General features: G+C 37.6%; 2 protein-coding genes across 2 annotated transcripts; one reads left to right on the top strand and one right to left on the bottom strand.

The window, feature by feature from the left end:
- The first annotated feature begins 3,780 nt into the window (after nt 1–3,780).
- Nucleotides 3,781–23,172, top strand: LOC108682067 (pre-mRNA-splicing factor RBM22). The gene is made up of 3 exons (XM_018171177.2): nt 3,781–3,964; nt 21,174–21,404; nt 21,613–23,172. Exons 1-3 carry the CDS (start codon nt 3,911–3,913, stop codon nt 22,843–22,845), a joined length of 1,518 nt encoding a protein of 505 aa, XP_018026666.1. The 5' UTR covers nt 3,781–3,910; the 3' UTR covers nt 22,846–23,172.
- Nucleotides 23,173–34,440: 11,268 nt separating this feature from the next.
- Nucleotides 34,441–53,963, bottom strand: LOC108682063. The gene is made up of 5 exons (XM_018171171.2): nt 53,414–53,963; nt 39,853–40,140; nt 37,706–37,996; nt 37,175–37,283; nt 34,441–35,874 (listed from the first exon to the last, which is right to left on the bottom strand). The coding sequence occupies exons 1-5, from the start codon at nt 53,637–53,639 to the stop codon at nt 35,820–35,822; spliced, it is 969 nt and encodes a 322-aa protein (XP_018026660.2). The 5' UTR covers nt 53,640–53,963; the 3' UTR covers nt 34,441–35,819.
- Between the last annotated feature and the right edge of the window lie 18,126 nt (nt 53,964–72,089).

Raw genomic sequence — 72,089 nt, forward strand, 5'->3', positions numbered from 1 at the left:
TTACGAACCAGGCAATAAGTCCAGCAGCTATCTCAATCAATCGTCAGTTATGGAAAGATCGGTCTCCAAAAGCCGGATCCATTGTGAATCAAGTCACGAAAAATTCAAGTATCGGCAACATGCCATGGGCCTATTTCTGCAGTGCCGACACTTCTATTCTATTCTTAAAAGCGACCTGGAGGAAGGTGGGGTTGAAATAGAAAAGGACACAATCAGCAGAGCTCTAAATCGTACTGGTCTTATGTCAAGATCATCTGCAAAGGTTCCTCTGTTGAAGTACCGACACGTGAAAACCACATGAATGGGAAAATCGGACAAAATCCTGGTCCAACGAAACAAAAATCGAACTTTTCTAAAGGAATTCGATCGAATCTTGGCATAACACCAATACGATTTAGAGCTCTACTGATTGTGTCCTTTTCTACTTCAACCCCACCTTCCTCAAGGTCGCTTTTAATTTCACCATTAGTGACAAGCGGGTTTTTCTGTAAGTCAAAGTGTAAGTTCGAAGTGTAAGTCAAAAGACGGTATATCTGATTAGAAAGTAGACCAACGAAAGATTTCCTCTAATGAGGGCAAGGCTAACGTTCTTAATCAATTCTTCAGCAGTGTGTTCACAGATGAGGACTTGAACAGTATTCCAGATATTGAGGAGCGCCCAGTCGGCTCGAAGTTAACAGGATTTGAAATACACGAAGAAGAGGTTCTCAAGCGCCTGGTCGCTCTAAATCCCAACAAGTCATGTGGACCAGACGGCTTCCATCCCAGATTGCCCAAAGAATTAGCAACCGTTCTGGCCGGCCCATTGACAGTATTATTTCAAAAAAACCTTGAACGAAGGAATTTTGCCGTCCGACTGGAAAGAAGCTCAAGTAACACCATTGCTCAAAAAAAATGACAAAAGCAGCCCCGGCAACTATCGCCCTGTCAGTCTGACAAATGTTGTTTGTAAGCTAATGGAATCTGTTGTGAGGGATAGGAATATAGGATTAACATCACTTGACTGCTCACCATCTCATATCAGATTGTCAACATGGTTTTATCGCCGGTAGATCCTGCACCACTAACTTATTATTTACGTTGAACGATTGGACTCTCATGCTGGACGAGAGGGAGCCAGTGGATGCATTGTACCTTGATTTTGCCAAAGCATTTGACAGTGTTCCGCATGAGCGGCTGTTGCGTAAAGTGAAGTCTTTGGGAATTGAGGGAAACATACTCCAATGGATCAGAGACTTTCTAGTAGGTAGACGACAACGTGTCAGTATTAACGGAACCGAGTCAGACTGGGCATCAGTGCGCAGTGGCGTGCCACAAGGAAGCGTTCTTGGGCCTATTTTGTTCGTTGCTTTTATAAACGATCTGCCAGAAGTAGTGTCCAGCGTGTGCTCCATGTATGCCGACGACACATCATCTTGACAGTTTAGTTAACTGGGCTGATACGTGGCAGCTGCGGTTTAATGCTGACAAGTGTAAAGTACTTCACCTCGGAAAGAACAATGAACAGCAAGATTACAGTATGAGAAGACATGGTTGCAACGAGTGAGTAATGATTGAAAAGTCTAGTGTGGAAAAAGATCTCGGACTTTATGTCGACAAGGAGCTGAAATTTCCAAGCATATTGAAACGCAAGCTAACACATCCAACAAACTTCTTGGACTAATCAGACGCTCACACCAGTTCCTAAATGCAGAAGCGATGAAGCAGTTGTTTGTTGCTGTCGTGCGCCCGAATCTAGAGTTTGGAAACGTTGTGTGGTCACCGAGATTTGAAAAGGACAGAAATTTAATAGAGAATGTTCAAAGATGTGCAACAAGGATAATTCCAGGCTTGAAGGACAAGTCCTATGAAGAAAGATTGAAGATTATGAAGCTTCCAAGCCTCAGTTATCGACGTCTGCGTGGGGAACTCATTGAAGTATACATGTATACTCGTGGTTTATACAGGGTCCCCGAAGGATTACTAGAATTTGAAACAAGAACCATCACCAGGGGCCACGGCTATAAACTAAAAAACTGCGCTGCAACTTCTCCACGCGACAAAATTTCTTCTCGCTTCGAATCACCGACATGTAGAACAGCCTCCCCGATGACATCGACTACTTCAAACTATCGTCAGTCATGAAAAGATCCGGTCAAATGACATGATTTTAGATCTTCTGTGAACAAGGCACGAAAAGGAAAATAATCGGCGACAGGCCACATCAGGCCTACACTTTAGCGCCGAGATCAATATGTTATGTTATGTATCCAATACTCTAGCGTGCCACTGTAACTGAAGAATGAAGGTAAAATTCCAAAAACTTTCACAAGCTAAACAACACCGTTAGGTCCTAATGATATGCGTACCAAGTTTTATTGAGCTACGTTCATTACTTTGGCAGATATTCCGTGTTCACTAAATTTGGAGATTTGATATAGTATCTTCGGCATTGAAGAATAGGCCTGGATAGGCCTGTCGCCGAGATTTGCCGCGAAACCGGCCGTAAATTTGTCCGAGACGTGTTATGGAGCTCATACTTCAAAAACAACTTTTAATGACATCATGTGAGAAAACTATGATATATTATTCATATGATACATTTTTGATTGTATATACACTGCTTTAATAAATTTTCACACCGTAGCGGGAAAAAAGATAGAAATGCGGGTAAAATGCCGAAATTTGAGTTTCACTAATTACTTTCAAATTTTAAATGATCGTATAATGGATCCATATCAGTATTTTAAAATTTGTAATAGTTCAGATTCATTTCAAAATCTAATAGCTTATTTTGAATGCTTTTTAAAAAATATAGTGAATAATATGCGTTTAAAAATTACTTTTTAAAGACAACACTTCCAAAGAATCCAGTGTCTCCAATCTTACAAATGTACAATGAATTTCTCATTTAATTTTCAAATTAAAAAATTAGTTTTTCAATTTTTTTAATATATAAATTTTTTAATATATAATTTTTTTTCAAAATTATTTATTCTATTAATTGATTCAAGCATTGCCTCTGACTTCACACAAGTGTGCAAAATTTCAGATCAATCAGACAGGTAAAAATGTGTCAGATATCAGTTATAAGATTTGTAGCTGACAAAATTATTTTTTCAATTTTTTTAATATTGAAAAAAAAATTTCATTTTGAAAATCTTTTATTTTGATATTTGATTCATGCATTGTCTCCAACTTTACACAAGTGTGCAAAATTTCAGATCGATAGGATAAGTAGAAGTGTATTAAATTTCGATTACAAGATTTGTAGCAGACAGACAGACAGACAGACAGACAGACAAGAAGTGAAGTTAAAGAGAAGTGTTGTAATAATATGCGTTTAAAAATTACTTTTTAAAGACAACACTTCTGAACAATCCAGTGTCTTGGATGTTACACATGTACAATGAATTTCTAATTTTATTTCAAATATTGAAAAAAAATTATTTTTCAAAAAAATTTTAAGATATCAAAATTTTGTAAATTTTTAAAATTATTTATTCTGTCTATTGATTTATACATTATCTCTGACATTTTTTTTTCAATATTTGAAATAAAATTAGAAATTCATTGTACATGTGTAACATCCAAGACACTGGATTGTTCAGAAGTGTTGTCTTTAAAAAGTAATTTTTAAACGCATATTATTACAACACTTCTCTTTAACTTCACTTCTTGTCTGTCTGTCTGTCTGTCTGTCTGCTACAAATCTTGTAATCGAAATTTAATACACTTCTAAAGAGAAGTGTTGTAAAAATAGATCCGGATATTAGGTTATTGGCTTCTAGCGGATTATTTGGTACCTTCAAGGCTTCAACGTTTCGCATCAGCAGCGTAAGCATCGCTCCTTCAGCTTCAATTTTGATTTTTGTTTCAGAATTTCTACAATTTCTGTTCAAATCAAGTTGTACCTGATATTTTGTTCAAGATGTCGATGTCTAAATCCACAAATACCTACAACAGACAAAATTGGGAAGATTCGGTACGTAAAATGTGACATGTAAATAAATGATGAACTTGAATTTTAGTGGTATCAATTTCATTACCACTGTGACGAAAATTTGTGGTAAATAGTAATATAAAGTAATGCAAATAAAGCACAACTAAACTAATTGTTTGTAAACAGTAAACTTTAATTGTTTGTAAACAGTAAACTTTAGTAATGCTGTGCACTGTGTATACCTATTATTTATATCTAGAAATGGTTGTTTCAAATATTCAATCATGATCCTGTAGCTGAGATAATAGTCTGCTGAGTAGGTATTCCAGTTAGTTTTTTTCTATCAATCCTGGAATCCATAAATTAAATAGCTAATCAGGATTAGGATTTAGGAATGGTATCCATATTACTAGTCATGTGCACAAATTTCTTTTCCTTTGATTATAATGAAAATTATGAATCTGAAAGGTCGTAAAAAGAGGAAAATATCTTGAAAAATACCATATAAATATATGTGGTGTAGGTCTACAAACAAGTGAATGAGCTACAATTTTTTTTCTAAATTCAATTTCAGCCTAAAAATTGCTAAAAGTTTGGCATTTTTTAGGAAAATCTCATTTCTAGGTTACCATGAGGCTCCAGCCTCTCTAGGGCTGGAAAAGTCCTACTTTTTTTCTGAAATATCAAAGCTTTAAAGCCTTTAATATCATATACAGTAGTATCAGTAGCTAGGTGTGAAATCTCGTTGCTCTAATGTCATGTATTTTTGTTTGATGGAAAAATGGCGGTTTGCACTTAGCAAACATGTTTCTTACAATTTTAAACTTGTGCAATCCACAATACCCAAGCTGTAGAGTAGGGTAAATGCGGTATATTCCAACACTTAGAAGATAAAAATGAATGGCTATAAAAAATACACTGTACGCGCAACTCAAGTTCTGTTTGCTTTACGTCACTCCAGGTCTCATACAGTGGCAATAGTCGTTGGAATTTCAACGACTTTTGCTAAAGTTATCGACCAATTTTTTTACTTTACAACGACTTTCGAGCTAAAATAATAGGTCATTTATCTTTTTCAATGACTGCCAACTAATGGGACTCTTCCACAATAAACTTATGACGACTGCCAACAAGCGACTTAGCGAGACCCGACAAGATACGACTGCGGTACTGACTAAAACCCGGACCCCAACAGCGCATTACGAGCGGCGGATGTAAAATGTTCAGCCCCGGGACAACACAACCATCATATGTATTGAAGCTTGCAAAATAATCGGACAGATTACGCCAGTGTTTTTTTCCACTTAGAATCAAACTTTCTTGAGGAAATTTTCTGCATGTTATATTTTTATTTTAACCTTGACATGTAAGAGCATGTAGGTGTGCAATATATTGCGGTGTTTTTATGCATGATACTCATGCATTTTAACCGATTACGTACATCTGAAAATTTGTATGCAAAATATTACGATGTTTGTGTGCATGAAATTCACGCACTTCAACTTGATACGCACATCTGAAAGTCTGTATATGATATATATCATATATATCATAGGGCCTGTATTCATGTTACGCGTGCGCTTCAACACTACGTATACATCTGAAAGCTTGCATGTAATATATTACGATGCTGTGTATTCATGATACTCTTGCACTTAAACAATACGTACATCTGAAAGTTTGTAAGCAATGAAATGCGAGCTCGATGAAACTTCATAAGACCTAACGGTGATGTTCAGCTTGTAAAATTTTTTCCATTTCACCTTCATTCCTGAGTTATACAGAAATTTGAGCCAAAATTTGCAGTGACCAAGAAATTTCTTTCAAACTACTGAACAGATTCGAACAAAACTTTGAATGTACATTCCTAACCTTCAAACGGTTATGTTTAGCTCGTGACAATTTTTGGGGTTTTAACTTCCTTTTCAAGTTTTTTTCATTTATCTTCATTCATGAGATACATCGCAATTTGGGCCAAAATTTGCAGTGAACAAGAAATGTCTTCTAAACTACTGAATAGATTTTAATGAGACTTTGAATACACAATCCTAACCTCTCAGTTAGTGAAAAAAATTTCTATTTCGCTTTCGTTCGCAAGTTATACGGATATACGGAGAAACGACCGGCATTTTTTAGGCCAATTTTTAAATTTGAATTGACAACGAGCCATATACCGGTATGTATAGCCGTATAACTTGCAAACGAAGGAAAAATAAAAAAAATTGTCACAAGCTTAACATAAACGTTGCATGGTAGGAATGTATATTCAAAGTTTCGTCCAAATCAGTTCAGTAGTTCAGAATTAATTTCTTGGTCAGTGCAAATTTCGTCCCCAATTGCTTTATAACTCACGAATGAAGGTGAAATGGAAAATTTTGTTACAAGCTTAACATTACCGTTAGGTCCTGATGAATAAGTTGCATGTGTTTGGATATTAAAAGTTCCGTTCAAATCTGTACAGTAGTTAGAAAAAATATAACTCAGTACTCACTGCAATGAGTGGGAGCGCATTTTCTCGTTGACAAAAACATAAAGTCATGGACAGATAGACAGACAGACAGATATGATGAGCACAATAGGGCATTTTTTCCATAAATAAGAAAATGAGCTGAAAATGTTTTGTTCACTGCAAATTTCTGCACGTATTGCCATATTACTCACGAATGAAGGTGAAATTAAAAAAAATTTCACGTGCTAAACATCACCATTAGGTCCTAATGAATACGTGTAACGTGTACAAGTTTCATTGAGCTACGGTCATTACTTTGGGTTATATTAATTGCTCACTGAATTTAGATATTTACAGTAAGACCGGCAGCATTTACGGTCTCAAATTTTTTCGAGACGTTTGTAACACGCGCATATTCCATTGATGATATTCAACTCACTGGAAAAATTTATACAAGTATCATTATGTTGCAATTCAGATCACGCGCTTTAATATTAATCATTGGGAAATTTGTTTATACAATTTTCTTTTGATAATAAATGACTTATAAATGACATGCGAGATTTATTTTTTCCGCAAGTTACAGGCTTGGATGGGCAGCTCAATGGCAAATGGTTTTTACTCATATGAACTGTGTAAGCCAAAGATTCCATTATCATGGATGTTGAGGTTAATTTCACGGCACTATGACACTTCTGAATAAAAATGGTTATAACCTAATGGCCCTATACTTTGTGAATGAGATTATTAGGCACAAAAAATGTACTACATAGACGCGAGAAAAAGGTTTGAGCGCAATTTTTAATTGAATCACATCTGAAGTTTGGATATAATTTTTGGTCGCCTTGGATGACAGGTCACGAGTCTAATGATCAGCCATATAACTTGAGAACGCAGCGGTCGTCGGAGAGAAATTCTATGATCTAAACACATCCTGAAGGCTTTAGCAAGTTCTTGTTCGTGATTTAATTATGATATGCTACCCAGTTGAAAGAATGCTCATTCACGTGCCTTGGGAAGAAGAAACCCTCTATCGTGAAATTAAATACTTCAATAAAGTGCGCATATTCTATTTTTCATTTACTGCATCTGAATCTCGATACTTTAATTGTAAGCAGATCCGTTATGTATTGAAGGAGTTATGAATGGTTAGGTTGCTTAAAAAATACGTTTATTCGTTTTAATTAAAAACTAATTAATGTAAAAATCTGTAATAATTCCTGCGGCAGTGTATCGATAATAAATATTCATAATCCAAAATTCAAGCAAATCTGTTCTCTATTGAAGGAATTATGAGTGTCTGGGTTGAGAAAAAATTATGTTTATTGTTTTTAATTAAAAAATAATTTTTGTAAAATCTGTATTAATTCCTGCAGCAGCATATCGATAATATCTACTCACATATTAAAATTCAAGCAAATTCGTTCGGTATTGAAGGACTTATGAGTGTCTGGGTTGAGAAAAAAATATGTTTATTGTTCTTGATTAAAAATTAATTTTTGTAAAATCTGTATTAATTCCTGCGGCAGCATATCGATAATATCTACTCACATATTAAAATTCAAGCAAATTCGTTCAGTATTGAAGGACTTATCAGCCCTGATGGGGTAACATAGACCGGCTTGGAAGTTAATATAAAATTACCATATATAACATATTTTATGTTTGACAGCCTATTTATGTTTTATCTTTATGTTTCAGACTCTACAGAGTCTTATATATAGTAATTTTAACTTAATTTCCAAGCCAGTCAATATTACCCCATCAGGGCTGCTATTAGGTAGTCACATTTCCCTCATTATGGGGCAGCGCCCCCCATTTGCAAACTATGACACTTTCCTCAAGTTTATCATTTGCATATGTATTATGTAACTAGAAGAGTTCTACTACAATGCACCAAAACCTGGAGTTATTTTACCAAAAAATATAATTGATTTTACCACCCAGTCTAAGATACCCCAAGAGCTGGGGTAACAAATACCATCACTTTTTTTCAAATTACATAAAGACTATGAGAGGCAGGAGCCAGCAATTTATGGTGAGTGAAGCTAGAGTATAGACCTGTATTTTGCATGTTTCAATTCAAGTTTAATTTAGCTAGTAAAAAAATGGCATCATTTATAAAAAAAGGTCTAAGGTACCCCATTTAAGAGTAATGCTACAATTCTTATTTCAAGAGCATAATACAATAGTGTAGTTATGTCATTATTGATGGAAATTGCAAAGAATAACATCTTCACTATGTACACTCACTCACAAATACATGAAAAATTGCCTATGATTCAATCCACAAATACAAAACTGACCACCGATGCAATCGGCTGAGACATACAATCTTCTTTCGTTGCGATCAGCCGAACAAAAAACGTAAACAAAGAAGGTAGCAGGGAAACCAACCGCACCAGCAACCAATGTGAAACCGACATCAATATAGTCATGTGAAAAAATGAAAGAATACAAATTCTTCTATATTAAAAATTTATCCGTAACTGACATTCAACAGAAATCAGCATGGTTTAATAACCTTCGTAAATATTATACATGCATGCAGAATCAATCGTGTGCAACAGTGGCAGGAATCTAATGATGGTTAGTGGTTAGTTCTCATTACCCAATCGGTGGGTGAGGTAACTACAGAACATTACTGCAGATAAAGCTCCCAAACTTCAAGACGATAATTGAGTGATATCACTTTACGTGATATATTGTGAGCCTTCTGAAGTTTTAATAATGAAGAAATCACAAGGTTCACAGAATCTAAAGGTTTGAATGCTAAATTTTTGACTTTCAACTACTCTATTGACTATTGAGTCTATTCTAGTCAGTCAACTGTGAAGTGTCATGTTGTTTGTTGTGCATTGCCTTTTCTTCGAGAAGTTTCTCCAACTGCCGATGAGTTTCTCATCAATTTGAAAGCTGAGGTAATGAATAGGTGCCATAAATGTTTTTTATATTTAATTTGAAACTATTATGTTGGGAGTAAATAGTATTTCCTTCTGTAGATCCATCCCTCATGCTCATCTGTGAGTGACGCGCGCAATTAACAATCTTGTATGGGACCTTCTCTGTGTTGCCTGACTTGACGTTCATATGATCATAGCTACCGTAACCAAAGCTGATTTCTGATGGCCTGTAAACCTGTTTCTAGTTGCCTGGAATGTTTTTTTAAGGGGGGTATGTAGACCCGCCCGAACTCCAAAGCGAGGGTGATCGTGGACGCTGCCGTGACTACTAGTATCTTATGTCTGGCTGTGTGGTGTCAAAGGAATGTCATGCAAGCGCAGGCCTGCGTCTGGCTGCTCTACACTCATAGACTTGGGCAGACGCGTCACGAAGCAAAGGGTGCTTGGGCCGCTGAGCAGATCCCTCACACCCCTCCTCTCTCCCTCCCCAACTCCGATGTGCAGGTACCCCATTTGGTACTATGAGCCGCTGCTTCAGGCCAAATAGACTGTTTTCGATAGACTGACTCTGATAACCCTCCTCTCTCGTCTAAGATGTGCCGGTGTCTAACTGTAATATGAGCTTAGACTTCAAGCCAAATAGGCTGGCTGTTTTCGCGCAGTTACATGCTCATCTTCATCATATAAATACATCACATTCAATACCTAAATAATTTCGATGATATTTAATTCATAGAGTACAAATTTCTGAATGAAAAACGTATTGTCACTAGACTATTAATTATTTTCTCTTTATATAGGTACGTCAAGGGAAGGTTACAGAAATGCGACGAAATGTTAACTTTTACTGTTAATCAAGATTTATCAATCTACAGAGACAGTAATTCAGACTGTACAGAGACTAAAAGTTTACTTACAGAGACAGCGATATGCGCCGGCGCTTACATAACAAGAGCAAAGTGTCCGTCTCCTTGGAGATGGAGACAGAAGAGGGAAGTTGGTAAACCGCAGTAGGGGTTTTTGAGAGGGGGAGGGAGGGAAGGTAAAAATTGTTAGGCTCTTTGTTCTCATATGGTCGAAGCTTGCTTGACTGAATACACAATGACCCGTACAAGGAATATTCAATATCTATTCAATATTCAACATCATCATTGATAATGCAAGGTAACATGTTGTTTAAGTAAAAAATTTTAAGCTGCACTTCCATTCGCTTGAGCCAAAACATCGGTTCATATTCAATAACAATTATATGTATATCTTCTGGTATCCAGGTCACGAAATAACCTTTACTTCGTCCAGTAACTTTCATCTGACCTTGAACTTGGAAGAAGTAGGAATGCCTTCTGTTCATTATTATTTGATCGTCAACAACTTTCAAATGATTGCATTTTTTAGCAATCACAGCATCTTTTATTGTCTTGAAATAACGTGCAGAGCTTGGGCATTTGATTTCAACAATGTGGTCATGATCCACAAGACCGTCTGGGGATGGACCTAAATAAGGAAAATCTTTGTCTACGAAAAAACCGCATCTTTTCACTGAGATGCCCAATTTTTTTTGTAAGCTTTCTAACGCTGAAGTTTCCTGCTCCCGCCCCCACACTATGGCATGAATCGTGTCACTCAAGCCATTCATTATTCTGTGGGCAACCAACTGCTTGCTTGTTGTTTTTCTCAATTTGCATACAGTCCCGAAATTTGAAGCGGTTAATCTTTTTCTATGTTCATTATGCCATGATGAACAATTACTTTGTTGAATTGTTGAACACTCAAGGGTCTGAATTTGATGTTCATCCAGGGACAAAGTTTGAATAAAGTTACTTTTAGCTTCATCTGACACGGTAGCAAAAGCGTTGCTCTTATAACCAAAAGCTCAACCTTGTCTCCTTTTCAACTTGACAGCACTTCTGTTGAATAGCCGTTTTTTGGCATTGGCCTTCTTTTGAGCCAAATGAGCTTCAATTTTCATCATGACCTTGTTAGGTGATTTCTGATCCGACATTCAGCATGCTCAACTCTTCACTGTTATTATGTGGGTTAGCATCCTGCATGCTCGCTTCCTCCAAAATTTTGATCACTAAATCCCTCAGATCGTCTTCATCGCTAGTAAGATCCACAGTTGGAGTGATATTGTTGGCGACATTTTCACCCGAAGCCAATGCGTTTAGATCCTTTAGGAGATTTTGTTGTTTCCTGCAGAGCAAAGAACAAGATTGATACAATATTGAACCAAGACTTGAAAATCGGTAATACATAATCGCAAGCATTAATATTTACCATCAACATGATAATGGCAGGAAACTTAAAGAGATAAATTAATTTTAACCTATAATTTTATGTATTACTCACTTATGTTGTTATCTTGATATTTCATAATAAGCAATAAAATGTGATAAATCTTACCTCCATCTTTTTAACTGTAATCCTCTATTGATTCGGTATGCTGAAAGACACAGTCTTGGGCTTTTTGTTTGCTTACGAGAGAATCGCATGTTGTCACAAGGGTTCTCGCCAACGAACTAACAATGGAGTGCTGTAATTTAAACGTGCTAGCCCTTTAACACACGGCCGTAGGAGGGAACACGGGAGGGTAAGCAGTGCAGCCTGTCTACCTCCATGCAAGGTGGGGTAGAGGATGTCTTCCCCTCTACCCTCTATGGGGGTAGACAAGAGTAGCCACTTCAGGCCAGAGATTTATGAGCGTATGACACTTTCAACGTGCTCAGCGCTAGCATCCAATGAAAATGTGAAAAGTCCTGTTTAGCAGTGATGCAAACATTTTTTGGTTGTGAATATTTACAAAATGGATGTTGATTCTGACATGTATTTAGTAACATCAGATAGAGAATAAATAGTACTACACGTTAACGTCTCAAAAATTTTGATAAGACGCCGGTTTAATTAACATCGAGGTACAAAATTATCATCTATCATAACTGGTGCTATACAAAGCTTACATATTTTTTGTTCCTTTACACGGATTGTAAATAAATACCTAGATAAGTATGGAAAATTTCAGATCATCTCATTTACGAGTGGAGTAAAGTTCACCCTAATTAGTGAAGAACTGCTTAGGAACCTGTCTGGGACCTCACGGCTCTAAAGCACCACCTTAAGGCGGAACGCTTTTTTAATGTGAACCATGAATTTTAGAATTCCAGCCTGCGCACCAGCAACAATGAAACGTCACAAAATTTTGCCATATTTATTTAAAAGCCTTTAGAATGCAAACCTACCAAATCCATATATTCCGAGTAATTTCCGACACTGTGTGACTAAATTTGGCATTTTGTGAGACTAATTCCGGCCACGCTTCAAACTCTACTAATTCGAATGCCGACACTCTGTGTTTGAATTCCGATCGCTGTGTGAGCTGTATTGAAATACAACACAGCTTGGAATTAGAACACTATTGAATATTGAACACTACTTAATTAGACTTTTAATTGAGAGCTATTAGTCTTTTAATTAAGAAAAATTTTAATTTTTGCACACAGCTTGGAACAAGCTGTGTGTGTCTAATTCCAAGATGTGTCAGAATTAGTTTTTACGTATCTAAAACCGTCTCTTAACTTAATCATCTATTAATTTTTTTACCACTTGAAATCAGCAAATACAAGTATACTTAATGGATTCCTAATATATTCACAGACGTATTTAATGTCTCAAAGCATGATATTCTTTCTACACAAACAGTTTATCACTATTTGGTAGAGCAAGGTCAACTATCAACTTGGACACATTTTTCGATGTTCTCACTGGGTGACGCACACTGTCTCTCTTTGGATCTCAACATTTTCCTGCCAGACAGCCCAGACCTTGTGTTTTGGCAATAGTATGGCACACAAAAGTATGACGTCACTATTTCAACCATCAACAATTGCATGGAACTAAGAAAAAGCTTAATATAAATGAAAAAAGTCGAGAAGTGTCGGAATTACCACGATGTCTGAATATACCGCGTTTACCCTAGGGCCTTTTAGCTGGAGCCTCAAGATATCAGCATCTTTTGAAAATCTATCAGCTACCTTGACCTCACATTTGTGTCTTTTGAGGATCTTCATCAGCCATCTTGTGATCTCGACCTTAGATCGGTGTCCTGTTGTGGTCTGGAAGGTGCGGCACATGCGCCAGAGGCACATTATGGGATGTATGCCAGCAGGCCAGCAAGGAAAGTTGCCAGTATGCTTGCTAGAAAAATGAAAGTGCATCTCTGACTGATGCAGTGATGCCTGATGATCAATAATGATGTGCACGCTTTACGATCGATTTGGCCAACGCCTGATGACCGACAATGATGCAAACACTTGCGCGATCGATGCGGCTGTTGCTCAATGATGCTTTACAATCAATGATCAACAAAGACCTCGTGCTTTATGATCAATGATCAACTTGCATATTACGATCAATGTGGCCAATGCTCACGCTCCGCTAACAATGTGGCATGATTGTCATGGATGCACACATTTAACAATCAATGTGGCTGATGCCCTATGATCAATTCCAACGCTCATGATTTGCGAACTATGCGGCATGATTGACATGGATGCACGCATCTTACAATTGATGTGGCGATGCCTAATGATCGATTCTGACAGTCACGCTTTGCAAACGATGTGGCATGATTGACATAGATGTACGCATTTTACGAACGATGTGATTGATGCCTAATGATTGATTCCAACGCTCATGATTCGAGATCAATGCGGCATGATTGACATGACTGCACACATTTTACGATTGATGTGGCCAATGCCAATGATCGATTCTGATGCCTTGCACTTTGCGAACGATGCAGCATGATTGACATGGATGCGCGCATTTTACAATCAATGTGGCCGATGCCCAATAATTGTGATGCTCACGTTTTGCAAACGAAGAGGCATGATTGACATGGATGCACGCATTTTACGATTGATGTGGCCAATGCCGAATGATTGATTCTGACTCGCATGCTTCGCGATCAATGCAGCCAATGCCTGATGATCATTACTTACACACCTACTTTACAACCAAAGTAGTCAATGCCTGATGAATTGAGTATAAATGTATTATGACAGATTGGAATATAAACCTGTTGCGTTTAGTGTGTATTACCTTCAAACAGGGTAAAAAGGGATGGTTTTGAGCATTTCTTTGTGATAACTTCTTACCATGAAATATTTCACAGACAAGTTTAGGCTCATTTTATAGCTCTTTTTCGAGGGCTATCGAATGACATCTTCAAAAAAATTCCATATGCTATTTGTAAGGTGCCAGACACAATATAAAAGGCTCCTGAATTAATCTGGAAATGGGGTAAAGAGGGACACTTGATTTTAAAGTATTCTAAACGTGCAGAGTGTACTCGCCTATTACCAGCAGTACTCCTAAGTCCTCCTCTTCCTTTAAGATGTTATGTAAAGACAAGGAGCTCAACAAGCTTCTTTAGGGAGTGACCTGGATGTTAGGAGTTTTGCCTAACATCCAGGCTGTTCTGCTCCCCCAAGAAGATTTTATTTAAATTTAAATTTTCACTCAAATTAAAAATTTAAGCAAAAATCTTTGTGATTAACCCATATTTATTTAAACTGTGGCCTTTACTAACAGAGGATCTGCTGTAAATGTATTTTAGGGTTGTCCTTAATTAACCCAGGGGTTGTCCCTAATTACCCCGGGATGGGGGGGTCCCTAATCACCCCAGGGGGGGGTGTCCCTTATTATCCCATCGCGCGGAAATGGCTGCCATTTTTTTTAATGAGATAGGCAAATTCTGTCAATTGTGTTTTCAAGCCAACACCTGTGTGCAACTTTTATGCAAGTAGAATTTTTTTATACAGTGAATATGTTTTTTGCTCCAGACTTTAGTAGAAGTACTTTTCCAAAATTACATTTTTCACACTTTTTTTAACGATTTTGTAGAGATAGTAAATGTTTGATTTCTTGACTAGCTTTATACATAATAGATAGTAAAAATGTTGAAGTTTACACCACTATTTTTAGTTTTGCAATATTTTGATTAGTTTAGCTGCTACAACATTTCTACGAAATGTGGGACGCGCATTCCGATTTACGCCGCCTGTCCCTTTTACCCCATTAGACGGTACATTCCAATGAATTGTATGCTTTGGTATGGAGGCATCAAGTGTTGCAATACATAGTACATAGCTAGCAGCTTAGCTAATTCTTATATAAGGCTATAAGTAGTCTTCAACTATTTGACTATTTGTTAAATATTAATTTAAATGTGTTAGCTAGCTTATATAAGAAGGGTTGGTTGAGATTGCATTGACCTTATAGGCATTTAGAAAGATTTTCCATTCTAATATGAGTATTCTAATTAAAATATTTAATTTCAATCTTTAAATATGTGAATTTATAATTAGAAACAGAACAAGTACAATTATAAAACTATATATAAAATAATTAAATGCAGTGAATGGAAATAAAATGTTTGAATTGTGTACATGTTTATTTCAAACAGTGTTAGCTTTTCTCATAACATAAGTTTTGTTTCAAGTCGTTTGAGGTTTGTTTGATTGTTGTTCAGTTTATGTTTAGTAATGGTTTATTGGTCTGAATCAAATGGGAACAGTGCAGTCAGTCACTCAGTCACTACTAATCAGTGTGTTTAGAGGGTTGAGCCTGGTAGATTTATAGGACATAAAACTAGTAGATCTATTGATAATGTTGTGCACTGTGCTATCAGCTACCTATCTGGTCTGTGACTCTTCTATGTTCAAAAGATCCGCATTCCTGGAGTCTTGTTATATATTGAATCCAGTTAAATGGTCAATATCTAGCTTGTTATCTTGCTCCATACAAACTTTACAAAGCTAATGAATAGACTTATCAATAATTGTTTACCTAAAAGTTTAAAGTGGTAAACACCACCTTGGCCATTCGTGAAGGCAATAACTGCCTTTTTTAGCCATCCATATACTGTTATTGTTTGTAGGCTAATTGCAACATAAAAAATGACATCTCAAAAAAAAAAAAAAAAAAAAAAAAAAAAAAAAAAAAAAAAAAAAAAAAAAAAAAAAAAAAAAAAAAAAAAAAAAAAAAAAAAAAAAAAAAAAAAAAAAAAAAAAAAAAAAAAAAAAAAAAAAAAAAAAAAAAAAAAAAAAAAAAAAAAAAAAAAAAAAAAAAAAAAAAAAAAAAAAAAAAAAAAAAAAAAAAAAAAAAAAAAAGCTGAAAAATGAAATAAATAATGCTATTTATTTATTTTTTATTTTTTTTGAATAAAAAAATCACCAACCCTGATCGTTTTTAATCATTGTCAGAGTATCACCCATTTAGGCCAATAAGGGGAAATGAGTATTAATGTGGGTTACGTACACAAGAGTTGTATCACCAATTTGACTGAAAATAAATTTAAAAATAGCAAATGCAAGAACATAAAGATGAAGCTTCAAGCTGTCAAAGTGGCAAGATGCTGAAGCTGCACTGATGAAGAGGTTTTATTTGCATCAAGGGTAAATGGGACCTTGTAATTTTTCTCTGCCTTAGAGTTGGCATTCTATTAAATATCCATATATTCCACTTATATTTCACTTCACAGTCAATGAAAGTGAAAAATTTTATGACACTTATTACACCAGCACAGATACTATGAGTTAATATTTCATTTTTGAATTCGCATATAAATCAAATAAATTAAAGCTAAACCATTGATCATTGATTTATAAATTGATCAATTGATTAATCCCATCTTAACTATATACGGTATATGACTTAGGTACATACCGTATATTAGGTTTGCATATTTTCATTTTACTGTACAAATTTGAACAAATCATTGAAGGATCAATAAAATGCTAAATAGTATTTCCGGTCTTTATTTTTCTTTGTATCTTGTATAAATGTGTAATCTATTACATAAAAGCATTGCCATCCATGTTTTAGAAATTGTAAACAGTTCCTGAAGTATGATATAGGGTAACTCCGTGCATTTACAAAAATTTAGTACGTCAGTTGGGAAGGGAAATTTCCACTTGGGCCTGCAGATACTTCAACGCTTTGCCAAAATATCCTGCAAAACGCAAAAACAAATCAACCCAAAACGTTTTCTTGATGATCGCATAGCTGCGGTCACATTGGAGCAGTCAGAATGCATTATCACATGCTCAGTTGCCACTTGAGTGTAGACAAATGTTAGTTTTGCTGTTTGACAGTTTTTAGGGAAAAATTAGAGATTTGGGGGAACATGTGCACAGACTTTGTAAATAAGTAAGGGGCTCGTAAATGGTTTTCATGGCCTTGATATAGATTCATGGCTCATAAAAATCATGGCTTGAAGAAATGGAATCATGGCTGGCAAATCCATTAAACCACAGCTCAAAAAATTCAGTCATGGCTCATCAAGTAGATATATTCCATGCCTGCCTTGAGCCAATTTGAATGATTTTAGCACCATTAGAGAAAGCTCTTGTTGTAGACCCTATCTATTCCCATTATTCTATTCTAACTAAAATAAAACATTTTATATGACTTTGACTGCAGGTGGGTGGCCAAAGTGGAAATTCCACTTGCCCAACAGATGTACTAAATTTTTGGACATGCATGGGAAAGTCTGAGTTACCCTATGGCCTATGGCAGACGAGTGCTGATTTGGGAGGAATATCTACATCAGGATGGAATTATCAAAATTAAGGTTTATATATTATTCTTGATCCGCCTCTACCACTTTTCAATCCAAAAATTTTAGTTGAGATAGAAAGGATAAAAATAAGAGATTAGGAGGTATTAAAGTTACACTTGAAAGAATCAAGAATGAAGGTTGCGAAAATTTAAGATTTAAATTAGACTAAATATTAATTAAGTAGCAATTTGTCACCAAGTCAAACACAAAAAATTAACATATATGAATTAAAAACAAATCATGCCACTAATAAGAGTTGAACACAATGCAGCGCAAAGCTATTTTGTGGGAGCAAAATATCATCCGCAATTACTCAATGAAAGTTAATGAGCTACTGCCTTTGATGGTTGGCAATGCTGATTCCGCTTTCGGAAGTACAACATTGCATGCGTAATATTTATTAAGGTAGGTATGCAAGTACTGTAGTATTATGGTTACAGTTTTTATCATGAGTATTATGGTAGTTTCACAAATGTATTCAAGAACAGATTCTGAAATAGAAGTGACATTTCCATTCTTATACATAAATTCGATTGATAAATGCTTATTAAATCCATTCATTGTCATTTAATTTGGGATGATGAATGACAATTTCACCTTCATTCCTATGATGCTCATTTTTACAAGCTGCAGCTGTAGAATTAAATTAAATTTTAATTATTTAAAATATACCACATGGTACATGCTGTAGCATTAAATTACATTAAAAAAATTTCTAATTAAAAATTTTAATTTCAAATTAAAAATTAATTTTTATGAAATAAAATTATTTAATGCACCTCATGGTACATGCCAAATGCTCAATGATTTATATAATGCAATAATTGCCCATTTTCAACAACAAACATCTTCTAAAAGACACAAGACATTTGAAAACTAGCAATGCGAGATGAAATTATTCAGAATTTGAAGTGAAGTTATTAAGACAATATTAACATAACATGGCAAAAACATGAAAAAATTCATATCTGGATGTGAATAAATGGGGGTTTAAATTTTGAAACAACTTTCCAGCCTTTAGATCTCATTGTGGAATGTGGATGAAATCTATTTATTGTGAAATCAAACTTGACATTACCAAATCAAGGTGTGTGACGTCTTGTCAAATGTTTACATGGAAGCACGATGTGCCCATATGCCATGAAAGAACTGCTGTTAATCCCAGCATTTTGTGTGGTATCAAAAACTTTGTTGGTACAGGTGAAATCATGAAAATGGTTTGCAATAGTTGATATAATTTTTAATTTTATTTTAGAGAATATAAATTGCAAATATTTGTCAGTTACAGATAAAGGACTAGTAAAGGTAATGGAGGAAGGCATCATTGATACTCGGCACGGTATCAAATTTCAAACCATGCAAGATATTGGAAGCACAGCAATTTCTGATGAGCTCAAGTGTATCAATTGTCACTGTAGTGAAAGGTGTAACATCACTAACGTGGTAGGCTTTTTGATCCATTTTCTTATGTAAACTTGAGAATATATTACCGACGTAGAATTCCACACAGATCTATATTCAACCACAGATTTGGGTAATTCTCTTGAAATATAATGGATCACTTCCACAGAACTAAAAAAATTTCAATCCAAAAATTTTTTTGATTTTTTTTTCAATCCAAAAGACAAAATCACTTTTTACATTATATAAGAAAATGGATCAAGAATCCTACAATGTTACACCTTCCACTGCAGTGACAATTAATACACTGAGAAAACTGCCACGCTTTTGATATAGTGTGTAATTCGATGCTGGGTTGGTGACACCTTACTAGATTACATTCACTAGTTGTTTATCCATATCTGATAAATTTTTTCAATGAATAGTGTAGTGTTCTAAAAAAAATTGCGTCAACTTTTGCAGAAAATTTCATAATTTCACCAATACGAAAAAAGTTTTTGAAACCACACAAAATGATGGGATAAACTACAGTTCTTTCATGGCATATAGGCACATGGTGCTTCCATGTAAATATTTCACAAGACGGTGTTGCACACCTTGTTTTGGTCATGTCAAGTTTGATTTTACATTGAATAGATTTGATCCATATTCCACACCAAGATTTAAATGATGGAAAAAATTTAAACACCTATTGATACGCTTCCAGATATGAATTTCTCATTTTTTGTCCTATTTTGTTGATATTGTCTAGATAACTTTACTTCAGATTCAAAATGATTTTGTCTCCCGTCGCAGGTTTTAGAATGTCTCGTGTCATTTAGAAAATGTTCGTTGTTTAGAAGCAGCAATTATTGCATTTAATAAATCATTGAGCACATGGGAATGTACCATGAGGTGTATTAAATAATTTAATTTAATAAAATTTAATTTCTAATTTAAAAATTTCAATTAATGGATGGAAATGGTGGATCTAAAATAATATATGAACCTTAATTTTTATAATTCCATCCATCCTGCTGATAATTCTACTAGCATATAATTAGTGGCAATCAAGAATGTGTTTTTTTTTCTGGTGTCGGCATACAATTTCTGAATGTAAATCAAGCCTATGCATTGCAGCATAAATTTATGAATGCCAATGGTAAACAATCAAAGTACAACTCAGTTTACAAATAAATTATAGAAAGAATATTAGTTTTTAGGCACTGCTGGCTCAAATGGCAAAGAGGCCTGAGGCATTATGTAGGCAGATAAGAGTGGGAGTTTGGCAGCGCATGCATTGATAACCTTACATGATGCCAGTTAAAAACATACTGCCACCAACAACATGCATTGTGCAACGTGTCACATTTGAAAATCAGATTTAGAAATTGAACACATTACTTCCTTCGAAATAGATGTTCTTGTTTGCCATAATGGTTTGCAATGAGAGATTTTTTGCAATTGATGTCTCAATTCAACACTTTGTGGGCACATTAAAAAAAAACTTACAATATGATGTGTCATAGCACATTTACACTCTTAAGTTTATGAAATCAAAAGTGATCTTGACTGAATCAAAAACAAAACTATTATATTCACAATGCCATCATGCAAGCATGGCCTGGTATTTCTGTGTTTGCTTTAATTTTAATGAATGTGCTAAATTACAGTTTTTTTGCAGTTCTTCCCTGCATAAGTTCTTTAAATCTTAACCAATCTTGACCTAAGTAAATGCATATGTGTAGCTTCTTAATCACAAGCTTGTTGATGTTGAAGTTTTTGCCATAAAATTTGTATCCGATCTTCATAGTCATTAAAGTCACCCATGAACTAGAACAATTTGTTTTTTAGTGTCAAGTGTTTAAGGTATTAATTAATCCTTTTCTTATTTTTCAGGATTTTCCCATCTTGTGCCAAACGTGTCTGGGTGACAACCCTTACATTCGCATGACTCGAGACCGGTATGGAAAAGAATGCAAAATCTGCACTCGACCTTTCACTGTTTTTCGCTGGTGTCCTGGAGCCAGGATGAGATTCAAGAAAACAGAAGTGTGTCAGACATGTTCAAAGTTGAAGAATGTGTGTCAAACATGTTTGCTGGATCTCGAGTATGGATTACCTACACAAGTGAGTTCTTTTTGAATTTAAATGGCTTGCTACAGAGGCTCATGAGCTCTATGACTGAGTTAATAGATATTTTCAATTGTTTACATTTAGAGATTATAATAGATTACTGACTATAGACAAAAACTGTGGTTGCCTACACTGAAATTTGCCTTCTGTTTTTTTCAATTTTTTCTTACATTTCTAGCTGTTAATAATAATTCTTATTCAGGTACGAGATGAGGCTCTGAGCTTGCAAGATGACCTACCTAAAAGTGACGTCAACAAGGAGTATTACATCCAGAACATGGAGCGCCAAATGGCCACTACCTCAGATGGCTCGACTGCTGCAGGTGCACTGGGCAAAGCCAAGGCTCCCTCCGAGATGCTCATGAGACTTGCAAGAACTACGCCATATTACAAGAGGAATCGCCCACACATATGCTCCTTCTGGGTCAAGGGAGAGTGCAAGCGTGGTGAAGAATGTCCATATCGGCATGAGAAGCCCACAGATCCTGATGATCCACTTGCTGATCAAAACATCAAGGATCGTTACTACGGGGTTAATGATCCCGTGGCAGATAAGCTCCTTAAGAGAGCAGAGGCAATGCCACAGCTTGATCCTCCTGAAGATAAAAGCATCACAACTCTGTATGTTGGCAACCTGGGGGATCGAATTGGGGAGAAGGAGCTTAGAGACCATTTCTACCAGTTCGGCGAAATCAGAAGTGTAATCGTTGCCTCTAAGCAGCAGTTTGCCTTTGTGATGTTCACTACTCGCTCTGCAGCTGAACTGGCCGCTGAACGCTCATACAACAAACTGATCTTGCAAGGACGACGTTTAAACATTAAATGGGGGAAGGCTCAGGCAAGGCAGGGCAATACACCCGTGGAGGGGCCAGAGTTCAGAGAGGCCTTGCAGCCTGTGCCTGGCCTCCCCTCTTTGCCTCCACCTCCTGAAACTTTGCAGAACAACTTCTTCAATCTTGGGCCGACGGATCTGAACATCCCACTGCCTCCCGGCACTGGGCCAGCAGGGTCAGCTGCAACCAAAGGCACCAAGTCCGATGGCAAGACTTCGTCAGGGACTGAACCAGTTAGAGGTCCTCCTTTGCCATCACAAACGCCTATGGGATCGCCTCCCGCTCGCGGGATGTCTCTTCCTCCTGGGGTCATGCCGCCTCCCCACCTTAGTCTCTCCGTGCCACCTCGCCTTCCCCAGAATGTTCCTCATCGACCCTCAGGACACTTGCCGCCTCTTCAGCCACCACCTTTCTTTCCTGTACACTTGCGGGGTCAGCTGAGGCCGGGGATGCGACCTGCATTTTATCCTCAGCCTCCCCCAATACCTGGTGTGGGCCCTCCTCCGATGGGGGGAATGATACATTACCCGTCACAAGACCCCACACAAATGGGAGCTATTCCCACTACAGCTCCTCCACTTCCCGGTGTACCTCCATCTTAGTTTTTTTGGCTCCTTTGCTCTTCAATTGAGCTTTTTGATTCGCTGTTCAACTATAATGGTAGGAATAGTGTTGAAAAATGTGAAAAATTTAATCTTATTAAGACAACTGAGTATTTTCAGATTCACTTCATACTGTTGTATGATCGCTTATGAAAACAAAACCCTGAATAGGGAGAAGTTTAATTTGTGTTTACTACGAGATGGTTGTCTGTGTAACAATAACAATATTTTTTGTTGAGAACCCTAACATACTACCCCTACTCTGTAAATATACTATCATATTGAATTATATAAGTTTAAATCATAGCCAGTTTTTCATTACATTTGGCATAGATCAATAATTTTTACATGCGTGAATCTGTTTTTAAATTTCCATCAAAACCGTTCATGGCCAAAACTGAGTAATAGAACTTATAGAAGTTCGCTAATTTCTTTGTGAAACGCACCATCACTAATCTAACTACTCTTCAGTTCTTTGTTTGGTCTTCATTTGTTCGCGAAGAAGTGGGAAAACATTTTCGAATAGGTTCATTATTTTTATGTACTTGCTCATTTTTTTTTGCATTGAAATTAATTTCAGAAGCTAAGTATGCATGTTTAGTCATTTTATTTTACTTTTCTATTAAAAAATAACACGATTATTTCCTTGCCGAGTTACATGGTTAAGCACTTGGTGTAGGACGGATAACTGTTAGCGTAATACGGATAACTGCAGGTGCACAGTAAATGACTTGGTCTAACATAAAAATTTTGCAGGCCTGTTCATGCAGCTGCTCCAGAATGCCTGTGTTCCATTTTGGTACTACTGAGGAGACCTTTACTGAATTTCACAGTATTTCTGTGCTTGAGTAAAAATTGTGCATTGCTGACTGCTGATATAAATGTAAAAATTTTTACTGGTATCAAAACTCCTTTCAAGTGCGTTCTTAGCATACCGTACGTTTTTTTAATATTGCACCTTTAAGGGACTTCATTTAATTTTTGAACAGGCCTTCAACTCTTTCATCATAATGTAGTAATAGCTAAGTATAAGAACAATTTTAATGTCCAAATCGATAGTCGACCAAGAAATTAATGATCATCGTTTCCTCGCCTCTGAATTATCAATAAATGGATCGTCTTGAGGATGTTCCTGAACCCTTTGTAATTGTACGATACATAGTCAATTGGTGTTTACTCGACCTATTGAAACGATAATTATTGTCGCAATTAGTCAAATGGTGTAATTGGCTTATTGTATAATAACTTGAAATATCGAGTTCTTTTTCGAATATTGCTTCTGACGGTTTTTTTTATATGATTTTGTCCACAAAGGGCATTGCCTTGTACGCGATTTTCTCTTGCCTCCGTCTAGGGTCAGGACTGCGAGCCGCCAGCACATTTACGTCCATATAATGGGGCTCGTACGACCTACTTGTCGAGTATTGCTAAAAAAAATGTTTCCCATTATTTGGGTAATTTGATGCTCCTTTCAGAATGCATACAGATTATAAGAACTGTAATTAAATGACAATGGGAAAGGAATCCATGCGCTGGCTTGAAACGAATAATAATGAGAAATTCTTCACGTATTTTGTTTGAACAAGATCAGTATTGAAGGAATTCATTTTCTCTGTTGAATCAATGACATGGCAATAGGAAATCAAGCACTCAGTTCGAACGAATAACGATGGAAAATTGTTTCATGAACCTACTCTGTTTTTTCAAGAACAATAGAGAGGAAATCCATGTTCTTGATTGAAGCAATGGCAACAGAAAATCGTTTCAACACGTAAGTATTCAACGAAGGCTGAGCATTTCTTTCGCTATCGGACACAATCACGTTATCGCCCATAGATGCTCGGTTTAATAAGCTTAAATTTTAGTGAATCGATGAGTAAAATGTTTGTCAGAAAAGTCATTTTTTCATTCAAGGATTTTGATTGAGAAATGAACCAACACAACGCTTCGAGAACGAAGGACTTTCTTTCGGTGCCAGTTTCCTCAATTCTTCGTTGTTCCTTTATATTTTCAAACATTTAGATCCGAGTCCGAAATCGAATTTTAATACACCAAAGAAAAGATCATTGGGAAACAGAGTTCTTCACAAGTCGGGGGAAAGGCTAAAAGAAATATTGCTCCGTTGCAGAGCTCTAAAGAGAGTTGGCAATCATCCGCCGCGATGGCGCGTTTGCTGAACAGCTCTCCTTGATACAAACCGTCAATCTGAGGCGATGCAAGATGGGAGTCGATGAGGCGTCTGGATACAAACTTTGTCACGGCAGCAGAAATCTAACGGCTCGAAACTATGATAAAACCGCTGGAGACTGTGTATTTTGCGTCGTATGAAAATAATTCATAAGCATTAATTTAATAATACAATTGGTCTCAACTGCGCTTTTTTATTTTTTAGCATCAAAATTTTATGAAATGATACGTTTTTCAACTCTATGAGAGGGCTCAACCTTACTTTCCGCGCTGTTGCTAGACTATCCGCGCTGTTGCTTGGCATTGACAGTATATGAAAGACCCAATAAGGCCACTCTCAAATAGTAATAAAAATCATTCACAAGTAGTAATTTATTACCATAATTGTCTCAACTGCACTTCCTAATGCCCACTAAGATTTTTCACTCTTAATAAATAATAGCGGTTTCAGTGTTTATCAGGCCGCATGCCTGTCACCGCTTCTTACCATCGCCGAACATTCACAGCTTAATAATAATAATAATAATAGCGGTTTCAGCGTTTATTAGGCCGTAGGCCTGTCGCCGATTCTTAACATCGCAGAACATTCACAGCATTTTGCGGTCTCGAACTCACAACTCACTGCTACAGTTCTGCTGTGCTTAACCGCCCGGCCTCCTTGCCGATTCTGACCAGAAACTGGCGCACAGAGCTGGGATCGAACCCGCGCCTCTCTGCGCCAATCCTGGTTCTCTGAACTTTAACGCTTGTTGCGGTCTTGAACACGTAACCATGCACGTAACTCACTGCTCCATTCTGCTGTGGCTTACCGCCTGGCCACCTCGCCGATTGGACCAGCAGATGGTACTCAGTCTCGATCCCAGCACATGTGCGTAGTGGAAACGCGCACGCCAGGTTTGACTCATTTGAGGCGCAGCCATGTGGCTTATTGGTCTCGGGCCAGTCGCAATCTTTCCGAATCAATCCCGTAGTGGTAAATGGCCATAAGGGAACACAATATCCTTAACCTGTTATTCATTTGCAAAGAAGAACTCGTTGCTGATGTTCGAATTGAGGAAACAACTGTCAGGCCATGGTGGTGTAGAGTAGACGATCATTAAAATTAAAAATATGCCTATGCGGACATCCCGAAAAGGCTTGATTGAATAACATTTCCACTGTTATTATTCTACGAAGAGAGAATCGCGTATAACACTATTAACAGTCAAAACTTCGATGTTACGTAGCATATTGAGGGAATTAATATAAAGTTAAAGGGTGAGCACTAATTCACTGATAAGAAAAAAGAGATAAACGACTACATACAACAGTCAGAGGCTATACGAAATAGTTTGTGGGAAATATTCCCACCATTGTTCATTTGTTCGTTGTTGTCTCTTTCTTTATGTTGCATTCAGATGTTGTATTCCAGGATCTGGCAACGGAGACCGGGAACTCTCAGTCGCCGACGGCGAAAAGCGTGTAAAGGGTACACTGAGGTCCCTTGATGACAACGAACGCAGTCTCATTCGTTATTTATCGCTATCAAACTTATTCATAGCTCTCTCTATGCAAAAAGTACTCTCAAAGTTCTGGTGTACCAGACGCCAGGAGAACCGATACAATAAATAATATACAATCAATATAAGAAGGAAAACACTTGCCAGCGCGATCGCTGCTGCGCCGTCAGAAACTCCTCGGTCCCCGTGTCGCGGGGGGGAAGGGGGGAGAAGTTAAATGCGCCACGAACCGTCATCGAGATAAGAGGTGCTAGCAGAGGTGGGCAGTAGCGCGCTACATGTATGATGTAGCGGCCGCTACATTTTCAGTAGCGGTAGCGGCGCTACATTTAAACAATTGTAGTGGTAGCGGTAGCCCGCTACATATTCAAGTAGCGAGCGTTCTTCCACGCAGCGTTCATTGCGGATTGAACCAGGGTTGCCAACTTTTTTCTCGTTGGGAATACCAGATTGCCTAGCTCAAAATACCAGAAATTGTATTTTTCCAAAAAGATATTACTACCTTCAAATTTGATGAAACTATCCGTCAGAAACGTTGGTTAGAAAAAAAGAAAGGTAATTTTTGATCGTTTAACAGTGCATATTTCCGGCTTGACGAATTTTACGGAATGGGAGACTGGGTCTCTGGTTCCGTTTGGTATTTGCGTGATGCATCGTACAATTTTTTGGAAGCCATGGCAGATTAGATCAGTTGGGAGAAGGAACCTAAGAAACAGAAAACGGGGCAAAAAAATATTTTTTCGCAGCTTATGTTTGGAATTAAATTCAAGCCTTCCAAATAATTTTCTTCTGACTCATCCTTGCGACGTTTGCAGTTATTGTTACGTTGCAAGATTAGTTATTCTAAATATTGCTTACGAAAGTCTTTCACGTCTATGTTTCATATGCATTGCAATTTATAATAAAATCTACAGAAGGAAGTGGAGCCACGAATCAATTGGATTAGTGCGTATAACTTGAGATAAAATTTCAAAAGAGTAATAAGCAACTCACCATCTGCTTTCAAAACCACCAAACAGAAACGCAGAAGCTTGCGCCGCAGAGCCTGGTTCGACAACCTTTATCGTCAAAGGCCATTCAATCCCTGATCAGTGAGCAATCATGAACCTTCACTCTCGTGCACTTGCTGCACTGAGCACTATTGTTATATGTTAACATTTAGATCGGAGTTATTTCATCAAGCGGTATAATCTCGCGGTTTAAAAATGGCGGGAAAGCTCTAGTAACGTGGTTCGAAAAAAAATCTATATGATCCGCGCTCACGCTGGGGGAAGTTCAAACATTAGAGGTGGAACTTAATGCAGTTATTTTGCAATAAGTCAGAAAATACCTTAAATATACCTGATTTAGGCAATAATATCTGATCAAAAATATCAATACCAGACACCGTTTCAAAATACCAGATTTGCGAAATCTGGTATGAAATAATATCAGTTGGCAACGCTGGATTGAACGGGTTACAGATTGAAGTCCAGTATATAACAAAGAGGAGGCTATTGGAATTGAACTCTATGTATATACGGAATGAACTGGAGATCCCAGTTCTAGGAGTTAATTACCCAGGCAAGTCACGGTAAATTATGCGAAGAATTACCTTAGGTTAGCGATGAGAGGATTTGAAATGCGGCTGTGGTGCGCAATATAAAGGCATCGGAGCACCGATAAAGGTGGTTCCCATGCACTTACATTCCTCTGGAATGCATTTAAATGAGGAAAATTCTTAGTTGCCTTAAAGAGTGACTCATAGCCCCAATAGCTAGCTAAAGATAAACCGAGAGTTACTGGCCGGTGACCTTAACATCGCAAGTATTCGAGGCGTTTGGCACGGTCTTGGCAATGTTGCTCGTAGGTAGGTAGATATCTTAAAGTAGTTCGAAACCTGCAAGTGGAGATTTATTTCATGTGATATTTAAATACGTTTATACAGGAATTTTGATACTTCAGCCAAAAATGAGGGTAACGGACATGCATAAAGAAAAGTAACAAATGCTCCTACATGTTCGTAGATGCCTCAGTCACACGTGAAACGATCGCTGATCATCATGTTTCCTTGACAGGTTGCCCGCTCACAATAAATTGGCCACCGAAAATCGATTCACCGGGAACCACAAATGACTCCGTCTGGGACTCTCGGATGTCCGGCGATGAGCCATCGCCGGCATCTGATTTCCACGGAATTCTGATAGCCACAGAGACGTGCAATGTTCAGCATTAACGATGTGCACCAGAACTATCGCTATGCTAAGATATTTTCCATTAATGATGCAAGACACGCATCGTTGTGCTTAAATGCGCTATCATCAATCGATCTACGGCACGCGTTGTTGGGCTTAATAAGAAGACCATTAAACGGTGGACGTAAAGCATTAACCTCAGATACGATACCAACCAATGATGCGCAGAACAAGTGTTGATCAATTCTCATTTCGATCAATGTTGAACTATTAAAACATTCTATCCAACCTTTTGAAAGAGCAAGATCGAACGTGACACATCTCATTTGATTAACTCGTTCGTGATATTTAAAGTCATGCAAAATATTTGATGAGTTAGCGCTGAAGGGTACGGATTCAACGGACTCAACTTCCCAGTTTGTTCTTTTCATTCACCAATTTGCAATGACTGCAAACTACATATTCGTCATAGCATTGCTATTATAAATTGAAATGCCCAAGTTGGCTTTCTGTGCCTTTTTGTTTCATGGTCTCTGTTATGCGACTATTCTTTAGTAAAAACTACCGAGCCTACTTTACAAAACTATCAGGCCCAAATGAGCACACCTTCGGATTTTCTTTATTATACTAGCTGGCATGATTAAGATAGTCTTCTTAATTACACGTACCGACGTACGTAACCGCAAACAGTGTATAGGTCAGTGAATATTCATCTCTGGTATGACTAACCTGACATAAACCTCAATCTCTACCTCAACCCCACTTGAACAGTTTTTTGCCGTTTGAAGTGAATTTATTCCTGGGTTAGGAGGAATTTTCAAGTTGAATTCTAGAAGTTATTTATACTAATTTATATTATAAATGGGTGAACTAACGCTAGTGATATATGACCAGCATTTTTGCCGTTTTTAGAAAAAGTTGAAAAAGTATTCACATTTGGGGAGAATTTTCAAGTTGAATTCAAAATTTTATTTATACAGGATGGCGCACGGTAATTTGCAGATTTGGGAATGAAATATAAAATTATGATCATTATAAAAATTTATTTGATATTTGAATTATACTGAACAGTAATGGAATTTATAAATTACATGGTTTTAAATAGTGTACCTGGCAAATGTCGACCTTCGCTATCCACACACTGCTGCATACGTTTTCTGAAGTTTTCATGAACTCCAACAAACATGTCCACTGGTATTCTGCCAATTTCAGCTTCAATATTGTTCCTTAGGTCTTCCAAGGTGTTGGGGTGGTTGATATACACCTTAAACTTCAGGTAACCCCAAAGTAAAAAATCGCATGGGGCTAAATCTGGTGCGCGTGCTGGCCAGGTCACATCACCCCTCAAAGAGATAAGCCGTCCAGGAAACATTTGCCTCAAACATTATTCAAGTTTTTAAATTTAGGGCACTCCAAATTCCCCGTTCAAATGATGGTTTTGCCGTATAATTTTCAGATAATTTTCAGAAATTTGTTCCGCGAAACTCGTCATCAGTTGGCCACTCAGTGGCTCCTTGATGTTCTCTGAAATGTTCTTGATGTTCTCTGCTTATATAACAATGAAATTTACCCTATCTCGTCTTATATATCAATGAAATTTACCTTATCTCTGGGTATATATCAACGCAATTTACCCTATCTATGCTTATATAGTTATATATCACTGAAATGCACCCTATCTCTGATTATATATGAATGAAGCTTACCCTCTCTCTGAATATAGATCAATGAAATTTACCCTATCTCTGCTTATATATAAATTAAATTTACCCTATCTCTGCTTATATATCATGAAATTTTCTCTATCTCTGATTATTTATCTATGAAATTTACCGTATCTCTGCTTATATATATCATGAAATTTGCCCTATCTCTGCTTATATACAAATGAAATTTACCATATCTATAATTATATAGCTATGAAATTTACCCTATCTCGAGGTGTACATAATAATTTAATTATTATTCACATTTCTCGAGTGGTATTTTTGAGGCTCAACTCCTTTTCAAGTGTGAAAAAATTGGATGAACCTGCGTTTTTTTGTAATCCACAACTGAACCAATCATCGCTAGACGCGCGCAGGCTCCTAAGCCTGCGCGCTCCTTTTTTTTCACAAAAAAGGGCGCGAAAATCAACTGACCGGCGAGATTTCACGTATGCAACTAAATTCCGGTTAGACGTCATACCAGGAGGGAAGAATCAAAATACGCCTGCCTACGTAAAGAGAGAATTATTCTATTCAGTTAAGGGGCACGTTATTCAGAAACAAATGAACGACACAAGGCAACGAAGTAATTGAACATTTTGTTTTTTTTTTGTGTTTTATCGAATCTGCAATTAAAGAGAAATAACGAAACTTTCTTCATAAATTAAAGAAAGTTGTGATAGAGCGTGACTTATTTTGAGTAACGTGACATTCTGATGACATGACACCCTCAACGGAAATAGACAATTTATGCACGTGCTCTTAACTTATGAGTCATACGAAATACTTGATGACACGTTCTCACAGAAGCATAATTAACCATCATATCTATACACCAACCATCTTGATAAATCACACGTAAGCAAACTTATCAGCAGTTCATAAATTATTGATAAAGTTGAGCTAAATGACCGTAACAAACAAAGCAATCACATACGCAAGTTTGCACGCGCGTAAGGCAAACATTTTCTTTAGAGGGCCCATACTCCTACTTGCGTTTAGATATTTCATTCACAATTACAACTGGTGAAGATACGAATTAAAGATGCAGGATTATAACAAATAATATTGATGTGAGCAAAGAATTATTGCTAGGTGCGCTTGCTAACGTGCCGTTAGCAAGCATACCTTGCTTCCACATGCAGGCGGCAGCGTGCCGCGTAGCTTATCTCCTCTGTCTTGCTATGTACGACCGCGCCGACAAGCTTAGAAGTTGAACCTCATCGAATGTATTATGTTTCCTAATGAAGTTAAATCTCATCGAGTAAGTTAACAGTATCACGAGTTTACTGTGGTAACAGAAATGCTACTATACAATAGCGTCCGAAATATAAGTAATGCGACAAACTGAAATAGTTGTGATAAATTACGTAAGATGGGGTCAATCTAATACTTTGTGAGAGCACACTTTTCGTTTTTGGGAGCGATATAATAAAAGTGACTTTAAATTTTGATATAACGAATCAGAGTCGCGGTCATAAGCCAAAATTACTGAATCAAAATATCTGCTTCATGAGCAGCAAAGATTGATTTTAAAACAGTATGTCACTAGGTCGATGAATCATGAAAGTTATTACCGAAAATGCCATTTTGAAACGGCAGAACCGCTGCTGAACCGATTCTTATTAAAATTGAAAAAACTAATTTTGGAACAACCACACTGACATCTATGCCATTAATGTAGCCTCTTTGCAGTTAGGAAGTGAATGAATTCCTCGAGTTAGGTTATATTTGGTGTTGAATCATTATAGTTATCACAGGAAAACACAAATTCTGAAATGGTTGAAATTTTATCTATTAAATTAATGCAGCCACCGTGCAGTCTAAAAGCGATTGAAATCCTGGAGTTAACGAGATTTGTTGTAGAATCGTTCAAGTTTTGATCAGAAAACGCATTTAGGAAACGGCTGAACGGAAACCGCTAAAGTTGAAGTTAAAAAGTTACCAATACTAACTAAGTCTATTTCAAACGGCTGAAGTGACGCTTGTGGAATTCGAGCAAAATTTTTACCATTTTAAAGTGAATAAATTTCCAGTTCGGAGAGAATTTTTAAGTGGAGTAGCTTCAGAGTTGCTTGAAACGAAACACAAGTGTGGAACTCACCAGCAACTGACGTTGAAACAATGTGCAATTGCCATTTTCCTCCAATAAAAAAATTAAAATTTGCATTTCGCAAGGATTAACGTTTAATCGACCGAATGAAGGAAAACATTCGGCCGATTCCAGGAAGATTTTTTTCTCGTGAAGGGTCGCGTGAAAGCCACTTCACCTGGACGTGTCGGCTGAGGAACACTGCGCCCGACACAGGTGATGTTCCACTCGGCTTTCAGTGCCAAGCTCAGGCGGCATTTCTTTAAATATTTTACAGTTTTACCTGTCTTGAGATGACTGTTGTTGACAGAACAATTGTTCTCGGCTTACAACCGAGCACAAAAAGTTCAGGGAAATGAAAACACAGAAAGAATTCGTGCAATTCATTGAAAAGCCGACTTTATTATCAAAATGTGTCATAAAATATTTAATTTCTATACGAATAAGCGTTTTTATTTTCATAAAATCTCTGTACCATGAAAGGTAAGACACACATTGCGACTATGCTGACGTGGTTACAGTTGGCATACAAAGAGAGTTCTTGGCTGAATGCAATTCAAACGTTTTAAACGACATTTTACACAGGTGTATAGTACTTTAAAAATTCAGTCATATTTAAAGTGAATAAATGTAATATTCAAAGAAATTTATGAATTTTAATGTATAAGTACGTCAAATAAATCTTGTACCCGAATTTATACCGAGCTGATCTCTCTTTTACTGCTCCATAGGAATAATTTTTAAATTTTTTGAAGTGTTATTTTGACCTTGTTATAAAATATTTGGGTAGTGGACCGTACAAAGCAAGTACATGGCACATTTAGATTGAATTAAATATTCTATCTGGCAACTAAAGAATTATTTTACAAAAGTTAAGGCTATTTCACCATACATAACACACTCCTCGTGCTGCAGAACACACTCCACGTGCTGCAGAACACACTCCACGTGTTGCAGAACACACCCCACGTGCTGCAGAACACACTTCACGCGCTGCAGAATACACTCCTCGTTCTGCAGAACACACTCCACGTGCTGCAGAACAAACTCCACGTGCTGCAGAACACACAACACGTGCTGCAGAACAAACTCCACGTGCTGCAGAACAAACTCCACGTGCTGCCCAACCCACTCCACGTGCTGCAGAACACACTCCACGTGCTGCAGAACACACTTCACGTGCTGCAGAACACAGCAGAACACACTCCACGTGCTGCAGAACAAACTCCACGTGCTGCTCAACCCACTTCACGTGTTGCAGAACACACTCCTCGTGCTGCAAAACTTATTTCACGTGCTGCAGAACACACTCCTCGTGCTGCAGAACACACAACACGTGCTGCAGAACACACTCCACGTGCTGCAGAACACACAACACGTGCTGCAGAACACACTCCACGTGCTGCAGAACACATTCCACGTGCTGCAGAACACACTCCACGTGCTGCAGAACACACTCCACGTGCTGCAGAACACACTCCACGTGCTGCAGAACACAACACGTGCTGCAGAACACGCAATCAGAAAATATTTACAATTATCGTATCCAGTGACTTTATTTTCGCTTAAAATTCTCGACCAAGAAGTGAAACTTGTTCAGAGCAAAAATTTTTCGTTATTGAATTGAATTGGCCCAATCGTGGTTTCCTCCTATCATATATTCCGATTGGACAATTTCGGACCTATGTCATTGAATGAAACTAAATTCATTAACATTTTTCTATCATTGAGTGAAACTGACCTCATTAAACATTTTTCTATCATTGAGTGAAACTGACCTAATTAACATTTTTCCATCGTTGAGTGAATGACATTTTTGAGTGAATGACTCGTTGAGTGAATGACCTTAATGACATTTTTCCATTAGTGAGTTAAACAGTTCCTATTGAAAATTATCCTTCACTGTATTAAACTTTATTCATTTAAATTTTCAATTGAAAAGTTTTAATAATCGATAATACGGTTTTTTATAAATGAACTCTTGGTACTGACGCAGCACAATTTGGTATTTTGTGACCCAGAGAAAATTCGTAAACTTACATAGTCATTCAAAGTTGAAGCGTTGCATGACTTTGATTTTTTGCTTTTCGCTTGCTTTAAAATAAATTCGAAACGAATTTGCGGCTTCTTTTGCAGTTCAAACACAATGTGATCCTATATTTGATTTTATATTAAACTGTTAGCCTTAGAAATAATAACTTTACAATATTATTTAATATTAATTGTAACTTATAGATATATAAGGTATCTAACAAAAAACATGATATAACATTACATGATGAATTTATATCTCTGTCCTTACACACATACATTTGTAAATTAACTGGCCATAACAATTTGTTGTCGAATGCATCAAATGGATTGTCACTGCAATCAAGATTTTATATAATTTCTTGAGTTCAAAGCCCCGTTATTGCATTGCATCGAGGAATTGAAGAACACCTCACACAGGAAGAGGATTAAGATCAAAACTCCAACACTCATTGTACAACAATGCATCCAAAAAGTATGAATGTGTAAAACTAATTCTACTTTCCTTATAGCCGACAAACTAACTTTACTAAACTTCGCAGCATCGATCACAGGAAAAAACGTTGAAGTTTAACTCGATTATTTCTCTTAGTTCTACTGTTGAGTCACGATGGTTAATTATGGACACTGAGTGTTTAATTAATCATCTTGTAATTAATTAGAAAAGTTGGTTTTGATCACCTGCGCTAACTGAGAACACACACTGACAGATAACGCAATCATTTGTGATGAATTTTGATATTCTTGACTTTTCCAATGAACCAGTGAAGAAATTTATCCTACAACGTGACTCAAAAATTTACAGCAATCGCAGGAGGTTAATTCATCTTCTAATTTAATTCAACTACTGGGACATAATGCAAGATGGACGCCGGCATCCATCTTGATAACAATAGTGGCTGCACATTGATCTTATATGAGGTTCCTAGGCTCGTATTGGTCTAGCCTTATATTTTCCTGAATTAGTGGAAATTCACCTTTTCTTCATCGAGATTTTTGCTTGAAAATTTTAAATTTTCAAGTCAGTCATCTCGGTAGTTAAGTTTGAGCGCTCAAATCAATAATTGTTATCCCTCTCTTCTTTTTATCGTGACTGCTAAAACACTACTTTGGTACCCGAGGTAGCCTTAACAAATCTATTCATTTATCAAGCGCTCAGAATCAGCATTATTTCGAATATCAAATTATAGGACCGTTTATCGATTTCATCCCACATGTGCCCTCACAAAGTCAACAAACCGACGTGGGACAGACAGTTTCAGTCCCAAATTCTTCAGAGATTTCTTCAAGCATTCAATAGTTCGTCAAGGTTGTAGATGTAGCCACCATTCTGTTGCAGCCTGTTGATGAAAGCAGACGAATTATTTCTTGCTTTTAGAGAAAGCTATTAATCAAAGTTTGAAAATTCAAAATCTCACATATTTAGTGTTTTTGGACGGAGCTGGATCCTGTTTAATTGATTTGAAGCAGCAAAACCCAAAAATCTAGGAGTTGTTTGTGAGGTATTGCCGTATTTTACCGTTTTGTTTAACCATAGTACGGGGCACCACCGTGAGCGCTTTGAATCTTAACTAATGGCATTTGATTCCTGTAAAAATTAGTGCTAATCATTGTCGACCTTTGCTTTCTGAAAAATCATTTCTAAAAAAAGCATTAATGTAGCCGAGTTTATCTGGGAACAGAAAGTGAGGAACAAAAACCAACGATTTTTTGCGTCCGAGTATCATCAGGGATAACAGTTTTGAAAGATTAGAATCATGTTCCTGAATAAATGAAGTCGATGAATACACATTTAAAAAATTTGGAATAAGTTTAATAATAACAGGACAAACCCATTGAAACTAAACGTGCGGTTTTTGCCAAAATAGACATATCTACTTTCATGTTAGAAAGGGGGTCACCAAGAAACATATTTAGTTTCATATTAGAATCACTTGAAATTTGCCATGGATTTTACTCAAGTCACGCAAACGCATGCGAAAAGGAATAGATTTTAGAGATTGAAATGAAGTATGAAATTGAAGTTTTTCATATTAAGATATTGAAAATATTCTGAATGTGAGCTGTTCGGTAGCGCCAAGGTTTTACACCTAACCTTTTACGATATTATTCATGGACCATAGCTGAAATGCATTAATTTTGCATGATCGTTATGTTTCAACTATTGTGCCATATCTCAGATCCTGAGAGACAAATATGATTGCTTCTGCCACAGACGTTGAAATTTCACCCTTGTCGAATTGATCAAAGTACAATTTAATTTTTTTTAAAGGCCTCCCACACTCACCATTCCAACAAAAAAAAAAGGAATTGATTTTATTAATTAAAAACAGGGAATGGTTTCATGTCAATGATCAGGGCCCCGACCTTAACGCCTCTGATGGTGGCCTACACCGACTCCGAGGGTCACTGAGCTGTGACGCGAGCGACACCTACCCGCGTATATGCAGGAGACGCACGTAAGACGTACTGGAGTTTAGGTAGAGCGAAACAATTCTTTAAAAGCGTAAATGCTTGAAGATAAGCTTTTAATGCTTTAACGTAAATGCTTTAACTTTAATTCGGTACGATTACAACGTTGTAAAATTATGCAGTCTTACATTTGCAATCATGAAATTCATCAAAGATTAATGCACTCACTGAAGCTCCAGCAAACGGCGTCTGCGCGCTCGTCGATTGCTGTACTGCCGCACCACCATCACCACAGTTACGTTGATGATGAGGAACCCCACTACACCACACACCACTCCTGCATCACACAATCTCAATTTCAGAAATAATCATTTATTCATTATCACATGGAAGCAGTAATTTGGAAGCATTAATAAGATGACATGAAGATTTTTATCTCTGCTCAAGGAGTACTTCAGAAATTGAAGACGAACACATTTTGCCGCGACTCGGATGCCAAAAATATGATTTAGTTTTATATTGTATTACCCTGATATGTACGTTATATGTACCGAAGTACAGCTGAGTAACATTATTCGATCGAAATTGACGAAATGAACATATCAATTATCACGTCATGTAGAAATTGAGTTTATCTAAATCTGAAAAATGAAGAAATAATGCATATTTTTTAATTAAACGCAGTTGAGAAATACAAAAAACTGAACTAATGGACAAAAATAGGAATAAATTAAAAAAGCAAGCTTAATATAAACTCACCCAAGATGAGGCTGGTCCGGGGTGTGCTGTTGTGGGGATCATGGCGGGGGAAGTTCATGTGCCTCTCGTTCATGAGGACTAAAATCCCCTCGTCTTCCTGATGGGGATGAGACCCTGAACCAGGGGCTTGCGGACCTTCCCCACCAGGCCTACGGGCTGATAGGGAGGACGAGAGGGGACTAAAAACATGCAGGGGTTCTTGCCGGGGCTCGGGGGGAGACTTTAGGGTCACCGCCTGCGTTTGATCTTCTCCGGTGGTGTCGAGGCCTCCACTGCTCGCCTGCTCACCGTCTGCCAGGCACGACGGCAATGTGATGAGTCATGGACCTAATTTTATTGTTACCTTCATCGTAATTAATTGCATCAATGATTTTTTCTGGATATTCAAAATGAATGTAAGCGAAGGTTAGTTGGAAGTTGTGTTATCATATGCCGAGTAATGAAATTTGTGATATAACAGTAATGACATAATCCTCCATCGAGCGCAAATTATATTAATTTCTACATGGTATTTTTTACTTCACTCTTCGGTAACAGTAGAGGTGCTAGCAGATCTTCCGCGCACTCTAACCCATGGGAAGTTAGTCGTGATCTCCTAGCTCGACCAACCGCTGTAAACCTATTGTTGAATAGCTTTGTGGTTTCATCAGTAACGTGCATTTGTGTTGTATGTAAGGAACCTATCATACAAAAACTAATCATGGTGTAAGGGGCCAGATATTGGCCTCGTTTTGTGTACCAAGTTTCAAGCCGTCGCACTCCTCGAAAGGCGACTGCAATGAAATATGTACTGGCCGAACTGTCTTCGGATGTAGTCTAACTCTAGTATGGTGCCACTTCATCATTCCCAATAATTGTTGTGCCCATCATTGTTGTATTAACGTTCTTCATCATCTGTACCTTTCAAGTGTTATTGGATTTTGCTTTTTCAAGTAATTTCTGTAAATCTCTCGAGCAAATATTTGCCTAAACTTCGTCCTTAGTCGTTTCAATCGCCCACAAACCGTAGGGCCCGCTGGCAGAGACCTAAAAGTGTTAAGATGTAGTAGTTTCCCGCTACAATGGTCGCCTTCATGATCTCACGGCACAGTGGTGAAGGTGAAAAATTATTCGATAGGTTTTTGCATCACAAGCCCACACTTGAACTGACTTGCTTTACTATGCAGGGTGATTCACGGAAAATTTCCTGTTTTGTATCTTGCGCCAAGAAGCCAGATATTGTAGGAAAAAGAACAAAAATATTTCATATTAAAGGCAAGGTTATGAAGTTTCGTAGCTTGTTTAGTCAGTTGCCACTATGGATTGCACGAGTGAGCAGCGTGCGTTTGATACCGATGCGTACTTTTCTAATGGGTCTTCCATTATCGCTACTCCACGGGCATTCCTTACTCGGTTCCTTATTCGTACGTCAGGTTGGTTTCCTGATCGGAAATCGATTGTTACGTGGGTGAACTCATTTAGGGTAAAGACAGAAATGATGCTTAGGGCAATGTTTACAATGATTGTCCAAGGACGCTAACTTATTTGATGAACAACATAAGCTAAGCTATCGCCACCATACTCGTCAATATGCTTCAGCGAGTTGAACGGAATTTAAAAAATATAACTCAGTACTCACCGCAGGGAGTGACAGAGAGCGCATTTTCTCGTCGACGAAAACTTATAGTCACGGACGGACAGACGAACAGACAGACGGACGGACGGACGGACGGACGGACTGACGGACGGACGGACATGACGATCACAGTAGCGCATTTTTTTCCATAAATGAGAAAATACGCTAAAAATCGACTAGCTGAATACATTGACTTTGGCGGTAGTCATTTGACAGATGTCATCTTTCAAACTAATTGGCACAAAAATTCAGGTAAAGTTTTTTTCATTGAAATTTATATTTTAATGATATCTTTACTGACAGTTTCTATATTGAGCTTTTAAATCAGTATGTTTCCGTAATTCAACCTGTAACCCATTTATATTATTTTGAATACTCGAACTCAATCTCATTCTCGTTTTTGTGTGAACGAAACTCACCCGTAAATGAATCTCGCTCGTAAATGAAACTCGCCCTTGAACGAAACTCGCCCCTGAACAAAACTCGCCCATGAATAAAACGCCCATGTTCTGCTCACTCGGCCGTAACTCACGGGGCGTGAAGTGCACGGTGTTGGAGGGGTATGGAGTACGGCCGCGCTTGCAGCTGAGGAAGGCGTAGTATGTGGTGAAGGACGAGAGATGGTCCAAGACGATTCTAGACTCCTGCGGCTTGACTTGAGTCTGGACATGCACGGCCTCAGTCAGGGGGCCGTAGTGAAGCCAACATATCGAAAACTTGTGGCGAATCTTAGCAGGAGTTACCCACTCGATCTGCGCTCCATTGGCTGTCTCTGAACTCACTACGATCTCCAAAGAGGTTGAAGAACCACCCCCATCTCCTGATGAGAGAAAGTGATGGAATTGATTAAAAAAATTCAGAGTTTGAAGTAATTTCACTCCCCAGCGTTACCGCCTGTTAATGGAGGAAGTTATGAGTAATGATGAAAAATACGTTCTGCTGGTGTGACTAAAATAAGTTACTTCTAAAAAAATACAACAAGTGACTTTTTCACATGGCATATAAAAAATTAGGCACGTGAATAACACACGTCCAAACTATATATAATTCATTTGATTCAAAAGTTCCAATAAGAATTAACATAAATAAATAAAGTGGCTTTTCTGGTCTGTATTTTCCCTCAAAACTCACAGAGAAAAAATGCAGAACTACAACATAGAATTTAAAACAGCGGCTGTCATAGTTTATTTTCCATTTGATCCGTATATGAATTCACAATTACAAAATCAAATTAAAGACTTTCTCACTCAGTTAACTGAAAACATACGGTAAAATAAAATTAACCCACTCACTGAAGAATAAAATACGTGGCCATCTTCTCGGAAGTAAGATGCGGTCGCAAACTACTATTTGGGGCGGCACAGAACCCGGAAGTCGGCGATAAGATCGCATGCGTCATGTTTCTAGCCCTAGATGCTTTTAATTAGCATTATAAAACTCATTTGCATTTAATTATCACGTGCCATTGATTAGGGCGGCAATGATCCTCATTAGGAAGGCTTTCGTGTATTCGAGATCGCCATTTTGTCGGAAAAGTTACGGACAAAAGTCCCGCTGTTGACGTCGTTGCTTTGATGAATTTCAGAGAATTTACTGATCATTTGCGATGCTAACTTAATGGCATGAGGAGAGCGCTGCAGAATGTGCGTATGCGATTACTTCTAGAAGCATGTATTTCATTAATTTAAATAAGGTTTATTTTTCCTTTCTACGTAGATTATTCCACACATAGTTAACATGTGACGTATACAAACATCAAAGCGGTATTTTGACAACTTCTTTTTTAATAACGTGCTTTTACTTTAATGAATAATCTTAAGTTAAAATTACGAAAAATTAAGTCTAGCGAGATTTGTTTGTTTGCTGAAAATCAAGCAAACATAGAGTCAAACATAGGGTCAACATAAGCGCAGAGGTCGATCGCTGACAGCTACCTTACTGATGGATATTTTTCTGATAATTTCATCCCGTCGAAATGAAACACAAATATAAGCATCCTAAAAAGTGCTGTGAGAACTTCCAGTAAAGCTAGGGCATCATACACGATGTTAACACTTCATCCTTGACCCAAGTTTCACTGCACAGTCCCGAAGCTCCTGAAACTCATGAGCTCTAAGGAAGCTCAATGGAACAAAAGGCGGTGAACGGGCTCAGCATCTTCTCATTCCCTGCTTTGAGTGCAGTCTTTTATTACTTGTCCGGATAAGCCTTGGATTACAAGAATAAATTACCAGCGACTGCGCCCAAATGATTCATTATGCGGGTGCCCAGACTACTGTCTTGAGCTCAAACTAGGTCATGGACGCTCAAGAGTTTATGCTGCGTAAAGGGGACGAAGCAGGGGCCATTTTTTGTTCCGGTTGTCCTTGGTGTTGTTTTCTTCGTACTAAACTTCTTGTCCTTTCTCCATAAACTCTTTATCTCCCAACTCATTACTTTAGGACGGCTCCTTCATGACCTCTTTAGGGAAGAATAGCTCCTGATTTTATCCTTGTTGTTCATGACGTCGTCATATAATTCATAAATCCTCATATTTTTTACCATAAATTTCCTTTTCTCTTCCTAAGACGTTCAGAGAGCTTCAAATGTACACTGTATTTCTTCTTTAATTTGACTCGGCCTCATACGAGAGGAAAAATGTTCATTCCGAGCCGCTGAGTCGAAGTGCATTCGTGTCTTTATTCGAATTCCAGTATAGGATTCGAAAATTTTAAAAATAGTTTAATTGCAGTATGGAATTTGCCGAGTGAACCGCTGAGTGAACCGAGTGAAAATAAAATAAAATAATAAATTTACTAGTGGGAAATTATGCATAGCATTTGTTTTATTTAATCACAAATTAGCCAAGAATTGAGAAAAAAGAAATGCAATGGTAATCCGTCATATTTTCGTTTAAAACATTCCTTAATTAAACACGCGTACTGCATTGTTTGGCCGTTTTCCTTACTATACTTGTATTCCTGAAGTTTTAAACTGATGTTGGTCTCTAAAACGTTTTCAATGAAAACATAATGAATTTATTCGAAATTTCCTTTGCTATGAAATTCTTTGCTTAAAAATTATGTAAAGGAGAAAAGTAGTTACCATTTATCCACAATGAAGATAATCGAGGATTGTCAATTCATTTCATAATTTTGCAAAGGCTAATGATCAACAATCAACAGATATTGGTGTTGATTAATGTGTTGAGGTTGATTAATATGTTGATGTTGATTAATATACAGAAAAATTTCTATGCGAGCAATAGTTTAGACTTCAGGAGGTATGCCAAAAATAATGAGGCGATGGTATATAATTGATAATGTCAAAGAGACGAGGAGATTATTGAATTTTCTTCCACTTATAGCAAAGCAAAGCTTTCTTTCTTATAGCAAATAAAGCAGAAGTCGAAGGCAAGACTACGCGAGTTTCAATATCATTTGACATACGACGCGGGCTAACATATTAATGGACTAAAAAATAACCACTTGTTTGAAAGCGAAGTAAAACCGCATAAAATGTAAAATATAATTCGCATAGGATGCGAGGAAAGATATTTATTTAATGTTAATAGGTAGCCAAGGCTATGACGAGTCACTGGTCGTTTTCATTTATGATTGAAAATTTGCAGGATTGAAATTTACGAATTTCAGAATTACCTCGTGAAATCTTTACAAGCTGAGCATATAATTAATGTGCAAAGTCAATTGTTGTAATAATTATAATCTTGGGGGGGGGGGGCAGAGCGGATGTAATATTGAGAACAACGACACTCATAAATCACTCATCATCGCTCAATCGCCTCTCATAAATCTGACATGGAATTTAGTGCCTAATAAAGATTAAGTCTGGATCATGCATCAGGATCGATGAGACAAGCCGGAGCAGCAACATCGTTTAAAGGATGAAACTCTCCACTCAGTTGGACGATCCTGCACATTACCGCACACAGAACAATGAGAGGAAGATTGTCCAAGTGGCAATGCACATTTTGCGCTTGTGTGAGTCTTTGCCTAGTTTGCCAGGCAAAAGGGCTTATCAGTGCGACGCGCAGAAAGTCGGTCACCTTTTGAACAGTTGGACCCTCTCAATTTTTTAAGTGCCAGGGTTGCCTTGCAGTTCATTCATCAACCTTCATATGTAACATTGATCAATTTATAATGTAATTTGTGAATTTTGAGATCAAATGATAAATTAATGTAAAACCAAACACTTCGACTAATTTACGTGCTGATTTTAATTTTGCAAGATGACAGAACTTGGCCGCAACTTGTCGTGTTGGCAATCGGAATTGATTTTATGTTTCCACCCAACGAACGCTTCATAGCAACACTTACGATTACATTGTAATGAAAACTCGATGGAATGTTATTGAAGTCTAAGTGACTATAGTTGTGTCAAACTGTTTGGTAAATTCATCTAAATTAAATGTAGTTTTCCGAATCATCTGGGATGCGTCCTATAGTATCCTATAATGTGTAATGATCAATTTACTGTTTAATTTGAATTAAAATAAACTCAATTCGATTAAAATGCTATTGCACTGCATATATATGTTGATAATTGCATGAATTAATTGGATAAAATTCAAATTTCAGTTTTGATTGCACGGTACATTCTTACGATCTCCATAGAGGAGATTGAATAATCTGAACCTGCCACTAAAAATTGCACTTCTATTCCTTGCCCATGAGCTTTACTGTTTTGCTTAAAAATTTTCCTGTCGCCAAAGTTTTCGTTAAAAACCAATTTAAAAAACTTTGATGACTTCTCACGCCTAAGTTTTATGACAAAGTTAGCGTGGAGTGTTTTGTACAAAGTCGATATTTTCGCATTAGGCGTCGCAAAGTTTAGAGTGCGCGGCGCGCGGCAGCTGACCGAGAAGAGACTTGACGATTGTCGTTGTACTTGACTTATGTGAGCAATTGGAACTTGAGTGTTGAATCATACATGGATGAATTTACGGATGAAAATACATACACTGCAGCTTTCACCAGCATTTCGTGCAATATCACATGAATTATTATTGCTTCGAGAGGAATCCAGGTCAACCGGACTAGGATTTTGATCAAGAATTTAGGTTAAAAATAAGAATAAAAATGAACAGAATTTGCCTGCTGAAAATTAGAACAAAATTCTCTACAAAATTTATTATAAACCACAGAACCTTAATTGTAATCGAGATCACAAAAGGCGTATCTAAATTAAAAATTTTTTCATGCCAATGATAAAGAGCAGACGCGCATAAAACCTTGATATTTTAATTTCAGTCGACATGGCAACGTCGGAGGTGACTCGGCTGGGCCGTAATTGTACGCGTCCTCCGAACAGACGGAAAAGAAACATGACTGGCACTGAGATGCGTAATTTGACAAGCAGTATTTAAATTATTTCAAACTTAAATTTGACCCATTTGTACGAAATTACTGCCAGATGAGCCAGTAAATTTTACTGTGTTTTATTTTTCAAAAAATATTTTTGTAATATATTTTTGCGAGCAACGGCATCCCAGAAGCTTAAAAAAACGACACTCGTAGGATTGTTTCTAGGAGTTTCTTTTGGAGGCTGCAGCTTTCAAAAATCATTAATATAATGTAGTGTACAATCAATTAAATGCAAAAATATAAGATATTCACATGCAATCGCACCTGAGACATCGCAGAGAGCTACGAATTTGAACAGATATTTAATATAGTTGATCCAGCCGAACAATCTAAATGCGAAGTCGTTTAAGTTTCGTCATTCAGTCAGCGCAAACTACACAGCATATAGTGGCTAAAATTGGCAGTAATTAGCTATAATATCGCACCTCAGAACATCGGTGTTATATTTTCTGGAATTCTGAACAATAACCATTTATAAAATCCAATTCGCAATAATATTTCTCAATATTCAATCATGTAAATCGCACATATGAAGCCGACATGTATAAATATCTGAATATAGTACCAAACTCTCTAATATCTTACTATATACAACCTGAAATTCAATACAAGAGCGTTTGATGACATGGGAGGAGAACACCAAGCTCGTGGTCCCACAAAACGGCCTCCAGGCACGGCTTCTTGCCATTCTCAGTCCGAAGCCTAAATGATTAATTGCCTTCTGGCGTTTGTCGTCCAAACAAAGCTGGCCTTTCTTAAAAATTTTGCGGCCTTTCCACTGATGTTAACCGCCCTTCCACTGATGTTTACCGCCCTTCCAATGATGTTTGTGGTCTTTTTTCACCAATGTTTGCTACCTTTCACCGATGTTTGTGGCCCTTTAGCGATGTTTTCGGCTTTTTTTCCACCTATATTTGCAGCCGATGTTTTGACTGAAGTTTGAAAGTAAAATCAATCACTTCTTATGAAGCAAAAACCTGGAAACTACAACGTTGTTTTAAACCACAATGAACATACTGTGAAACTTCACTGTTTTATATAGTTTCCAGGATTTGGCCTTGAAGAGGTTAAAAAATTTAATTTGCTTCTAGAAGCGCCACTGGAAGAAAGTAGAATTTGAATGATGCTATGATATAACAATGATGTAGTGATGCTAGCTTAGATTAGGCGGTAATATTTTAATGACTTTTAGCCGATTCTTAGCCACTAGGCCACCTTGCCGATTTGTTCTTTATTGCTTGCTTGTTTTCTAGTCCTAAATGGTTGCGTTATACCTGTTATGAAGTTGGAAGCTCTAATGAGGAAGTATGTAACCATCATGAATACATGGAGAACTGTCTTCCCTGCAAACATTGTGGAGGATGCCCAGTGTCTAAATAATTCTGCATTATCTTCATGAGTGTTGAAACCCTTATAGAGCGTTGAGAGCTCCTAAAGAGCAGTCGCCATTCAAGTCTTCAGTGTTCATTGAAAGCATGAAGGTGCAACCAACATTTACTCCTGCTATCTAAGCAGCGGCTTAATGAAGCTCCGTTGTTTATTTCCAGGCCCATTCAGGTGCCGCCTCACCTGAGGGTTCACAGGAGGTGTGTGCTCAACACTTTGCGATTCGTACCCACAAACTCAAGAATATCCATTAGGTTTTTTAATAAGAATTATATTTTACTTCGAGAATATTTCTTTGGGGTTGTTTCTTAATTTATAGCTGGCTGCGTAGCGGAGGATCTTTGAAGTATCGATACGCAGCAATTTCGGCAAAGTCGACGGCTTGAACGAGAGACTTGCAGGGGCTGACTTGAGGGAGAGACTTCCACCTGACAATGTGAAGTTGTGGACTGTCAGCCCGTTGTCGGACTGTCAGACCGATGTCGGACTGTCAGCCAGTTGCCAGCTTTAGTTTCTGAGTTCTCAGCTTACATTTAAGAATTCAATTTTGAGGCAAGGGAAAATATCGGACTGATTTTTTTATAGAAGATGCTCAGCTGAAGAACTATACAATTAGTGGCCAATTGAAAAACAAAGAGTTTTATGTGAATGTTATGCTTGAAAATATGTTTGTTTGTTAGCGAAAGAGTTTTCGTAATGTAGTGAGAACTAAATTATCGCGCTGCAACGATACGTTCTTAAAAAGATTAGAGCGGGTTCAATAATGAGGCTACGATCGGATAACATTTTAAATAAAAGGTTATATCCTTGCTTGTGGTCCTCGCCTCGCCCAAGCCGAGCAAACAGCTTTTCCAATTACAGGCCACACGCGACTGCTGCTGCAGCATGAAACTCTCCTGGGTTGATAACGAACGTAACAAAATTCGTCGCATTGAATTTTCTGGAAAAATCTGGACAAATGAGAAATATTCGACTTAGAAATAGGTTGCTTTTTGTGTTCTAGAAAAATAACGCGATATGAACAACTCCGTTGATTGACTTTCTGCTTTAGGCCGCCACTTCAATTAATAATTAGATTTCCAGACCCAGGGCTTTGTTATGTGACTCATTTGCGGTGAATTAGGAGCAAAAATGTGTTAATTATTATAATATACACTTGTACAAACTTCACGTCATGGTTGTAAAACTAGTGAACAAGTGAAAAAACAATACATGGATATTGCGAACAATATTTTATGCACCATTGCGTTATTTGATACCAGATGAAAGCTTAGAAAGTTCCAGCCGAGTAGCTGAATCGTGGAAACTCGGATGCCCTGCTACCTGCTTTGCGGTCATCGATCCAGGAAATTAGTGCAGAAACTTGGCCGGTTTATCGGTATATATTTCTGGCTTACAGCGGGCTGTCGCAAAACCGACTTTATTTGGAGCATGGAGCAAACCATTCTGGATATCTTGTCTCAAAATGCAGCTTACAAACTCACAAATGAAAGCTGCGTTGTATACACAAATACCGTACAAACACAGAAACATGGAGTTAATCACACACTAGAAAGTTGCGTGTTCATCACAAATAGGCTTCAAAGTACAGAAATACAGGATTGACCACATACTTTAAAATAGTGTGCACAACACCAGTAGCCTGCAACATACAGAAACACAACGTGTACCACACAGCAAATATTTTACTCCATGCAACACCCTTCAACACGCAACATTTTTCATTTATCAATATACGTAGTTGATGATTAGGAAGTTTCCTGTTTCGAGTCTTTTCCTAAATCTTCTTTCGAAATCTAGAAATGTATACTTTTGATTGTTGATCATTTGTAGTTTTAGCAGCTATGGAAATGAGTCAGAATCAATGGTCGCACATTTTTGCTTAATATATGCGAATCTAGCCCTAGTAACATATTACACTGTTATCTTTATCTCTCTCGGCAATACACATTCTTTTCGCTTTAACTTGGTGATTGTTTCAGTGTCATCCTCGTATGTTAGGATCCACAGAAAGGAACCAAGGAATAAATTACTCTATTTGTTTCTACATTATAATGAATTCTATTCTATTTGCTTCATTATAATGAATTACTGCATTTATTTCTCCTGTTAAAATATAATAAATCATAGTATTTATTTCTCCCGCTACATTATTATATATTAGTGTATTTATTTTTCCTGCTACATTATAGTAAATTACTGTATTTATTTCTCCTGCCACATCATGGTCCAGCAAAATTTCAGGCAGGGTGAGATGAGGCCACGAGATTAGGCGTGCAGGTGCCTCCTTTTCATCGGGGGCGGTGAGGCTAACCTTTCCTGCGGCCTTCCGCGGTCTATTTATAGGTCGCCTTTGATCAAACCTGCCGTTTGCTGACTATATTTAGCTTTGTGAGAGATACTTATAACTTTTTACGCGAATATGCAGCATTAGCCAAAAGTTGAAGCTTCTATACGTGTGCCGCTTGCATTCTCGGGATTATATTTAGCCATTTTTAGCGCATTTTCTCATTTATGGGAAAAAGGCGCTATTGTGCTTGCCATGTCCGTCTGTCCGTCCGTCTGTCTGTCCGTCCGTGACACGTTTTCGTCGACGAGAAAATGCGCTTTTTGTCACTCACTGCAGTGAGTACTGAGTTATATTTTTTGTAAGTTTAGCTTTATCACTTTAGCTTGTGTTCTAAAACTTCTGATGATATCTTCATCTCTTGTCAAGTGTCTCGAGCCATTCAGTCAGTATCTCGAGTCGTTTAAGAAGAAAGTGAAGCCTGTCGAGCATACTTTGCATATTGAAGAGCCTATTATAGGCTTCTTATAGCGTTTTTGGGCTAGTGAGACGCAGTCTCTGTAACAATATAATTATCTTAAGTCCCCATCGCCTCACTCTGTCACGCATAAACGTCGGCCTGACGTGAAGTTATCGCCTCAATGATCGCAATCGAACGAAATTCTAACAAAAAATACTGATATGAGAAAATTTTTTTAATTGGGTAAGTTGACTTTGTTAAACTGTTGAGTAGAGGCATAACTTTGCATTAACATAAACCAATTCAAATAAATAACACACGGACATATATTTAGAAAATATTAACATATTAAGAAAATCAGTACCTTTGAATAATTAAATTTCCAGAAAATATTCTTTGCAAAGTCAAATGACCTCAAAGTTGCCAATAACGCCAAGGCCTTCATAAAATCCTCACCAGCAAAGCCATCAGAGGCAAGTTGGAAGTTTAAATGACTTTGAGTAACTTGCACTTAATTAGATACTGTTAACTGACCTTGACACCGCATCTAAAATTTGCTCACAAAAACCGTCCAAAGGTCGCTTGAAAACTTTCAAGACCAAGTCTTAATCTTGGATTTTTTACATATTGGGCCCCGCGAATGGAATGACTGGAACTTCAATCAACATCGCCGCTTTTTTCATCTTCGCTACTGCCACAAAATCCCCCGACGAACACAACTTTCACGACGGCCGTTTTTGATGTCGGTCGGAAGCCACTGACTGGCCATAATATTGTCCAGATTTGAACCAGTCTCAAAAACCTTCAATTCAGCTCCTAATTTCGTCGTGAAGTCTGGCCGAGGTCACGGCAGCATCACAAAATGGTTCAATAATCAATGCCGTCCAAGAATCAACGACTCCAAATTTGTGCCACTGGGTCACAGACAAGATGGACCGAAATATCCTGAATTATTCATATTGATTTGCCATTACGTAAGTAACTTTTGCCGCCTGTATGCAACCTTCGAGCCATTGCAAGCATCAGCGTAATACTTTCTCCGTGAAAAATGTCCGCTGACTACCAGATACATTTTTGGAAATGCCGAATTTTGGTCAATCCATTAGAACTTTTTACGAAGTAATATGGTATGTTTATCGCGTGTGTGTGGTATTTTAGATGATTTCCTAACATGCTGATGGTTTTATCGAGTTAGTCGGAGACTCATTTAAAAAATTGAAATACTGACTAGCGTGTCTTTATTTAACGTATGGTACCTATTATGTAAAAAATGTCTTCGATTTCAAACGTAGTTGGTTGGCAAACTGTAAAAATTACTACTTGATTTCTGCATTTACTTTTAATACAGATAGGAAATTCCAACTTTTACCAATAATTGGAAAAAAATAATAATTAAGAAAACCTAAATAAAAACTTCATTATTAATAATATTGAAATATAATACGCATGTCAGGTCAGAGAGGACGGTCACTCTTAGCGCGTCACGACTAAGCCCTCATTGATTTGCCTGTCATGGCGACCGTCGGTGATGTCGTAGTCATGCCTATTAATGAGCACTTCACTGCTCACGCCTATAACCATCACATTAATGACTGAATATTTGCTGGACACTGAATTGATGAGCAGTTCGCTGCTCACGCGTCTAACCATGCTCGCTGAACATTGCACACCGTATTGAAGGTCTGTCGGTTCTACATTTGGAGCAGGATTTGTATCTCAATTGTAATTCACTGTGCTTCAACTTTGCTGTGAAGGAAAAAAATTAGATTTCTCCCAGATATTGATTGCATCCGGGGTTGTATAGAGGTTATTTGCAAAATGATAATTTAATTGGAGACTTCAAACAAACATTGCGTTATTCATGGAAGAGAACAACCAACAAACTTGAAAAAAGTAGAATAAACATAATATATTCTCCTTTATTTCGTTGAATTTTTTCAAAATTTTGGCCTCCATCAGAATTTCTAAATGACGAATTTCCATCAGAATTTCTAAATGACGAATGAAAATGTCCACGGGCTTTACACCGAACATTCAATTATATTTTCTTGCCTCTCCAACAGACTGGACGATTCCTGGGAAATCAATTTCACGCTGCATGATTGAAACACGATTGAATGCTCGGTTTTTATTCAGCATAACGTGTATATAATGGAATAATGATTCATTCAGCTGAGATTGGGACATCGTGTTGAATTTTGAGTAGCTTGGATTTGTTTAAGAAGTTTGTTGCCACGGTTTAATGTATTAGATATGTTTTCGAGTGAGATCCGCTGTTGTTTTTTTATTCTTCTATTGTTCAATGAACTTGTGAACAGGAGTTTTTGATTAAAATTAAATTAGATTTTGAATGATTAAATAATTGACATAAAATAAAAAATTTTCCTCTTATGTACAAGGCAAGCGAGAAATGTTTGTTTATTGTTATGTTTGTGTTCAGGCGAGACCATCTATAATAAAGCAAGCTGGTTTTCACTTACAATAAGGGCGATACAACAGACGATTGTTTTTCGCCAGGCGAAGATCAAATCATAAAGTTGTTGCTGGTCCGATTGGTAATATTGGAAGGCTGATTGAGCGCGTGTCCACGATACGCATCGAATCAGGAAGTCATTACCATGAAAATCACAATATTTGCTAGATCTGAAATTGGTTATTTTGATTGACAAAAGTACACTGAATTTGTATGTTAAATAAAACTGGAAAGTTGAGATACAATACAAAAAATATAGCTCAGTACTCACTTCAGTGAGAGACAGAGAGCGCATTTTCTCGTCAAAGAAAACTTAAAGTCACGGATGGATAGACGGACAGACAGACGGACTGAGAAAATGCGCATAAATGAGAAAATGCGCTGAAAAGAACGCTTTTCTCCCTTTTTATTGCTACGCATCAAATGCAAAAGAACGTATGACTAAAAATATGTAATGAAGAAATAGGATACGTAATAATAAGATAATACGTGTAATAAGATAAAAGTACATGTAAATGAACAATATTCTATCATCTGAACGGGATGTATCTGTATAACAAGGAAAAGTAAAGTAAGAAACATCAATATATCATTCATTTTATTCAGGTTAGAATGAATTAGTTATGAATGCCGTTACTTGTGTCCGGTAGTAATATGGAACGGCCGTGTGAGCGCAGTCCGACAGAAGGAGATTCCATTGAGTGCTTCTTGTAATAGAATCTACATGTTCAGCCCCTGCAGGCTGAACAAGGTCTCGCTTCATGCTAGCCTCCATGGCGTGCATATGGAGGAGGCGGGTGCTCCATGGCGTGCATATGGAGGAGGCGGGTGGGCTCAACCATTTGGATCACAAGGACGAGGTTTAATCCTAGTGATCGTGCGAATGTTTATCCTTTCGAAGACATGTTTTATTTTAGACTAAAGCAGCAACACTGGGAATGACCACAGCATCTATGTAATGAATTTTTAGGATGCAAGCGATGAAAGCAGATCAATGTACCTCGCCATGATAAACCTATGCATTATTGTACTATGCATAGATTAAGCCATAAATAATGAATTAATCGATTATTATATCTTTGTCACTATGCAAAAAGTATTACATTTCAGGTGACATCGTGAGTTCACGATGAGAAAATTAATTCTTTGATGCTATGCAATTGATTGGAGAAAGTCCTATAAAAGCCTGTGCAAATTTAAATGTACACAGACACATAAACATAACGCGATGAGTTTGAAAATTTGAACTTTAAGCTGCAATGAGCGTGTTTCAGACATAAGGTCTTTTGTAATAAAAATAATTTTTAATTTAACTTCAACTCTGTATTATGATCCTAAAATAACTAATCGGACTGTACCTGAGAAGAAGAAAATTAATGCTAAATGTTTCGAAATTTCGAGCAACTGTCGTCTGTTTGTCTATCAATAAACAGAAAATAGACCGCAAAACGATTTTGTCATTAATGACGTAAATGGCGAAAATGTCCATCATATTTTTTTTATTCTCCGCAAATCCAAAAATGTAAGTTATGATTTTTATCTTGTAAAGTTGGAACAACGAACACAAACAAAATTTTTTTCAAAGGACTCCGACATTCAATTATTGAAGTGTAGAACTGGCTACTGGCTACGATATTAGTAACCCAAGCAAATTAGAAATTCGCGAATCAGAATAATAATTGCAGCAAATTTACGTCTTGCAGATTATAACAGGCGCAAATAATAAGCAGCAACTTAAAATCACTTGACAGAAATGCGAATTCTAGAACAATATGCGGGTTATAGAAATACCTGCAAATTATGAAGAGAAGCACGACTCTATTTGTACAAAACGAGATAAAGCTAGGAATACAACGTAGAAAGACTCCAGATTACAAGAAATTAACTTTAACATTAATAACATTAATTAACAATTGAGACAGGCTTGCACCAAATGAAAAATATTAATTTGCAGCATATTAACTAATTATGCATTTTATTATATGTTTGCATTGGTTGTAGTACTATTATCACCTGGAGTCAGGCAACGTAGTCCCTTGATCGATAAAAATATTAATTTGAAGCATTTAATTGTAAAATTAATGTATTTTATTATTAATTTTAATGCATTTCTATTATTTGCACCTGGAGTGAGGCGACCCACTGCACTGCCAACCACCAGCAGGAGTGTCAGCGCCACCGTCAGGAGACAGGAGCCACTGATGCGACGTCTGCTTGGCGGGATCATAATTTTTACGTCATCCAAAGATGCGTACAAGAAGTCGTTCTGGTGATGCATATGCATCTTGTTATATTGTTTATTTTCTTGCTGCTTGTATGTCATATTAGAATTATGTGTTTTATTACGCATTTTGATGATATGGAAGATCTTCTTTTAATGAAATGCGCTTGTTTTTATTTAACTGCTGTTCGGTGTCTTAGCAGTTGTATGAAGTTCAGATAACTGATCAAAATATTATGCTTGAATCATGTTTAAATATTTCTAATTAGAGTTTACTTATAGGACACAATCACTCTAGTTGGTTCCTTAAAAGGAGTTTAGAAACAGGAAGTAGAGTATGGTCAGTTACAAGACAAAAGAAACGTTTTCTTCTTATCGAATTAAATTCACTTGGTGTCTAGAATGTCGGTCACTTTCTTGTTAAAGATAATTTTTCACGAGATGTTCACCGCACGAGAGCTACACGTGCACTGATCTCGGTCACCGCGCTCACTGGGCTTTATAAGCCAGCCCAGAACTGGCGCCAAATGCTCAATACTCAACGCGCCTTATTTACGATGTTCTCGGGTAACTGTCATGCAATACTTGATATATACACAAGTTGCAAATTGCGAAAATAATTATAGAATTCGTGGCATCGTACCTGCATACAAAATAAAGTAATAACATTTGGGCATTTTCATCAGCTGAAAATGAATTGGCCGCCGCTGCTGGCAGCCGCCGCTGTTCGGTTCCAGGAAGTGTAAGCATGACGCCCACGCTTTGCTTTTGTCGGGAATGATGCAGGCAGCGTTCCAACATTCCAGTTTCCATCATTCCGATCCTGCAGAGACTTTCATTGATGAGCGATGCTCGTAGCGGCGGGGGAATTTCCCGGAACTACAACCGCCGGCCTCCGTACGTTCGTACGGCTTCATTCATGAAAAGTTGATGGTGCAGAAAAATGAATAGGATGCGGCTGGACGAAAAATTTCTGTCATTCAATGAATGTGAGTCATAAAAGTGGTGACAGTGTGATTGGTAATATGATTGAAACAAATGAGGAACATGACATTTCATAATTAATTGAAAATTTGAGTGAATGAGTATTTTGCAATTGAGGATTACAAGCATTACTGTCGTGACGTATGATTGGCGAATAACAGGAAATGATATTAATATTATAGATTATTTCTCGCAATAATGGGACATATTCCGCCAAGACTTTCCCAATGAGGGTAGGAGGAAGCATTCACACTTACTTATAATAGAACAATTCCTTTTCATGCAGATTATATATAGAACATTTCAAGCAAAAAGTTTTCATGCAGATTAAAGTTAACCACCAGATTTTTAGCGCATTTTCTCATTTATGAAAAAATGTACTCCTGTGCTCGCCATGTCCGTCCGTGACTTCACGTTTTCGTCGACGAGAAAATGCGCTCTCTGTCACTCACTGCAGTAAGTACCGAGTTATATTTTTCATTTTTTTCCAACTATGAAGATACAAATTTTGCATTTACACAGTTAAATTAAAAAATTATTGCATGATTGCTGAAGATTCATCTTTTCTCTGGCTTATATTGTGTTTTAGGAACCGATACAAACAGCGAGTTAGGGAAACATGAGTCATGAGGTGAGTCTGCCTGTCTCGGTCCCCTCACTCCTGCTCCCTCATGGATCGATGGTGAGGGTGATTTAGGGAATGGTGATGGCAGATTACCATCAATCATCATTACATCCGAGAGAGAAGAAAGGCTCAAGCGTTTATACGACCAAGCTACGAGCCAGTCTTGAACGAGGAAATTCATTGGTACGCCGTGAGTCTACGGAAACTAATTCCAAGATTTCATTATTTTCACGTTTATTTTAGGTGAGGTGATATGGAAAAAATATCAATCGATTATGCTGACAATTTTAGAAGAATATTCACGCAAAAGCAAGTTGGAAAAATGTAAGCATATTTTTCGTTGCATGTATTGTTTGATTTTGTTCTAGCTAAATTTAGTTCGGTAACAGGCTTAACATACCTGGCGGTGAGAGTTAAACACCGAAATTCCCTTTAATGTTCAAACATGACGAGCAGTTCTGCGTATAAAATAGAATTCACCCACAATAAATTATTCCCAAACCTTTACTTACGAGCATAAACGCAAAGTCATGTAAAGAAAGACAGAAAATGTACATCTAATTTGAGTACGACGTGAACATCCTTATAACACTAATATGTTTTGTGCGGAGTATTCATTAATAGACTCATTGATCTATCTTTTATAGTCAAGGAATAACATTAATAAACTCAGAAGCAATAATCCAAAGCATTATCCCTCACGACTTTGGTAGGAAGCCACCAAACAAACAATTCAACAGGAACGCCGAACAGAAGCCAACATCCAAACACATTCGCTCAGCAAACAGTGGCGTTGTGTGGTGGCCAAATACAGCCAACAATCAACAGAGCGACAACGCTTCTGTCCGCCCACATAGAAGCTCTGACGAACATATATTCATCATTATCAACGAACATACCAAAACAATTATGGAAAATATTGAGGAAAATGGATAAAAATTATAACGTAGAAAAACCGACGTCATTCTGCGCAAATATCCCAGCCAAAACGATTAATTGGCAAGTCACCTGCAAATTCGTATATGAGCCAACGAAATTCATAATTAGACATTATCTGAGGATGAATTAATATTTACGTTCATTTAATTAAATTTTACGTCGCATATATGGCAAATTTTTTATATATTTTTTTCATTTCCAGCGATCATTTCATTTTTCCAGCGATGTTTCACTGCTGGCTATTATTGATTTTCCAAAAATTTATATTTTAAAATTTGTCGAATTTTTTACTCCAAAACTTCCTTTTACATAGCATAGCGGAAGCTTGTTTATGACGCTGTTTCAGTGATATTTTATATTTAGCCATACTCTCGTGATAATTTCAATATCTCCACAGGTTTGTCAAAAATTCTGGAGTGGATGTGTCATTGCTAATCCAATTTCCACTACATCATTTTATTCTGTACCTGTTTTATTAGTTTTCTTCGTCTTCGACTTCCTTATTTTGTGCTCGTGACTGTTTCTTCCTCCAGCATTGCCTAAAGAACCGAGGAACCATTAAAATTCCACCAAGAACTAGAAGGAGAGCCAAAAAACCGAAGCCAAACGCCAAAACAAGAACTAGATGAACAGCTAAAGAATTGAGGCTACCGTAAAACACCACCATGAACTAGAATAACAACAAACTAACGTAGGTTCTCAGAAAACCTAACATAAGAACAAGAAAACGATCTTGAGAATAAAGGCTCCTTTGATATCTAGAACTAGAAAAGAACCAGAGAGCGACCAGAGTTTTGTGGCGTGACGGCCGCGCACGGCAACTGCGACTCTGTCATTGGATTCTTCGTCTGTAACGCGATTATGGGACAAAAATAGGCACTGCCAGTGTGGCAAATTGGCGTTAACTCTCTACCTGGAGCGGGTCTGGTGAAAATAGTGTACGTAATGGTGCACAAATGTAGAAGATATCCTGCATAGATTTCAAGTGAAAATAGTGAGCATTAGGGTGCAGAATTAAATATTATTCTATATAAAGAAATGGTAAGAAATGTATAATGGTGTAAAAATTTTAGGAAGAGGATATCATTCACAGAGATTTGGTCAATATATAGTCATTAAATATATGTAGTAAAATCACTAGAATGTACTTATCATGATCTTAGGTCTAATTTACATTGCACCGGTAGATGACCAAAACAAAAATGGGAAAACAGTAAAAAGAAATATGAAATAACTTAAAGAATAAATATAAGAAATAGAAATAGTAGATATCGTACACAAACATATGTATAAAATAAAGAGCTAATGGGCATACATATTAAAAATGAGGTATCCTATAAGGTATTGTTAGAAGAGTGAGCATAACAGTAGCAGGCATTTCAGGAAAACGGTATCCTCCATAGAGGCGATAGAATAACTATGCTAAATGCTAGTAAAGCGTTGATTCGTAAAACCTAGATATGGAATAATGGATGCTCCTCGCTATAACACGGATAAAATGCAGGGTGGGATGAAAATTTTATTAAAGGAGAAATTGGAAATCATGGGTTAGACGAATAAATGATAACACGTGTAAAGAAATCGTACGAATAAAATAAAGAATACATGTGTTAAAGATTAATTTCAGAAACAAATCCGCGAGAAGAGAGAGATATATATGAGAAACATACATTCGTGAAAACAAAAAATGAAGAAAATTTAATTTCAATGTCAAAAATCCCAACGTTTGAAAAAGAATGTTAGAAATCTACTAGATATTTTCAGAACTTAAATAAAGCATAAAAATAATTGTGGAACAACCTTATTTTCCTACGTTCAGCCTACGAGTACTGAAAAAGCCCACGTGTTTTGCCGAACGCCAAAAAAATCGCACGGCTTTCTTATTTTGCAGCGGCCTGGAAACCAGACTTCAGGAAAACTCGACTGGCGGCGAATATTCCGAGAAATGTTCACAATTAGAAGCTCCCTCACCTTTAATTAAAATGAGGCAGCTCGCCATAGCCGACCCACGGATCCTGTCATAATTTTGTGGTTGAGCGAGCAACACGATTTACGCTCAGTATCTTTATCTATTGGTGAAGTTAAATGAATAATGATCCAATATTATACTAAACATTATAAATATTTGTTCATAGTTCGCAGAGCTTCACAATTCTTATCACACTCATGAATTCCAAGTGTAGAAGGGTGTCAAATTCCTCGTCACCAAAGTGGGCTTACTTAAAAGAAGAACATAATTTCAGCAAAATTTTTGAATATTCCGGCAGAGGCTAAAAAAATCACTAAATAAGGTTAGAATTTATCTCCAGGAGCATCTAAAATTTATATTAAAATAGATAGATTTGATGTCATTCGTTACAAGGAACATTTGCATTTATTTATTTGATCATAATAAAATTAATCAATGACATATAGGTGCATGCCGCTTGTGGGCTCGCAATGTTATCGGTCACGAAGTGCGATGCTGGGGCGGCCGTTGCGTAGATGAAGAGTCACTTGTGAAGGGAGCCTTGAAGGCAATTAGAGCTTTGCGCTGCGCTTCGAATTTGCGTTCATCACTACAGTGGACCACGTGAACCTACATACTAGTGAGCCACGTGAACCTCTAGTGAGCCACTTGAACCCTGTAGTGAGCCACGTGAATCCAGCGCCGTACTACATGAACCCTGTGGTGAGCCACATGAACCCTGTAATGGGCCTCGTGAACCCTGTACTGGGCCACGTGTACCAAGCATCCGTCTACGTACAACCAGCATCAGACCGCTTGAACACTGCAGCAGACCACGTAAGCCCGTGGCACAGCAGCAACTACGCATCATTGTTCTGGAATAAAACGAGTGTAATGAGTCAAAACTCCCTACACATTTACGAGCTGCACATCAGATTTTTAATGTGTAGATAAATAAATCGTAGTATTTCCTTCATCGCGGACAGAAGGAAACAATCAGTAATGACATTGTCTGTTCGGGAGTCTCCCAATGCAAAAATTGGGAGAACCACTGCCGGGAAATAAACCACTGCCGGGTATTGAAATATTTCTACTGTCTACCAATTTCAGCAAGAAAACCACTTAGAATATTTCGTATGTGAAGCAAATCTCACATGGTTATTTTCCCCAATTTGTCTCAGAATCACAGATTGTATACGCGTACATATAGGAAATCCAGCGTGGGACTCGAGTAGGATTTGCAGGCTTGGGCGAGCGTGGTTCTCATTACGGAGATAATAAGCCCATTTAGCAGCATCATTAATCAGAACGTCGTAATCGGCAAGCTCGGCTGCACCAAACCAGAGACGTCGAACAGCCGAGGCGGGACAAACCAGAGACTTCGGGACGACGGAGGCACAATTCAGACATCTTGAAAACTAAATCATAATTCAGTGACGTCGGGACGACTGAAGCAGAATCCCAAGAAATACATGGGCAAAAATTGTCCAAATCGCAACACATCCTGCACGTAGCTCTGATACGACTTTTTTGCCGGATCAAACTAGCTTAACATGACCCATAAAAGGGCAAGAAGTGCATCATTTTTTTGCACACAGTCTCACTGGCTTCTCAAGTGCAGTCGCCAAGCTCGTATAGTCTCCTCATTTGTGCAAAACCCCTCGCGTTCACGTTTCCTGCAAAACCTCGTCGTAGGGCGTTTCTTTCTGGTTCGCAATTATTGATAACTAACTGCCACTGTAGGACCTGAAGTTGCGACGAAATCGTTTGGAATCAATAAATTGAAATAAATGTTTATATAATAATAAATTACCTCAATGCCATGCTAATTTTTTTAAAGCTATTAATATTTTACAGCTAGGCTGAATCTAAAATAGTTGAAAAAATGAAAGACGGAACTATAAGCCTCCCTTGACACCTCCAATATAATCATAAATAACATTATATAATGTAGCATCGGCAAATAAAGCTCAAAGCGGAACTCCATTCATTAAGAAGCTATCCAATTCCTGTGCGCTCAAATTTTGATTTCCGTGTAAAAACAAGTGATTGATTTAAGTGCCACTCCTCATGAGGCTACGTGACAGCTTAATGCAAAGGAATACTGATTGTAAAACCCCCTTAAGCACTTATTATTTGCACTAATATTTTGACGTATAGTTGAAAAGTAAATATATGTTCCAATCTTGTCTATTAAATAGATAGCAAGGTCCAAAAGCTATAGAATATATGTACTTGCAGATCGATAGCAGTACTCCTGCATTCAAGAATATCTAAGTTCTATTTGAAAAAATATTTCCTCCGAAAATCGTCATATTATGCGAAATGTGGCGTTAGTTTCCCGAGAAGTGAGCGACTTCAGTACGTGAACAAAGTATCTAGTAATTTTTGTCAAAGTTGTCATGATTCACGTTTGTTTCAAAGGAAAGTATAGTTGCCGTCAGGAGTTCCTAGTAGTGTTATCAGTAGCAGAATATATTGCTCTTCTTCACACATGACTAGGTTGTTCGGATATGAGAGCTGAGACAGCATTCTCAGAAATGAAGCCCACGCTACAACGCTTCATACTGGCACTCTCTCAGAAAAAATGCTTCATGTGAACCAAAACACGCATTTGATGTAAACCAAAACCTGGACGGGCGTCCAGATAAGAACGGGTGGTCGGTCATAGACCAAGGGAATTGAATAGAGCGGAGACATCACAATTGATGCGGCCACTTCAAACGCAGTAGCCGCGACGCAGTAGTCGCGAAGCAGTAGTCGCGACGCAGTAGTCGCGAAGAAGTAGTCGCGACGCAGTAGTCGCGACGCAGTAGCCGCGAAGCAGTAGTCGCGAAGAAGTAGTCGCGAAGGAGTAGTCGCGAAGCAGTAGTCGCGAAGGAGTAGTCGCGAAGCAGTAGTCGCGAAGAAGTAGTCGCGACGCAGTAGTCGCGACGCAGTAGTCGCGACGCAATAGTCGCGACGCAGTAGTCGCGACGCAATAGTCGCGACGCAGTAGTCGCGTAGCAGTAGAAGTGGAGCAGTAGTCGCGTAATAACGTGAAAACATTGAGAAGATGTCGTGTACGTCATAGACAAAACTGATCGGATTGTTATATGGGTTTGAGGCTGGAAAATAGAAGGCAATGCTCTATTGATTATGATGCCTTAGCCCCGTAGTGAAGTGAACCATATTGTGAGTGAAGATTAAATTAGTTCTAATTTAAAAAAAATTTTGTACCTGCCTGTCAGTTTCGATCACCGGTACAGGGGACTGTACGGAACACGATTATAAATAGACTATTTTATGAATAGTCTATTATAAATAACTATTTTATCATTTGAGCCCAGCTACAAATTTCCCAACTTTCATCTCAGGGACGAATTTCATTTTGGTTACATGGTAAAAATATTGGCGCCTGTCGGGTCCTGAATATGACGAACGTTCGAGTTGACGCGTTGCGGAGACTTTCACCGAACAGAAGGTAGGAAGGATTACTTGGGAAATCCTTGCTAATCGCTGACTCTCTCTCTTCCTAGCCTACGAAAGCGAATATAGGAAGGATTACTTGGAAATCCCTGCTAATCGCTGACTCTCTCTCTTCCTAGCCTACGAAAACGAATATAGGAAGGATTACTTGGAAATCCTTGCTAATCGCTGACTCTCTCTCCTCCTAGCCTACGAAAACACGGCACATTTTTCCTTCCTCGTGTACGGCTTAAAATATCAACCTGATGGCCACGAGTTCGGTCCCCCGGACCCACAGGAATATCAGAGCAAACGATGGCTACCACAGAGATTAGTTAGAGCGCTGAAGCGAGCGGATCTAATGAAACTTCAAGCCCTGTAGTGGTAAAAAATATTAGGCTTTGATGGCTTTTGCCTGACTAATTGATGGATAAAAGGTGTACTGCATTGGTCGTCCAATCGAATTTCAATCTTTTATTGTGGTAAAACCGTAAAGCGGAATTGAAAAAATTACAGAGCAGATTATTATATACTATATTAGTGCTAGGTTATGATTGCTAAATTAATCGCGCCAATTTCATTAGGCAATTTGCATCATCATCTTCGTTCAACAAGCAAGATAAGTTTAAGCAACCGATAAAATGAAGAATTCAAAAAATTCACGAATCAAATAGACGCCACTTTCATGTGTAAACTCAGCACCAGAGCTCAACAAAAAAATATGAAAATATTCCTGCGAGAAAAAGTATTTTAAGACAACTGATCGTCTTACGAAGCGACTATAGCTCCTCTCAAACAAGCAAACAAAACAAGAACTATCAGAAAATAGTTTCCTGGAAGAATAGGCTTCTTTCAGCAAACGACATCGAATTTGTTGATGGAAGTCAGCGGCCTGCGTCGAAGACTGTGTTAGTTTTGTGAAATAAGTTAGAGACCGGCAGCAGATCAAGGCGCTTCCAAGAAACAATCTAACTTGTTAGCAGGCGGTGGGCAGACGAGCTTCCTTAGCTCATCCGGCCCGGAGTGAGACCAATCAGTAGCTTCTAGGAACCATACCATAAAGGGTGTCTGGTGAGGATTTACCCTATCAGAAGGTGTCCATAAAGGGCCATCGGGAGGTGTCCATAAAGGGGCATCTGAGGCTGAGGACGGCCGTGGGGAGCGGTATTAGGGGCTGGTATGGGAGCTTAAGTGATGGGGAAGCACCTGCTCTCCAATGAGGATCTCGTGCCAGCAAGGAAACTAAATTCGAACGAGGAAAAAAATACTGACAGAAAAAGTCAACCTTAGAAATGCGGCCGCAATTTTGCAAAGTTCTAAGAAATATCAATGAATATTGGAAGAAAGTATATAGTTGTATAGAGAAGGAAGTTATAATTGTGCAGTGAAGGAAAGTATAGCTGTAAACTGAAAGAAAGTGTAGCTGTGTAATGAAGGAAAGTATAGTTGTATAATGAAGGAAAGTATAGTTGTATAATGAAGGGAAGTATAGTTGTATAATGAGAGAAAGTATAGTTGTATGAGTATAAAGAAGGGAAGTATAGCTGTATAATGAAGGGAAGTACAGTTGTACAGTGAGAGTAAGCCGACAAGAAGCGCACGGCGTGTACAGAGGAGCTTCTCAGAATGGTCCTGCAATATGAATGAGCGGCGAGCATCGACCGCGGAGCAAACCTGCGGGCATGGCGGGGTAGGAGGAGGTCAACTGTGTTTGTTTATTTTATGGAATAAATGATATAAACATCTATTTATTGATTTAAAAGGCATTTGTTTGATATAAGTAAAAGTGAAATAATGCTTGGGAATTTTTATCTTGGGTATGTATTTGTTTAACACTATTGAAAGTGTTTGTTAATGCAATAATGACCATTTGTTATCATGTGAGCATATGAATCGTTGTTAATTCACAATATTCGTGTTTGTGCACTTATCAGACGACTGGGATGTCTTTGTTGACCTCACGATTCATAAAATTTCATCATCTTATATAGGGAACCATTTATATTTATACAACGACTCAGTATTTATCATATATTTTCTCGTCTATCGTTAAAGGAGTTAGTCCATCGATATATCAGGCAATAAGTTAATACTTTTTATCTCTAAAATTTGGCTGATAGTTGTTAGCTTTACAACAACTCACAGCAGAATAAGTTGAATATTCAAGCATCTCTGTGACGTATTTTTTTTGCAGGAAACTAGCCACGAAGAAAAAGTTCATGATGTCTAGGGTACCAAACATTAGCAGGAATTTAAAAGTACAGAAAATAGCTAAAAAGTTCGCCATTTCTTATAAGCGAAAACGTTTCGGAGTCCAGCTCCATCGTCAGTTCAAAACCTAGAACACAGGTACAAACAATTAGTAGCCTAAAATTCATATTCAAACAATTCACCTAAACTTGAGGACATTAGAACTAAAATCGAAGATAACAGAAATAAAAATGAGATAACATGTAGAGAGGGTACTATCTATTTACAATTTCTAGAGGATAGGAACTGAATGCTGCATTTAAACTGGGTTTTTGTTTGAAAATATATAAAGATTCTAAAATTCGTAGGCCAGAAACTCCGGTTGTGGAGGCTAAAACTCTAAAATCACTATTGGACACCGGGACGTTGCACTGCTCGGCATGAATACGTACGGCTGAATGAGGGGGATGCGCAAGTATGTTCCCAGTTCTATAACTCCTGCCCCTATGCTCTGCAAGCCTAGTATAAAAATTGCGCGATGACATACCGACATACGCAGATGCGCTCTGCAGATCATGCACAGATGCGCAGATGCGCAATGTCCTCACGTTTAGGTGAATTGTTTGAATATGAATTTTAGGCTACTAATTGTTTGTACCTGTGTTCTAGGTTTTGAACGGACGATGGAGCTGGACTCCGAAACGGTTTCTCTTATAAGAAATGGTGAAATTTTTGGCTATTTTCTTTACTTTTAAATTCCTGGTAAATTTGCGACTTAAGCAGCCAAGTGATTTTAATACCAAGCATTAGTTTGTTGATTTAATTTTCCAAATTATCGTTTTACTGACGTTCACTTTCGATTGATATTTCATATAGAACTTAAAATCAGAAACAAACACAAGAATGATATGCGCTATTGAATGATATACACATTAAGCTTTTGGAGTATTTCTCGTGGAGGGTCTAAGGCTGCATGTACTTCTAGCGGAAAACCCTCTGTACCTAGACGGTGATCTTGGCATCCAGGTACGAATAGTATTAACGGATCCGTAAAGTGTCTGTAAATAATGGTTAATTCTTTGTTGAATGACGTACCTATAGTTTATAGGCTTCGAATACACAGATAGAATTATAGATCAAGCTCATTATCAAGTTCGAATTATCGAAAGTGATTTTAGTGTTCACTAAACTAATCAACAATGGTTTAAAATGTCAGGAGCATCGTTTGAAAATTCCTCTGCATACTCTGATATTCAGTGAAGTGTTAGTCAATAGTTATACATTTATAAATCTAAAGATTCCGCCTTGGTTTCATCTTCTCTTAATTCACTGCATCTTAGGCAATTGTCTAGGAACAATTCCATGAAAGCATTGGCCTGTCAATAAAATGTCCTTAATGGTAATTCACAGAAAAAAACTTGCTTCTTAGCTATAGGTGAAATTTCAAACCATCGTGTTTAAGTGTTATTGCAAATTATGTAAGCAGTTTTATATTTTTAGTTATCAACTAAAAAGAAAAACTTGATTTAAAATATTCACGTCTTCATTCAAGCTTTCGTATGAAATGCGAGTCAATATCATTCATTTCTATCTCCCTCATAGCCATTCTTCGTATGGTCGACTTGGCAGTCACTTTATTTTCTAGTGTGGGAGGTTCCAGGAAGTCAGCCTCTCTGTTCGAAAAGCTGTAACTCCCTCCAAGTGAAAAGTTACAGACGCGGCAGCTTCTGATTTGGATTACCAGAAGCCTGGGCGACTCTAAATTTTGTTAAGGCCATAACCATAATCGAGCGCGCATTAACATTTAAAATGCATTCACAGCTTCGGGGCATCGAGCGGCATAATCTGTCTGTTATTCACGCGTTCACGCATGCGGTATGGACGCAAGCTCGGATATTCATTCAGCCTATTCCGTGAATGGCAGTTTCATGAATGAAGCAGATGTTTAAATTTGAAATAAAATCATGCGTGGATCGAAAGTGCATCTAAAGCTGAAAAAATTATGAGGAGAGCTTGACGCTGGCTAGAAAAACGACGATCGATGTAGGGAACAGCTAAGAAAACTGATGAAAATACGAGTATACGGAAAACGGAATATTACAGTCATGATTCAGGTTTTTATTAAAGTTTAGTAGAAAGGCATAAATAATTCTGAAAATCTATCATTAATAATTCATTTATGATCCACCCGCTTATCTAACTATTTTAACCGGTGTTAAAGCAATGAAAATGCTAAAGTCCTGCACGATGGATATGATATTTGACAGTTATCAGAAACTATTCTCTTTGGGAAAAATTTTGAACCCTAATATCGAAATGAATGCCTGACAAAGGCTTAAGACCAAGGCGCTACAAACCTCTTCAGCTAGCCTACGCGAAGGCTTAGGCTGTTGTACGTAGGCTGAAAAAACCCAAGCAAGTCCTTAGCCTGCAGGACTTAGCCAGAGTAAAGGCATGGAAGACTCTGGCCATAATGTAGGCTGAAAAAAAAGCTGCTGCCGCCCACGCATCCAATTTTAAAAAATGCGGACGAACGAGACCAGGTGGGCACAAGACGCAATTTTAATTTCAAAACTTCGGAGAAAATTTTATGAGATTTTGCACTTCACGGCTGGATTATGACACAACGCATTTTGTGATGGATACGAATAGTTCTTTGATGGGCGACATCAGGAGAATGGAATCAAGGCTGACGTAAGGAGTAAAGGTAATCTTTATACAGGAATATCGCTCGTTAAGACTTTGGAAATAGAGAATACAATTATTTTGAATGGTCGAAATGTCAATAGGGTGAGATTGTTGTTGATGAAAATATTAAAACAGGACGCAAAAAAATGGAAGCAATATTTGATTTAAAATAAAATATAACAGTTTTAGTGAAGTGGCAAATTGAAACTTTATGATGGCACCCTAGTTATAAGAATTACTCGACGAGCAGACTGATATAATACGACACAAGAAGAAAAACATGGTATAAATGGATAAGGCAAAAAATGAACTAAGGCAACACGGAGTGTGAAAAAAATCGCAGCGTAGGCCTTGGGCGCATCATGATCGTAAGTCAAGCCGTCGCCGTGTCAATCGTATCGACTTGGGCAGGCGCAAACGAGCTTCCGATGGCTGCGAGATCAGACGTGACTCTCAGATATCCGTTAACACAAGATACGTCTTGACGAATAACCCTTCATCTTAGCCTAAAAGCTTGATGGAATGTACATGATTATGTCCGATAACTCGGATATTCATTGCAGCAATCGCTGATGCAATGAGAAATGGCATCGTTTACAATGAGCGGGATATTTTGAAAACTACATCTTAGCTAGAAATTTCTACATACTTATCAGTATTTATAATTTCCATTCTATGATGTCTTGAGTACAAAGATAAATTACACGAATAGCTGCCCGAATTACGTTTATCAATAATAAAAACAAAATTATAGGAAACAATTTATTTCCTCGTGCCCGGTTTTTTTTATTAAATTAAAAGACCCTCAAATATATTGTATCACCTTTGAATTGAACCCCAATTCGATAAATATCACTCTGTTTATTCGGCGCAGTAAATTATACAATATCGTTAATTGCTTGAGTAAACCATTTGAAATAACCCCGAAAAAACGGTGTGACCAGCATTCTCATAGCCTGCTGCCCCGTGAAATAAACGGTTTCTCTTTTTGTTTAACTATGGTACGGGTTTATTGTGTTAAATAAAAAAATGGCAAAAAGGTGCCTTTTTCACGTGCCGGCCGGCAACTGACAGGTCGGTAGGAGCGTTGTATGACAATTCGTCGAACAGGGCAGCAAATTTATCGAAAACATCCTTGCTCAAAAACATACTAAATTAAGAATGCGATTTCCACTGGTGTTTTAGAAATTAAAACAAATCTTTCAATTTCCTATAATAGCTTACAAAATATGGTGACTGAGATTTAGCTGCAAGTTGAGTATTTTGAATACAATTTTAATCTTATATACGATCGTAATCTTATTACGATTTAATTGCCAAACAGCATAAATTCTTAAACTCAAGACAAATAACAGCTCTGGCAAGTTTAAAGTACAATCTCCACCGCAATGCCTTATTTGAAAATGAGTGTTAACTGTAATCTACACTGCAAATCCTCATTTGAATTTAAGTGTAGAATATAATCCTGTAATATTAGTGTAATATTCGTATATAGAATAACGCGCAAAATAACGCGTCAAATTAACGTGTAAAGATAACGCCTCAAAAAAGTGTTGAAATAACGTGTCAAAATAAAGCGTATAAATAACGAGTCAAAGTAACGCGTCTAAACAACAAGTCAAAATAAGGCGTTGAAATAACGTGTCAAAATATCGCGTCAAAATAACACGTTAAATAACGCGTCAATATAACGAGTCAAAACATAGCTTCAAATAACGCATGTAAATAAGGTGATAAAATAACAAGTCAAAGCAAAGCGTCTAAGTAACACGTCAAAGTAACGCGTCAAAATAACGCGTCGAAGTAACACGTCAAAGTAACGCGTCAAAATAACGCGTCTAAGTAACGCGTCAAAGTAACGCGTCAAAATAACGCGTCGAAGTAACGCGTCAAAATAACGCGTCGAAATAACGCGTCAAAATAAAGCGTCAAAATGAAGCGCGAAAATAACGCGTCAAAATAAAGCGTCAAAACATAACGTCAAAATATAGCGTCAAATAACGCGTCAAATAACGAGTAAAAATAGCGCGTCAAAATAACGCATCAAATAAAGCGTCAAAATAACGCGTCAAAATAACGAGACAAAATAGAGCGTAAAAATAATTTTTCAAATAAATTATCAAAATAACGTATCAAAATAAAGCGTCAAAATAACGCGTCAAAATAACGCGTCAAATAACACGTCAAAAAACGCGCCAAAATGAAGCGTCAAATTCATGCGCCAAAATAACGCGCCAAAATAACGCATCAAATAAAGCGTCAAAATAACGAGACAAAATAACTCGTCAAAATAAAGCGTAAAAATTTTTTTCAAATATATTATCAAAACAACGCGTCAAAATAACTTTTCAAAAATAACGCGTCAAAATAACACGTCAAAAGAATATTTCAAATAAATTTTAAAAATAACGCGTCAAAATAATTTTTAAAATAAATTTAAAAAATAACGCGTCAAAATAATTTTTCAAAATAATGCGTCGAAATAGCGCGTCAAAATATCGCTTTGAAATAACGTGTCAAAATAATAGGTCTAAATGATGTGTCAAAATAACGTGTCAAAATAATGCGTCAAAATAACGCGTCAAAATACCGTGTCAAAATAACGCGTAGAAATAACGCTTCGAATAACGCGTCAAAACACCATGTCCAGCACTGTTATTGAGGTCAAGGTAGGGCAGGGTGCTGTGCTTGCTTTTTCGACATCATGGTAATAATTTTTTTGAGTAGTCCTGGAAGGCTCGTCATCGTTCGAGTGCAAACTTTTATTGCATTAAAATTGAACGTATCAATAGAAAACATTTTTTTGCAGCTGCTCATAAGGCCTAAAGTGAAGGTCAGCCCGTGACCTACTTCGACGCCTAGAGCGGCGTATGACCTTTAAACGCCGCCTCGCAGATTTAGGCTGATTTTGTAATGTTGAACAACTTATCTTATTTCAGTCAGCACTGAGAATAATGGGATAATTTAACAATATGAACGATTTGGTATTGTATCCTGCATCATACTTACATCATAAACTTATTGTACACTGGTGGTATTGTAGATAATCCTGCATAATACTTACAACATAAACTCGTTGTACACTGGAAAATTATACAGCCTTCAGTACTGCTCATATTTTCCAAAAATTTATGGACACGAAATGGGAAACCAATTGCTTCTAATTAGCCTAAACGCGTGCGAATGATGCTGCTAAATATCCCAACAACCGATGATGCTATTGGGGTCACAATCCCTCAGAATTCAATTAGCATTATTTTATTGTCATAATGCTCGGTGCAAAGTCATTAAAGCGCTATGTGGGCGCGTGAAATTAGACTGCTGGGGTCACGTGGAGGGCAGGTTACCGAACTGGGTGCTGCAAACAACATTAGCGCCAATGTCTGAGCTCCACAATGGCTGCTAAAAGCTCAAATTAAGGCCTCGAGTTGAGATTAGAGTTACGGCAAGAAGTTTAGAGGCGCATCCGAGAGGAGCTTGTGATGTAAATGATATTCAAACGATGCAACGATGCGTGCTTTCTGGAGCATCTTTTCGGCCTCAGCCTGATGGTCTGAAGAGCCCCTAACATTTGACTTCATCGGCCTTCGGGATGTCATTTTTACTCCGTTGAAAATGATACGTGTGTACTGCTTAGTATTCAATTCTTTCGGCCTACTAAAAAATGATTAGGACAGTGTTTTGTCACTCTTCTTATGCAAAATTGATATTTCGGATAACGCGTTTATGGTGGAGTATTGATAAGGGCAATTATTGCTGTCGAGTCAACTGCACAAAAAATGACATAATAGCAAGTCTTTATAAAGACAATAGAAGTTATTCCAATAAAAGTGTAAATAATTTTTTCAAATAATTCTAACGACATTTATTTTATATTATCCAATCATCGATTTATTTGTGAACCTTTTATGTTCATTTGAATCTCGTTTCGCTCCGAATATTCGTATGATTTGTAGAATGTAAAATACGGTTACATAATTCAGTGTATGTACCATGTCATTAATAAAAAAATTAATTAGATGCATAATGTAGAATACATTGAACCTTCGATTCAAATCAATAATTATTAGGTGGTGTATTTACCTGGGTGTTTAAACGATCATAACAATTTAAATTATTAGAATTTGAAGTCGAAATTTCATCGCAGTTGACCTAAACAAAGAATCCCTTACTAAAAATTGCAAAAGCTTGAATGATAATTCTGAATGATGGAACGTTTGCATTTCCCGTATTTCAAAGCCTCCCTTATCGCCATTTGAGCGCCATCGCATTGAACGGCTGCGCTGTGAGCCGTATTCCAGAGGCCGTAAATTATCAACGACTGAAACGACGGCCATAAAATTCGACACTTTACGGACGCAATGACTCCGACGAAACGGAATCTGTGAAAAACGGTTCCACCCGAAGACCTCGTCACTCAAATGCAACGATTCCACCCGAAGACCTCGTCACTCAAATGCAACGATTCCACCCGAAGACATCGTCACTCAAATGCAACGATTCCACCCGACAACCTCGTCACTCGTATGCAACGATTCCACCCGACGACCTCGTCACTCGTATGCAACGATTCCACCCGACAACCTCGTCACTCAAATGCAACGATTCCACCCGACGACCTCGTCACTCGTATGCAACGATTCCACCCGACGACCTCGTCACTCAAATGCAACGATTCCACCCGACGACATCGTCACTCGTATGCAACGATTCCACCCGACAACCTCGTCACTCAAATGCAACGATTCCACCCGACGACCTCGTCACTCGTCTACTACGCAAGCTTTGAATTATTAATTGATTGGCACGGGATGATTGATTGCTTCTCGAGAGTTCGGCACAGCGTGCTGTATTTGTCCTACAAATATATATTCAATAAAAGCTCCGTTTTTAGGCTGAATTTGCTAAATTTTAGAAGAAAAATGTTCACCTTTAGATTAAAGAGTATATGGAGTTATACTATAAAAAGGAACAGATGTCAGGACTTTGATAAGAGAAACGCGAAAAATAGCAGAGCATCTGCTTGTGTCCAGGCCCAAAGAATAGATTTATTCTCCTGTGCCGAGTAGGAACGCAAATTCTATAATTGCCCCGAGATTCATTGGAAACAGCGATAATGATTCAAAAACCTGACAAAAACTGTGCTTTTTGATCTTCAGTTAAATCGATGTCGGCTTTTACACAACGAAAATCAAAATACAGATGCAAATGATAAGCAAAGTACTGAGGCATGAGAATATTGCTCAGAGCGTTCCTATTATACGGAAAGTTCACGAGCTTCCTGCTCCAGTTTTGGAGCGGACTCGGATGAAAGAAAAGCCCGGGGTCCATGGATGAAATTCTGACATCCTTTGACGGGTCAAGACAGAAAGACTGGATGCATGAGCACTCAAACATTTGCATCTCCAGCTTAGAGGGTCAGGGACGCCTCAGAAAAATGGACGACGACCATAGGTCAGCTTCGATATTTTTGATGCCTGCATAAATGAGCCTTGAGACTCGCACAAAAAGTCTTCCATCGTTTTCAGCCGAAAGACCGGAACGCTCATTTTTTATTTTTTTTTCGACGTTTCGTGAATTCAAAACTCGAAAAAATTTCCGCTCGAATCTTCAGGAGAGTTTACTGTCGAAAATTTTTCCGGTGTTTTTTGTTTGTTTGTCATTTTAAGCTCACCGAGTTTCTATTCACTCACACTTTCACGACGAAAAAAATACAAGTGAAGTCTGCTCCATTTGTTATATACCTAAATTGGATCTC

This window comes from Hyalella azteca, unplaced genomic scaffold (assembly GCF_000764305.2).
Source record: "Hyalella azteca isolate HAZT.00-mixed unplaced genomic scaffold, Hazt_2.0.2 contig8024, whole genome shotgun sequence".
In the NCBI taxonomy this organism is placed as follows: Eukaryota; Metazoa; Arthropoda; class Malacostraca; order Amphipoda; family Hyalellidae; genus Hyalella; species Hyalella azteca.

Excerpts from the sequence above, each read along its gene's own strand:
- LOC108682067 (XM_018171177.2), top strand. The coding sequence starts at position 3,911 with ATGTCGATGTCTAAATCCACAAATACCTACAACAGACAAAATTGGGAA. Across the intron at positions 3,965-21,173 it reads GACAAAATTGGGAAGATTCG|GATTTTCCCATCTTGTGCCA; the intron begins GTACGTAAAATG and ends CTTATTTTTCAG. Across the intron at positions 21,405-21,612 it reads AGTATGGATTACCTACACAA|GTACGAGATGAGGCTCTGAG; the intron begins GTGAGTTCTTTT and ends ATTCTTATTCAG.
- LOC108682063 (XM_018171171.2), bottom strand. The coding sequence starts at position 53,639 with ATGCGTAATAAAACACATAATTCTAATATGACATACAAGCAGCAAGAA. Across the intron at positions 37,997-39,852 it reads CACCGTGCACTTCACGCCCC|ACGGTGAGCAGGCGAGCAGT; the intron begins GTGAGTTACGGC and ends CGTGCCTGGCAG. Across the intron at positions 35,875-37,174 it reads CGCCGTTTGCTGGAGCTTCA|GCTGCAACAGAATGGTGGCT; the intron begins GTGAGTGCATTA and ends TTTCATCAACAG.